Consider the following 72089-nt stretch of genomic DNA (forward strand, 5'->3'; position numbering starts at 1 on the left):
CCTCCAACTTCAAAAGCTGCAGAACTACCGACCCAGTGTTTACAAAGTGAACATGCAAAGAAGGTCAAGCAAAGGAAAACAATGGCATTTAAACTGCTTTTTAAAAGTTCAAACTCAGGGGCACCATAGTCCACTATATGGAGAGAAATCCTGAAATGTTTTCCTCAAAAACGACTGAACAAAGAAAGACATGAAAATCTTGGATGACAAGGGGGTGAGTACATTATCTGTATATTTTTGTTCTGGAAGTGAACTACTCCTTTAAGTCTGGTTTTGTGGTCCAGGGTTACAAATGACTAAATTAAGCAGTGCATTAAAATCGTTGTTTTTTCGTAATTTTATCTTGTCAACAAAAGGAATCTAAGCATATCAATCAGTCTTTCCCTAAACATTTCTATTCTAAATACAATAACAGAGATAATTAGACGATGAGCTTTAGGCAGATTTCTCACCAGGTAAATAAGAGCACTGGAGCAGCACTTACATTGCCGTAATTTTCCGTGTCTGAGAGACTGTTGGAATGTGGCCGTGAGGGAAAGCAGCAGCCAGGAGTTCAAGAACATTGTGACATGGATTCTAAGGGCTTCCTCTGACCCTCACTGTAAACAACTCCCCCATCATATCCCGCATCACTTAAGCCCAAACCAGCCCACTATGCTGAATAACACTGGATTAAAAACAAGCAAATGCCTGGGTCACCAACCTAAAATGGTCAACAGCTACCCGTCCCTGATTTTGCTGCTGCGATAGACTGCTGTGCGACATCCTGAGCAGATGTTGCTATGAATCAATTCGAATTGATCTGTATTTTTCTTTCTTCGCAGGTTTTGAATGAGTATTTCCACAATGTGTGTGAATTAGATCTGGTCTTCAATTTCTACAAGGTGAGTGTAGAATTAAACTAATACGAACACTTTATTAAAATAAAAAAAGTGTATAATTTTAGATATGTACACTGCCAGTCAAAAGTTTTTGAACGGTAAGATTTTAATTTTTTTTAGTCTCTCATTTGTTTGACCCAAAGTACAGGAAAGCTATTTAAACTGTTTTCTGTTTTAATATATTTTAAAATGTAATTTATTTCTGTGATCAAAGCTCAAATTTCAGCATCATTACTCCAGTCGTCAGTGTCACATGATCCTTCAGAAATCATTCTAATACGTTGATTTGCTTTTCAAGAAACAGTTAGTATTATTATCATCAATATTTAAAACAGTAAAAAAATGCAAAAAGCATTTATCTGTTTTCTTGTTACATTATACCCTATACCATTCAAAAGTTTGGAGTCAGTATTTTTTTTAGGAAAGAAATTATAGAAATGAATACTTGTATTTAGCAAGGATGCTTTAAATTTATCAAAAGTGATGATAATGACATTTATAATGTTACAAAAGATGTCTATTTCAGATAAATGGTGCTCTTGTGAACTTTTTATTAATCAAGGAAACCTTTAAAAAAATCTGCTCAGCTGTTTTCAACAACAATAATAATAATAATAATAAATGTTTTTTGAGCAGGAAATCCGAATATTACAATGCTTTCTGAAGCATCATGTGACGGGAATAATGATGCAAAAAATGTCAGGAATAAATTACATTTTAAAAATGTATTAAAATAGAAAACAGTTATTTTAAATAGTAAAAATATTTTCAGATTGTACTTTAGATCAAATAAATGCAGGCTTGGTGAGCAGAAGAGACTTCTTTGAAAAAAACATAAATCTTACTGTTCAAAAACTTTTGAGTGATACTGAAAACATACATATGCTTATGCTCAACAAGTCTGCATTTATTTGAATAAAAATAGGGTAAAAACTTAATGTGAACAATTATTGTAATCTAAAATAACTGTTTACTGTTCAAATATATTTGAAAATGCAATTTACTTCTGTGATGCATAGCTGAATTGTATTACTTCAGTCTTCAGTGTCACATGATCCTTCAGAAATCATTTTAATATTTTGATTTGCTGTTTCAAAAAACATTTATTATTATCAATGCTGAAAAGCATTTTTCTGCTTAATATTTTTGTGGAAACTTTAGCATTTTTCGATGAATATAAAGTTTGAAAGAACAGCATTTATTTAAAATGGAAATCTTTTGTAACATTACACATTTCTTTATTGCCACGTTTGATCAATTTAATGCATCCTTGATAAATACTCATGGAAAAAAAAAACTACTGATGTGATTCAATATGACTTGCCTTAACCAATCAGAGGCAAAGGTAAATGCTTGGTTGCATCTATCCATGGAATGTTTCAGTTTGAGGAACATTTAGAAGAGCTTTACTGGCAGAAAAAGGCCAGAGCAGCAAAAACTAGTAAGAGAAAAAGATGTAATTAGCTCTGTTTCAGCAGCAATGCAGCTCCATGGCAACAGGTATTTTATGCATAATTACAACAGTCATACAATTAAGAACATCCACACATCCATTCAGCACAAGAGGGAGGCTGCCGCAGAAGGAAAAACCATAAGTAATTATAGGGGAAAAAAAGTTGCCACAGTTAATTGCATTTGATTTCTGCTCAGCTAATTACCTGATGATGTATTTTTGATTCTGCCTACTGCGTGAGATGAGATTTGGTTTTTGTTAACCCTGTAAAGAATACTATATGGAATTATAGTCATAAATAAATGTGTGTGTGTGTGTATATATATATATATATATATATATATATATATATATAATTTTTTTTTTTTTTTTTTTTTTTTTTTAATGGAACAATTGATACAGAAGGTTCAAACGCTCGATGCTTCAGGAAGAAACATGATGCATTAAGAGCCAGGGGTGTAAACTTCTGAACAGAATGAAAATGTTTACATTTTTTATTATTTTGCCTAAATATCATATTTGTTTTCATTTAGTACTGCCCTTCAGAATCTACAGAAGAGACTTGCATGTTTCCCACAAGGCAAAATCATTTCTATTTATTTACCCTGATCTTCAAATTCAGAGAGTTTTCACCCCTGGCTCTTAATGCATCATGTTTCCCTCTGAAGCATCAGTGAGCGTTTGAACCTTCTGCAATAGTTGTATATGAGTCCCTCAGTTGTCCTCAGTGTGAAAAGATGGATCTCAAAATCATACAGACGTTGTTGTAAAGGGTTCAAATACATAAAAATGCTGGAAAACCAAAGGACAAAGACAAGGGACTCATGAACAACTATTACTAAACAAAAAACAAATAAAATCAGCTGTGGATCATTCAGGTAACAACATTCAACTTTTATTTTCTCTTTCTCTTGTGTTTACAATTATATTTAAAGGCTGTTTACTTGCTATAAAGTGTAAACTATTCAATCAGGCGACGGAATGTAATAGATTGTGTATGACGGGTTTTTCAGCCAGTTCTGATCATTCTGATAATTTAGAGGCCTTTGTGTATCAGATATGAAACCGTAGGGTTATGTTTTGAATGGCATTCCTTAAAGGGACAGTTCACCCAAAAATGAAAACTCACCCTCATCGCATTCCAAAACCGTAAGAACTTTGTTCATCTTTGGAAGACAAATTAAGATATTTTAGATGAAATCCGAGAGAGTTCTGACCCTCCGTAAACAGCAACCCGACTGACACATTCAAGGCCCAGAAAGCTAGTAAGGACATCAGTAGTATAGTCGTGACATCAGTGGTTTAACTGCAATTTCCCAAAGCTAAGGAAAAGAAAACAAAAATAATGACTTCGTTCAACAATTTCATCTCTAATGTGTCAACGCGCATTCACAAGAGTACCATGGATGTACCATGGCGTCGACTGAAGCGGAAGAGAAGAATTGTTGAATAAAGTTGGTATTTCAGTTTTCTTTGTGCATAAAAAGTATTCCTGATGCTTCATAAAATTAAGGATGAACCACTCATGTCACATGGACTATTTTAACAATGTCCTTACTTCCTTTCTGGGCCTTGAACGTGTCAGTTGTCTTGCTGTCTATGCAGGGTCAGAAAGCTTTCGGATTTCATCAAAAGTATCTTAATTGTGTTTAGAAGATAACCGAATGTCTTATGGGTTTGGAGCGACACGGAGGACTAATTAATAACAGGATTTTCATTTTTGGATGAAGTATCCCTGTGAAGCGTGAACTGATAAAGCATTTATTGTTGTTTCAGGTGTATACAGTGGTGGACGAGATGTTTCTGGCAGGAGAGATCAGAGAGACCAGCCAGACGAAGGTGCTCAAGCAGCTCCTCATGCTGCAGTCGTTGGAGTAAAGCGCTTGTCAATCAATCAACCACCATCCCTGCAGGCTCCGCCCACACTTTCTGCAGCCAAGCCATATTGTTTGTGCATATGGATGTCGTCTTGCTAAAATACATCCACAAACATTTCACCTTTTCTTTCAGTTTCACGTCCACGACGAAGGATGTTGCCATTCTGTTTGAATTTGTAAGTTTACAGAACCTCCCTGGTGATTGACCTAATTATTCTCTGGCATAGCCAGAATCGAATACTTCAGCAATTTTATAGCACAGTGGACTTCAATGTCTCCGACTGGCAACCTCTCCAAGTCCGTTCATTAACACTAACACGCATAATAGCATCATGTTGGCCAAAATTTTGTGGCACGGAAACATTCCTGTAACTGCAAAAACCATGGGCTGCACTACTATATATATAGCAAAGACAAACTTGATTTGATCATATAAATCCTCCCCGAACATGTCTAGCCTGAATAATGAAATGAAATAGTCAAATCAAAATATATCAAGTCGAAATCTGTGAAGGTTGTTTTGTATTGTGTACATATACCTACATTACCGTATATATGCATCTATTTTAAGTGTAACTATATGAACTAACCAGTCATTCCAGGCGTCTAAACACTCTCAGTTTCTCCTCGTAATTGCATTGAAGTCTGTTGGTTTTATGGAGAACACAAGCCAGCGAGTTTAGAGAACAAGGCTGAGTTGAAGAATGGAATGACAAAAGATGGTCTACTTTTAATTTCCCCTTTTGTGGCGGCGGTTCCCTCACGCCAAGAGCTCTATGGCAACTGCTCAGCCTTGCAACGTTCCATTACAGTTCGATTCATGAGTTACTATGAGAATCTGTCTATGTTTTATATTGTCTTTCTTTTTGTCCCTTCTGCCCTAGAGTATTCTAGATCTGCCTATTTGTCCCTGTGAGATTACAGAGTATAAGTTGATGTAAGTGGTGTTACTCTCACGTGTGTGTTGCTGTCAGTGTATATATCCATGAAGGTGAAATAAAGAGAATTAAAACTACTTCAAGTGTTTGTATTGCTTAAAGATACTGAGTTGAGAGTCGTTTTTTACATGTATTATACTGCCCTCTACCGGATACTGACGATTATGCAAATATTTGACGAGGTCATTAATTACCAGTGAAGATGTGTTTTGGCCTCTGACTATAAGAAAACGAACGAATCTGAAACAGACGTTCGATTGATGAATATGTGCCGATAATTTAATACAATACAATAAGTGAGCAAAGTTAAGGCGAACACAAATACAATTTAGTAGAGGGGGGCGGGGGGAGAATAGAAACGTATGTATCTATATGGCCATTCTACAGAATTGGTGCAAACGGCTGTCCCACAATTAAAAAACATTTAAAACGCATTCAAATCTTAGATGTTAAGTCAGATCCTTTTATTATCTATTGAAACCCACGATAATATTTAAAAGTATTAGTGAGCTTAATATATAAAATCATCATTTAGTGGGTATTGCAATTGGGAGGTGGCTGTCCCGAACCCTAACCCCAACCCCTAAATTTTTAAAAATGTTCAAACCCCCTTTCTTTTGGTTTATCCTCCCATAAAATTGTTAGGCTACTACCATGTCACGATGTTTCACAAAAACATGTCATTGTTTACGTTTCCAAATAAAGAATCATGTGTTCCCTTTTGTCACCAACGAAACAAAGTTTTAGTACAGTTATGCAATTTGTTAGCAGTTTAGTATATTTTAGTAGCATGTGGGTTAAAATTTTGTAATGTGGCCGGTACCAAAACATTATTGTCACTACCGAAAATGTGCAGTCACGGCCAAAACATAAAAGTATACTAAATTATTAACTAAGATGATATGATAGTGTTTAGTTCAATGTACAGTATCTCACAAAAGTAAGTACACCCCTCGCATTTCAGCAACCATTTTAGTGTATCTTCTCAAAGGACAATACTATAGAAATGAAACTTGGATATATTTTAGAGTAGTCAATGTGCAGCTTGTATAGCAATATAGATTCACTGTCCTCTGAAAATAACTCAACATAAAGCCATTATTGTCAAAATAGCTGGCAACAAAAGTGAGTACACCTTAAATGAACTTGTCTAAAGTGTCAATATTTTGTGTTAGCACCATTGTTATCTGGCACTGTCTTAATCATCCTGGGCATGGAATTGATCAGAGCTGCACAGGTTGTTGCTGGGATCCTCTTCCACTCCTCATGGAGCTGCTGGACTTTAGACACATGGTGCTTCTCCAGCTTATGCTTGAGGATGTCCCACCCCACAGGAGGATGCACCTAATAGGGTTCAGGTCTGGAGACATACTTGGCCACCCCATCACCTTCACTTTCAGCTTCCTCAGCAAGAAGGTTGTCATCTTGGTGGTGTGTTTGGGATCATTATCATGTTGGAAAACTGCCGTCCGGCTCAGTTTCTGGAGGGAAGGCATCATGTTCTGCTTCAGAATGTACAGTACATAATGGAATCCATGTTTCCCTCAGTGAACTGCAGCTTCCCAGTACCAGCAGCACTCATGCAGCCCCAGACCATGATGCTACCACCACCATGCTTAACTGTAGGCAAGACACAATTTTCTCCATTGCTATTCCCCTGTGAGAACGCTTAGATCATCTTCCCAGTTGTTATTGACTGTCCCAAAATCTCGGTTAAAATCTAAAGGGAACAGGGCTTTTTCAGTTCATGGTCCTACGCTCTGGAACTCTTTGCCCTTATCTATCAGATCATCCCCTACATTATCTTCTTTTAAATTGTCTCTTAAAACATATCTTTTTTCTCAGGCTTTTGTTTAATTTGAACATATTCTGTTGTATCTCTGTTGTCTTGTGATGTTTGCATTATTTATTTGTCAATCATTTTATATTCTATTTGTCTTAATGCTTTTGTTAGTTGATTTTTGGTTGTGCAGCACCTTGGTCAGCACTCGTTGCTTTTAAGGTACTATATAAATAAACCTGACCTTGACAATTTTCTTGGTACTCCTTACCAGGGCATCGCATTGGACACCATCTGAGCCAAACAAGTTTACCTTATAGTCTCATCAGACCACAGGACATGGTTCCAGTAATTCATGCTCTTGGACAGGTTGTCTTCAGCAAACTGTTTGCGGGCTTTCTTGTGAGCCAGCTTCAGATGAGGCTTCCTTCTGGCGACGACGCCTATGCAAACTGACTTGTTTCTGTGTGCGGTGTATGGTCTGAGCACTGACAAGCTGACCTTCTACTTCTGAAACCTTTAAAGCAATGCTGGCAGCGCTCATGCATCTGTTTTTTTAAAAGAGGTTCTGCACCTGATGCACAGAAGGAGAGCTCATCTACGATGAACGACCCTTGCAAGGCCTGTGCCAAATGGAACCCATCTTGGAAAACCTCTGTATGACCCTGACCACTGTAGTGTAACTCGGTTTCAGGGTGTTACTGAACCTTTAATAGCCTTGGCCATCTTTGTGGAGAGCAACAATTCTAATTCTCAAATCCTGTGAGAGTTCTTTGTCAGTATGAGAGAATTGTACTTAAAGCATCTAATTTTAACTGCTCTAATACAAGATACACAACTTTGTATGGTCCTGTCAAGCAGACAAAAACATAAACATGATGAATAGGACATGTGGCTTTGCATACTCCTGTTATCACTTAGGGTGTACTCACTTTTGTTGCCAGCTATTTTGACAATAATGGCTGTATGTTGAGTTATGTTCAGAGGACAGTAAATCTATACTGCTATACAAGCTGCATATTGACTACTTTAAAATATATTCAAGTTTTATTTCTATAGTATTGTCCCTTGAGAACATATACTTAAATGGTTGCTGAAATGTGAGGGGTGTACTCACTTTGTGAGATACTGCATATTCAAACTAATGAATCCTTAAGTTTTAATCTCATAAATCATGCCTGAAATATTGTTAGAATTGTAACTGTTGTTGATTTACCTCTGAAAACATTTTAATACAATAGAAAAATATATGTATTTACAAGAAATACATATATCTTTATAGGTCAATATAACCCCTGTGTTAGTAACAAATCTGGTGGGTGGACCTTCATGCCTTCTGGACAAATCACATCATATGAACTCATTAAAAAAAAAAATCGCCACTTCTTAAAATAGTTACATTTTCTCCTGAGACCGGGTTGGGAGTCTTTAAATTTCTTGTGAATGTCAAGTTTATGCAGTTTCACCTTAGAAATAGAGATAATTGGATTCTAATTTGAATAAACAGCATTCATTAAAGAACAAAAAAGGTGAAATAGCAACTTGCTCACTGTCACGCATTCCCACACAAAACAGAGACCACAGAAAGAAGACATACTAACGTAACATAAAAAACAAGCAAACTTTAATTATAACCTTAATCTTTCAAATGAACAAGCACCCCTCCCCCCAAACACTCCGATAAACAAATTCAATCTTATTTACAGCATAGATGATTCAGATATACAGTTTTTATCAATGAACAAATCACACTGGTTACTAAGCAACAACTGGTTTTATGCAGTACTTTGAACTACTCTTCAAATGCACTCCATATTGGTATTTGGTTATGAAATGCTACCAAGTTCCACTACATAAGCCACTGAAGATCATCTGGCTCAGGCAGTGGAACTGTTCTAAAGGTGCGGTCACATTAGCGAAATTTCCTGGGGAAAAAGATCCATTATCTGCTATCAAAGGTGTCGCACAGCTCATTTCGAAACTGGGGGGCAAACCCATCACCCTCACGAAATTCCTAATCGAGTGGATTCCTACTGAAATGAAAGGATTTTTTTAAAAAGCTTAACAGTAAATGGCTAAAATTAAATTATTTTAAAAGGAATTTGCGCAATAGGACTTTGCATGAAGGTAATACACAAAGCAGATTTAACTCTTGTTCAAATTTGGTCATTCAAATTCCCGGCATTGACCAACGGATTTTGCGGTGAAATCAGTAATTTGTTCATTGTCAATAGTGAAATGCCTGAAATCACTGAAATCGAACCAAGCAGCGCTCTGTTGGTCATTATGGCAAGACTACACAAGCGAAATTTATGCAGGGAATGTTTTTCCCATCACACAAAACACCCTATCACATGGATTCCTTTTGTAAAGGCTGGATTTCGCTCCAAAATATTTTGCTGATCAATGATAATTGCAGTCACCCTTCTTAACACAATGTACCACATTCTAATGGGTCCATAACAAAGCATTGGCATGCAAATTTAAGGGAATATCGGTGCCATGAGGAATATTCCAGGTTAAATATGTTGAGTTCAATAGATAGCCTCAGTGACATTTTGTTGATTAGAGGATAACTATTGCCAAAATGCAACCTGGGCTGTTTTTTTTTTTCTTTTTTTTACTGTAAACGAGACAAACTTATATCTAAAAGCATAGTTACGACAAACGAGCCGTTTTCTGAGATTGGCCGTGATTTCGTTTTGTGGTCAATGGCCGGTGAATGGGAGTTCTAGGGGCACAACATATGACTTCAAACCAAGCAGCTTTCTGTTGGTCATCTAGGCAATTTCATGTGACTAAATTGAACATGAGCAAAATCTCCTTGGGGAACCTTTTTGCCCTTGTGCAAAACTCCCAGTCGCATCGATTCCCATTGAAATGTATGTAATTGGCCCATGAAAATTCATAGAGAAATGGTAAATTTGCACCTTAAGTGCATGAAATAGAAAAAAATGATTGTACGGGGTGGTCAAACTACACTCTTTGTTCCACTGACTTCCATTAATGAAGGTTTGGTCACATTATCAAGTAGAAAGCACAGTTTACACCGAAAACACTTTTTAACCAAGCAGCTTTCGGTTTGTCAATGTGGCAAATCCACATAACCAATTGTAACCAGTTGCAAAATCTGCCTGGAGAAATCTTACATGATTGCATGGATTCCTCTTAAACTGACTTTTAAACTTAACACAAAAACAAAACTGTGTTTACTGGTTATAATGGGAATTGTACTAGTTGTAATGGAAACTCTAATGGTGCCTTTTGGTCTCTCTACTGGTAATTGGTCGCCTTCTATTGGTGGCTTGTTAAAATTGCTAAATTGTAATTAAATATTTCCCAAAACCCACTACAGGAAGCCATTTTTTAAATGACTTTAATGGTTAACAGTTGATGGTTTGTAGTGTTTGTAATGGTATTTGGAAACCATTAGAATTTCTGTGATGCTTTCTATTGTTGTTTTTTTTTCAGCAGGGAATGTGGGAGACAGAAAACGTAAGCTCATGTGACATTTGCTAGGTTCCAAAGTTCAAATTTAAATGCGTCTTCTTTTTCCCCATTTTAAATATGCTGAATTGTTTTGTAACATCTATTTACCCTGGAATATTCCTTTGAGTCAAACTTTTGTTGGATAAAACGGTTTAAAATCAGACAAAACGGGTAAGTAATCACGGTGGAGCAAAAAAACGAATAAATGTAACAGTATAAGAGCATTTTAAGAGCTTGGACGATTATGAGAGTATGAGGCAGCCTCTTGAATGATGAAGAACAATCATGCGGTTAGTCAGTTAAGGCTGTGCTTCAACTAGAAGAGATGTGGCGATCACCCACCCCACATTTACGACTAACAGCATGTTCTTGTCCACGGCTGAGGTGGCAAGACGACTCCTTACCGCTGAAATGGTGTCGGACTAGTCTCAGTTGTTCTTTAGTAAGGAATGATCACTCCTCAAACAATATTCTCTCATTTAATATCATTTAAATTACTATAAATTTTACAATTCTATAGGTACAGTATATAAACAGTCAAAAAAAGTGCACTTGCAGAGGAGGAAAAAAAAAAAGAAAAACCACACATCACGTACTGTAGACAGTATTTAAAACACAGATCAGTCTGTGGTGCATAATGAAGATGTCACTGAGGGAACGGGGCACTGCGCCGCTCATCACCTCTAGATCTCCCTGTCATGGGTACAACAAGAGCAAACAACGAACAAATCAACCCAAAATATGTACGACTGAATACCACAGCTACAGTGGAAGATGGATCATGTTGCAGTCTGATGGGTCGAAGCTGGTTGCCGCACGGAAATATTCTTCCGTTCTAACAATATAACTTGCGGTGTACAGTTTTTAATGTGACTTTAACTCAATAATAACAGGGTTGAATCTCAAAGAAATTAATGCATGGTTTCACCCCACAAAGGAACTCTGCTATTTTATGTATTGTGACATTTTTAATCTGGAAATTATGCATTAAAATGCTTTTTGCATTACTATACTTTAATAAAATGTTTTAAAATGAGCATAATTTTAGAATTGTTTGTTCACATTATAATAATGACAATTTGTGAGGAAAATGTGCTTAATTCTTAAAGTCATAATATTTATTTTATTCTCATTTAATTCTTTTAAATTAAGGGTGAACTTTTGGTGATTTTTACCCCTTCAGACTCCAAAAGTTTCAATTAAATCTATTATTTTAGTTTTTGTGACATTTTTAAACCACCAATCTCTAAAAAAAAAGTTATTTTATTTTTCTAACAAATGCAAAATGTAAATAACAAAATCAACAAGATTCGTTGTCCTTAATTTCAATAAAGGTGAAGGTAGGAGGTCTGTGCAGAAAGCTGGGTGAGGTTAAGTTAGACGATAACCTCTAACCCAAGCCAGACTGAGATGGCGGTAAACATCTGATATGCGCCAGATAGTGCCGACCGAATGACAAGATCTGAGCTGATGTTTCTTTTTTCCCCTTCACCTCTTTTGTGCTTTCAGAAGCTCTTTAAATGCATGGCCAATCCAACAGGGTAAATATCTGAGGCTTTTAAGAGCTGTACGTTTTCTAAGAAGATCATTATTTGGCATTCTAGTCATATTTTAGCAGGTAGAAATCAAGGGGACGTTCAAGTTCTGATATGTCACAATGTATAAAACGATTCCAACAAATATCGCGTTTAAGACCTAGGAATGTTTGATCTACTGCTGTTGTTGAATGGTCTAGATGATGAGTCTAATTGATGGCTGTTTACTCTATAAGAAGGAACTGTGTGTGTAAGAATCACAGGAGAAGTTAAAAACACACACAGTTTCTCAGTCAGGTCGTGATTCACCTCTACTGCCCGTGCCCCTCGCTAGGGGTCTCCCAGCCCAGCGCAAAGCAGTCAGGGAGATCTGTCCTAGGTGAACAGCTTGCTGAGGTCAGAGGTCAAAGGTTGCAGATGGACTTCATAAGAAATGATCCAGATGTGTCTGGGTGTGGAAGGGTCACATTTGGGAGAAGGGGGTAAGGGCCGTGCATACCCAGAGACACACGGAGCTGAAAGGAAAAGATGAAGAGCAGTTTAAAAATGGTATTATTCATTTCAACAAAACTTCAAGTCAACCTCCTTAAATGGCCTGGGCCCATATTCACAAAACCTTTTATCTTATAACTAAGAGTTCTCCTAAATAGCAGTAAAAGTTTTTAGCTAAGAGTTTTGTCTTAAAACATATTCACAAAGCTGCTGAGACAAACTTGTACTAAGGAATAGAGAGACGTCTTAAGCTAAGAGTAAGGACGGGGTTGTCCTCGTTGCTATAGATGATGTCAGCATGCTAACTAACTATGCATACAGTGATTGGCTGATAGAGGAGGGGTCTCTGTCAGAGATTTATTCATAAAATATTGTAGAGGGTGATATTACGTTGCCATATTCAAATAAAGGTTTAAAAATAAAGATGTTGCCACTAATGTCATTTAGTGTCAATAAACAAGTATATGTTCAGCCAATTGTCAGCCTCTTACATGTGTGCTTCTTATAAACAATTTAGATATGCATATTATCAACATTTTCATTGACTGACTAGAATAATCATGGCTGATAGTAAGACATGCAAACATAAAAGAAAACACAACTGGACTCAAGAACATCTTACCAAACATGTTAATGAAAACAAGGGTGAAATCAATGGAAAATTTGGAGTATGGATAACCTCCAAAACCAAAAAAAAAGACACGTGGAAAAACAAAGGTGCGCCAATAAATGCAACATGTGCCTAAAATGTTTACATCCAAGGCAGATAGCAAAAAAAGGTAACCATTACAAAATTTTGTCAAGTTTTTACTGGTTAAAATAGAAATTCCATTGGTTTTAATGGTAACTGTAATGGTGCCTGTGTTAATCTCTACTGACAGTTGGTCAACTTCTAATGGTGACTTGGTAAAACCAATAAATTCTAGTGGAATATGTCCCAAAAAACAGTACAGGAAACCATTTGATGTGATAAATGATTTTAATGGTTAAAAGTTGATGGTTTGTAATATTTGGAATGGTATTTGTAGTGAAACAGTTAGGATTTCTGTGATGGTTGTTTTGTTTTTGTTTTTTTAGGAGAGAGGATAGGCCTAATTTGTGATTTGGTCTTAGTGACTTAGGAGTCCTCTTCAATACTCCTAATGTTTCCCAGATTTAGGAGATAGCTTTACCGCTAAAATGCTTTGTGAAATACTCTTAGAACAAAAATTTAGGAGTCCTAAATTTAGGACTGACACGCCCATTATTTTTAAGATTTTCTCCTAAATCGCTGAGTTAAGAGCTACTTTTAGCCTTAAAGGAACACTCCACTTTTTTTGGAAATAGGTTCATTCTCCAACTCCCCCCGAGTTAATAAGTTGAGTTTTACCGTTTTGAAATCCATTCAGCCGTTCTCCTGTTCTGGCGATATCACTTTTAGCATAGCTTAGCATAGATCATTGAATCCTATTAGACCAATAGCATCACGTTCAAAAATGACCAACGAGTTTCGATATTTGTCCTATTTAAAACTTGACTCTTCTGTAGTTATATCGTGTACTAAGACCGGTGGAAATGCAAAGCTTCAATTTTCTAGGCTGATAAGATTAGGAACTACACTCCCATTCCGGCGTAATAGTCAAGGAACTTTGCTGCCGTAATAAGGCTGAAGCAGGAGCAGTAATACCACGCAGCACATGTGCAAATGCTAAACTAGCTGGGAACTCATTTCTGATAATACTGCTCCTGCTTCGGCCATATTACGGCAGCAAACTTCCTTGACTATTACGCCGGAATGGAAGTGTAGTTCCTAATCGTATCAGCCTAGAAACTCGCAGCTTTGCATTTCCACCGGTCTTAGTACACGATATAACTACAGAAGAGTCAAGTTTTAAATACAACAAATATGGAAACTCGTTGGTCATTTTTGAACGTGATGCTATTGGTCTAATAGGATTCAATGATCTATGCTAAGCTATGCTAAAAGTGATATCGCCAGAACAGGAGAACATCTGAATGGATTTCAAAACGGTAAAAATCAACTTATTAATTCGGGGGGAGTTGGAGAATGAGCCTATTTCCAAAAAAAGTGGAGTGTTCCTTTAAGATGTTTTGTGAATACGGGCCCTGGGGCCGTATGTATAAAACTTCTAAAAAATGCTCTTAAGAGTAGTCGTAAACTTTGACTTAAGTGTCAAAAAATTCTTAGTAAGAAGTAGGACTTTAAGAGTAGGACACTTTTATAAAGAATCTAAAAGCAACTTTCAGTAAAGTTTGAGACTGATTGTTAAGTTCTGACTTGGGAGAATGAATATCTAAAAGCCCAACAATGCAGGAAATAAGGAGAGGGTTGCATCTTCAGTTTCAGGTTTTTGTATTACATCACACAGTGGTGTGTGAATTCATGACAGTGTTGATAAAGCACAACTCCTTCACACCTTCAGCACTCATGCATCCCAATATTAGAGCCTTACTGAGTGTCATTGTGAGAACCAGGCAATTCTCACTGTACTCCTCCTCTAGCAAATCCATAACATTTTGGATGCTGTTAGAGCCAAAATGATTGACCTGGGGCCGTATGTATAAAACTTCTAAGAAATGCTCTTAAGAGTAGTCTTAAACTTTAACTTAAGTGTCAAAAAATTCTTAGTAAGAAGTAGGACTTTTTCTAAGAGTAGGAGACTTTTATAAAGAATCTAAAAGCAACTTTCAGTAAAGTTTGAGACTGATTCTTAAGTTCTGATTTAAGTGTTGTAAATTAAGGACTACAATGATTGAAACACAAAATTTTGACCTCTGAATCAGCCAATAGTGAGCCTGCTCATGTGAGTCACAGCAGCACAACACCAATTATTTGATGGAACTACAATACAAACATTTAATTAAGACACTATTTAATATTTCAGTGTATTTAAACAAATGCTTTGCATTGTGGAAAATTATCACAAATTATTATTAATGCTTTGAAATCCATGTCTCCTCATTTACAGTTGGAGCAATGATGTGAACAGCTCCAAGAACTCAAAGAAAGTTTCTTGTTTTGCAGCATGGTTTGACGGTCAGTTGAAAAGTCAATAAACTGCCTTTAAGTTGTGGCCAAGAGAGAGAAAAAAGTGTTACTGATTTTGTAAGCATATTGCATATTTGCTTGGAGTCAATTGTTTTACTTTTATTTTTTTGATAATAATGCAGTAAAATGTGTCATATTTTTTGGCATTGCTGCCCTACAAAGAAATTATGAACACATGCAAAAACAAGAGAGGACCAACACAAAATTAATAACTGATTATGTTGTATTCAATGTCAATGTTGACAGTTTAGTGATTTTGTCACTAGATTTGTTGACGTCCTTCCCCCTTTTGAGACTTTGAGACTAAACCTTATTTAGATTACAACACTCTCCCACTGATATATTTATATTATATAGATCAGTGAACTCACCATTATGTCCTCATCCTCATCAGCTACATTGTGTGACTGTTTTAACTACTTTCAATTGAAAGCAGTTAGCAACATTGATCAGTGTTTTTTTCATATTTTGATGGTTTAAGTGAAATGTGAGGTCATTAAAACCCTCCACACATCACTTTTGGCCACTGATGTGTTTGGTGAGGTTAGTGTCACAATATTTAAGACCCTGCTTACTGTGTCATCACCAGTGCTTTGCTGCATTTTTACAATCTTTCAAATTTTTCAGTGAAAATAAATAAACAAACAAACATATTATTGCAGCTAGAGCATTGATTTGTAGAGTGGATTAAGTTATTATGCTTATTACTTGGTCAATTACAAAAATAAATACATTAAAGAATGCTTGATGGTCACGATTGTATCATTTTATCAACTCCATATCATCATATAACTCCAATATGTCATACGTGTCTGTGTCCTCCTTTTTGCTGCCATTGTGTTACTCCTAACTAGGTTAGGAGACCTCTCCAACTCTCTTAAATAATTTAGGAGCTGAGACCTAGTCTTAACACTTAAGAACTTTTATGAATCACTCTTTATCTTAAGTCCAGACATAAGAGTAAAATTACGTCACTCTTAGAATTTTGAAACACTTAAGACTAAAATTTGACTCTGAGAAGCTTTATACATACGGCCCCTGGTCTCATGAGACCAAAGTATGGATTCCCGGAAGTCTATATTTTGCAAATATGGGCCTTGGAAAAGGTTCAATGAGTTCATTGTTCTTTGGCTATAGTGGGGTAGTTCTGGTGTGGATAAACAACCATGCATGTCACTTCTGCAGACTGCATCTTACTCTGTGATTAAAGTGTCACTCTTTTTATAGATTTGCATACTCTGAGACACTTTCTTAGAGTTTCTTTTGCTCTTTTTCTAGCAAAAACTCACTCATCACTAAATAAAAGCTTAAAGTAAAGACATAATTATTTCATCTACATTTTTTTTCCATTTTCTCTGTTACTTTCACTACATTTTCACACTTAAAACAATAATTTTGTATTCCTCTTGTCCTCTTGTCTGCTTAGAAATACATATCTTGACAGTTCTCTCTCAAGTAGTTTGATTTAGTGGGCTATATAACACTTTTAATTGTCAAGGAATGTCTTTTCTTTAACAGTTTTGGTTCAACATACTTACCTGTTGATCAAAACTTGCCTTAAACTTACACCAGAAATTTTTATAGTTTTATTTAGCACTTTCAGGAGGGTATACTCATTTTTCCAACACTGCATTTTATCACTTCTGATAAACTAGCATTTGTGCTTCATTTTTTTTATTGCTAAAGAGTGTTGAACTTTATTTTCCTATGTGCTACAGTACAAACAAGCAAACAGCCTGCCTAGACTTAAAAAGTAACGCAAAAGTAACTTAACACATTACTTTCCATTAAAAAAAGTAACTAAGAAACGTAATTAGTCACTTTTTAATAGTGCTATTTTATTGCATTACTTTAAAAGTAACTTTCCCCAACACTGATGGTTTACAACATTTTTCTGTGGTGTGACAAACTCAGAACCCATAGTCAATATTGCTTTACACAGACTATCTGTGAGTAGCAGACAATTACCTTACAATAATTATAAATATGATATGATAATATACTGTCATTAAAAGGTTTAGGGTCAGTACAATTACAAAAAACACAAATTAAGTAACATTAATGACATTACTTAATAAATAACATTACAAAAAAAAATTCTCAAAATATATGCTGTTATTTTGAACCTTCTGTTCATGAAAATGAAAACGTTCACAGTTTCCATTAAAATATCAAGCAGCACAACAGTTTTCAGCATTGTTTCTTAAGTGTCAAATGAGCATATTAGAATAATATAATGATAAATAAAATGTAAATATGAAAATAAATGTAGCATTAGAGACATATAAAACTTTTATAACATGACCAGAAAGTTCCTAATACAACCCAGTCATATGAAAGTGCTGAACTGACCTGAGGGGGGAAGTTGTGTGTGTACGGTCAGACGTCAGGTAGCGGTCAGGGAATCCAGGCCCCTAACAGTTGCACTGCTGCTTGGCCTGTGCAGCAGAGCCCCGGGGCTGTCTGAGCTGCCGCAGGGACGCGTCGCCATACTGGATCCCAGAACCCATCCGCTCCGGATCCAACTCACCTGTATGAGCACATCGAAAACGTGAAGAAATCAATTACATTTGATACATTCCTACGGTTTTTAAATTATCAACATGATCAAAACTGCTGAAAAACCTGTTTTGCACACCTGCTACATGCCTACTGTCATCTGACTAAACATTTATACTTTTTTAGCAAGTAAACAGCCTTTTAGAATCATTCTAAAATGTTTTTGCTCTGAAATCTTTACAAGTTTATTCAAGTAATATTTCAAGATGAACACTTTCTGGAGTTAAGCAGCTTAGGTTTACTTGATTATACATACATCATATTTTTTATTTACATTAAACTGTGAATATCAAATATGATTCATCTGGGGCCTTGTCATTTATTTGCTCATCTCTCAATCATCATTGTATTGCATTGCCCCCACAATAAAAACTACTTTGAACTAGTGATCATAAAACGGAGCATTTAAATATCACCTGAAAATTTATTTTATTATGCATTTGTTTCTAAAGGTTCAATAAATTGCTTCAAAAATGTGATATTTCTTACTTTTATTTAATGTCAGGCTTTACAGTGTTAAACGTTATTTCCTTCGCTATTATGGTTGAACTGAAGCTTTACAAAAGCATTTAGGCTCTTTTTGTCAAATAGCAGTAAACTAATACCACAATATCTTGGCAGTGTGTTTTTTCTTACCCGACTCAATCTTGGTGAGGATGGAGCGAGCACATTTGAGAAAGGCTTCCTCAACGTTCTCCCCGGTTAAAGCACTCGTCTCCAAAAACATCAGCTCTGAGAGAGGAGAGAGTCAGGCTAACGCATCAAAATCAATCATCTGCTCACACTGCAAATGCTTTAATGTTGTAAAGGTCCATATGGACACCTGTTATCAGCTTCGCTAAGCGTCAGTTTCATGAGGGTGCTTTAGTGTGAAGAGCATCATCAGCAAGAACCAACTTATGGTCTTTAGCCATGTCTACAGCACTCCTGTGACCAATACAGAAGAGCTTTTAAATGAGCCACTCATAAAAACCCCGCTGCTCTAACAACAGAAAAGAAGAGAAGCTCTTTCTGCACCGGCACACAAGAATACAGATCTATCTAGATGTATGGCAAACAGGTGCCAGAAGCAAAAGAAAATTGATGTTGTGTCACACTGTTAGGCAGAAACAGGCAAAAAAAAAAGAAGTCATTTTACACTATAGCTACAAATGCAGTATCCCTAAAGAGCAGCTCTAACCGTTCTCCTGGGCAAAACGAGACGCCTCTAAGAACGTGACCTCACGGTCCGCATCTAGATCCTTCTTATTCCCGCACAGGATGATGACGATGTTGGGGCTGGCCAGTGTCCGTGCATCCGTCAACCAGTTAGTCAGAGCATTGTAGGTCTCCCGACTAGACAAAGAGATGTAGACAAAGTCAAATTAATTTGTATGTTGCTTTTCACAGTACACAGTTTCAAATCATGAAGCATGCATACCAAAAAGCCTGTCAAACTTGCACAAATACAGTCAAAAAACACAAAGGTTTACATATAAACACAGTCGGTTGTGTCTAAAGTGAAAGTAAACAGCTGAGAGAAAAACAGATGTGTGCCGGTATATTTGATGAATGCAGGACTTAAAGTGACAGCAGCAGACTAATAGTACTAAACATGCAGCAGCTTGTCATTAAAGGGATAGTTCACCGAAAAATTTAATCTGTCATTCTTATATTGTCCCAAACCTGTATTAATTTTTTTCTTGTGCTAAACACAAAGGAAGAGACTTTGAAGAATGTGGGTAACCAAACAGTTGCTGGTCCCCAAAATAACATGTTCAACAGAAGAAAGAAACTCATTCAGGTTTACTGTTAAATATTCCTTAAAAATAATGTTTTAATAATATTTTTATTAGTAGTAGTATAACTAAATTACATTAACTAACCAACTTTCATTTTGACAGGTTGTTGTAAAGACCTTTACATTTTTCTGTTTATATGGTATGACGATAGTTTTCTTTTCTCTAAAGAAACTTTAAAATGCTCATGAAGTGACTCTCAGAGCGTGTCAATATGTTCCTGTACTCATATATTGAGGCAGCAGAGCCTAAAAACACTATGAGCGTCACGCACGCTTCAGCATGTGTATAGTAAACAACATTCATTCACACAGAGGCACGCAAAACATGCAGGATTCGTATTTAAATAGTATTTTGTGGCTTAATATTTACAGACACAAGTCCATATCATGTTTTGACTTAAACGGGTCATATGCTAAAAAGAGCATTATTTTGTGTATTTGATGTGATGCGGTTTGAGGTTGAAAAACATTATTTCCACATAATGTACATTATTTTTTTAATTGGCCTTTCTGAAACGCTTAGATTTTTACAAAACTCATCGTTAATGGAAAGCAAGGTGTTCTCTGACTGGCCAGCTATCCGGTGCATTGTGATTGCCCAAACACCTCAAGCATGTGAAGGAAATGCCCCTCATCACGTTGTAATGACGTTTCTCGGCATGCTGAGACAGAAACAGTAAAACCCATTTTAAAACGAGGCATTTGTTGCATCCAGTGGGGACATAACTACTGACTATAATGACTCATACTGTTGCGTTGCATAAACATAACACCATGTCTGCATTTGCGATCGTAGAACGAGAAACAACAAGCACTACTCTACACTGCTCAAAACTTGCCTTTGAAAACGTACTTACAGGCTGTGAGTCAGAAGCCCAGACTGGCCTTGCAATGTTGGAATCTCCACAACATTGAGGATGCAACAATACTATAGCCGCTGAAAGTTACGCCTTCTTTCTTTCCATATACAGTCGTGGCCAAAAGTTGAGAATGACACAAATATTAGTTTTCACAAAGTTTGCTGCTAAACTGCTTTTAGATCTTTGTTTCAGTTGTTTCTGTGATGTACTGAAATATAATTACAAGCACTTCATACGTTTCAAAGGCTTTTATCGACAATTACATGACATTTATGCAAAGAGTCAGTATTTGCAGTGTTGGCCCTTCTTTTTCAGGACCTCTGCAATTCGACTGGGCATGCTCTCAATCAACTTCTGCGCCAAATCCTGACTGATAGCAACCCATTCTTTCATAATCACTTCTTGGAGTTTGTTAGAATTAGTGGGTTTTTGTTTGTCCACCCGCCTCTTGAGGATTGACCACAAGTTCTCAATGGGATTAAGATCTGGGGAGTTTCCAGGCCATGGACCCAAAATTTCAACGTTTTGGTCCCCAAGCCACTTAGTTATCACTTTTGCTTTATGGCACGGTGCTCCATCGTGCTGGAAATGCATTGTTCTTCACCAAACTGATGTTGGATTGTTGGAAGAAGTTGCTGTTGGAGGGTGTTTTGGTACCATTCTTTATTCATGGCTGTGTTTTTGGGCAAAATTGTGAGTGAGCCCACTCCCTTGGATGAGAAGCAACCCCACACATGAATGGTCTCAGGATGCTTTACTGTTGGCATGACACAGGACTGATGGTAGCGCACACCTTTTCTTCTCCGGACAAGTCTTTTTCCAGATGCCCCAAACAATCGGAAAGAGGCTTCATCAGAGAATATGACTTTGCCCCAGTCCTCAGCAGTCCATTCGCCATACTTTTTGCAGAAGATCAATCTGTCCCTGATGTTTTTTTTGGAGAGAAGTGGCTTCTTTGATGCCCTTCTTGACACCAGGCCATCTTCCAAAAGTCTTGGCCTCACTGTGCGTGCAGATGCGCTCACACCTGCCTGCTGCCATTCCTGAGCAAACTCTGCACTGGTGGCACTCCGATCCCGCAGCTGAATCCTCTTTAGGAGACGATCCTGGCGCTTGCTGGACTTTCTTGGGACACCCTGAAGCCTTATTAACAAGAATTTAACCTCTTTCCTTGAAGTTCTTGATGATCCTATAAATTGTTGATTTAGGTGCAATCTTAGTAGCCACAATATCCTTGCCTGTGAAGCCATTTTTATGCAACGCAATGATGGCTGCACGCGTTTCTTTGCAGGTCACCATGGTTAACAATGGAAGAACAATGATTTCAAGCATCACCCTCCTTTTAACATGTCAAGTCTGCCATTCTAACCCAATCAGCCTGACATAATGATCTCTAGCCTTGTGCTCGTCAACATTCTCACCTGAGTTAACAAGACGATTACTGACATGATCTCAGCAGGTCCTTTAATGACAGCAATGAAATGCAGTGGAAAGTTTTTTTCGGGATTAAGTTCATTTTCATGGCAAAGAAGGACTATGCAATTCATCTGATCACTCTTCATAACATTCTGGAGTATATGCAGAATGCTATTACAAAAACTTTAGCAGCAACTTTTCCAATTTCCAATATTTATGTAATTCTCAAAACTTTTGGCCACGACTGTACATATGGGCGGTGTTATGCAAATCTACCCACGCCGTGACGCAGACATATGGGGGTGCGTTTGAACGAGCCGTTTTAGGAAGGTGTGGCTGAGACTTAACTTAATTATAACTTAACTTATAATAAATCTCTTTGGGGTTGAGATTTAAGCTTTGCAACTTTACAGATCATATTTATGCACAAACAGCTTGTAACACTCCAAAGACAAAGGAAACAAGAAACCGCATCATATGACCCCTTTAAGTGTACTGACCTACTTTTGAATTACTCGTCCAAAATGTGGCAATTTCTGTGACATTTTGCGTTATACAGTCAATTAAATTTTTATGAACGGATTCTGCATTTTCCGCATAGCCTGTGCAGCCTAAGCGATATCAGTCTATAAAGAAAATGCTTTCAGAGGTTTGCAATTTACAATTTAATAACAATTATGAACGCAAATATTTAACAAATATTCCACACAGATAAACTGTGCAGGGTGATACCAGGAAGTCAAGCTTTTTTATCTTACATGTTGACTTTGAAAGAATGGCCAAGTGTGTTACCAATTTTCTGAGTCAATATTTACCCCGATTCCTCCATTTATAATCCGTCCCAGAGAAACGGCCTTTGTGAGCGAATAACAGCGAACGCTTAACATACTTCACTGTTAATACCGCTTCTCAGAAGTCAATGTCTGTGGCGACCTTTGAGTGCTTAGAGAAACGGTGAGACAATACATGACTCATAATGCCGTCCTTCACATTTCCTCACTGTGCGTTCGTCACGCTTTCAGGGAATCTTGTTTTGTTTGAGTCACCGGTCTCCAGGGCAACCATTAGCCTGTGGCCACAGCAACAGACGAAAGCGAGCATGCTAAATGTGTTTCAGTGTAAAGTCTGCAGCTGCAGTGCGATGACAGTTCAGTGCAGAAGGACGACCCTCATCAAACACACAATCCATCACTCTGTTCATGTTTCTCTCTCACTGCGCTCACACCCTGTCTAATGGACCGAGGGCTGCTGCTCGCCAGATGATGACATTTTATTACAGTGCTGTCAGTCTTTATTACTCCATTGTCTTTGTCTCTATTACCATGACAGCTGCATGGCAACCTGGAGCTCATTCAATTCGTCGCCGCAGTCATTCTCTCCATGTGCCTTTGTTTTAGTTCATTTCCTGCAGCTAAAAGATTCAGTTTTTCATTCCACAACAGAATTTATCTTTGCGGTCGGGTGGCCTTACCTTGTGATGTCGTACACGAGAAGAGCCCCTGCTGCTCCACGATAGTAACTGCGGGTCACTGACCTGTAAGACACAAAGAGGAGACTGACCTCAACCAATCAGTGTCAGCGAGTCAGTGCAGAGCAGTGAGGATATCCTAACGAGCCAATCAGAGGAAAGTACCTAAAGCGCTCCTGCCCGGCCGTGTCCCAGATTTGCAGTTTGACTGTTTTGCCGCCAACGTTGACAACCCTGGAGCCAAACTCAACACCGATGGTGTGGTTGGAGTCCTGTTTGACTGTGAAGAAGATGGTTTAGTAACAGTTTAGTGATGGGCGCTTTCGAAGCACTACTTCATTAAACTTCGAAACTTTAGTGAATAATTTGGTTGGAAACAGTGGTTCACAGCGTGTATTTAACTGCCAAAGTCATGTGATTTCAGTAAACGGGGCTTCATTACATCATAACTTTTTCGAAACGTTTCGAAAAATCAATGGTTTGCCGTTGGGGGTTCACCCAGTGGTGAACCACTGAATCAGCGTCTATGGTTTTTACCTGATCTGGGATCAGTTTCATCAATTTGTAGACATTTTAAATGAGACATTTGTGTAATTAAAAGGGTTAGAAGTAGTTAAAATTCTCTTACTGGCCTCTACATGATTTTTTTATATTTTTAGTTTTCATTTTAATTTTACTTAAAAGTTTAGTATTTTTGTTATGTGCTTTGGTCATTTTTATTAGTTTTTGTTCTTTTTTAAATATTAAATATTAAGTTACTTTTTTTGGCAGAATCTGCAAAATGTTAATTATTTTACCAAAATAAAAGGAATCACATGAAATGCATGTTATTTTTTTTTTATTTAGTACTGACCTGAATAAGATATTTCACAAAAAAGTTTTAGAATTTATAAAAATTACCCCATTCAAAAGTTTATATGCGCTCAACTGTGTTGTTACCTGAATGATCTACAACTGAGGTTTATTTTTTTTTTGAGTGATAGTTTGAGTCCCTTGTTTGTCCTGAACAGTTAAACTGCCTGCTGTTCTTCAGAAAAAATCCTTCAGGTCCCACAAATTCTTTGGTTTTTCAGCATTTTTGTGTATTTGAACCCTTTCCAACAATGACTGTATGATTTTGAGATCCATCTTTTCACACTGAGGACAACTGAGAGACTCATATGCAGCTATTACTGAAGGTTAAACATTCACTGATGCTTCAGAAGGAAACATTATGCATTAAGAGATGGGGAGTGAAAACTGAATTTGAAGATCAGGGTAAATTTAACTTATTTTGTCTTCTGGAAACATGTAATGATCTTCTGTAGCTTCTGAAGGGCAGTACTAAATGAAAAAAATATGGTATTTAGGCAAAATAAGAAAAATGTACACATCTTCACTCTTCAAAAGTTTACATCCCCGGCTCTTAATGCATCATGTTTCCTTCTGGAGCATCAGTGAGCATTTGAACCTTCTGTATAAGTTGCATGAGTCCCTCAGTTGTCCTCAGTGTGAAAAGATGGATCTCATACAGTCACTGTTGGAAACAGTTCAAACACAAAAATGCTGAAAAAAAAACAACAACAAAATAATGAGGCTTGAAGGATTTATCTGAAGAACAGCAGGCAGTTTAACTGTTCAAGACAAACAAGGAACTCATGAACAACTATCACTAAACAAAAAAACAACTATGGATCATCCAGGTAACAACACAAGTATGTAAACCAGAACCAAGTGTATGTAAACTTTTGAACAGTGTTTTGTATGATCCCTCTTATTTTGGTAAATTAATTAACATTTTGCAGATTTTCACCTCGACTGTAAATTAAGTCAAATCAAAAAAACGTTATTTAGCATCTATAAATCAAACTAAATACAACAAATGGATTTTTTTTTAGTTAAACCAAAAAAATAAAATAAAAGTTCTTTAAGGTAACACTTTCAATATAATGAATCATTATAAATCATTTTAAGTTAGTAATTTTAGGCCCGGTTTCACAGACAGGGCTTAGACTAAGCCAGGATTAGACCATAATTCAATTAGGACATTTAAGTCATTTTTATAAACATGCTTAGAAAAAAACATTACTGGTGTGCATCTTGAGACAAAACAAAGGCACTGATATATTTTAAGATCAATCAGTGCAATTTTATTTCAGTTGAAACAGCTCAGATTTACATTTTAGTCTAGGACTAGGCTTGAGTCTTGTCTGTGAAACTGGGGGTTAGAGTTTTAACTTTTGCCCAGGCAACATTTCTCATTTTTAATTTTATTTAAGTTTTAAAGTTTATATTTTATTTCTGCTTTATTTCAATTAACACTATTCTTTTTTTAGGTTTTAAATTAACGACAATAATCCTGGATGCCAGTTTTAGGTATCAAAACAATTTTTTTTTTGTCAAATTTTTTATTGACAATTTTCTTTTGGAAAAATGCACAGTTTTTCTATGTTAAATACGATACAACACTTTATTCATGTATCGTAGGTTTGCTGTCGGGTCAAATACATATTACTCGCCCCCATCCTTTAATAATATCCTCTTTAAAAAGTCTGTACATTGTGATGGGTTCACAAAACAATCCTGCTCTCTTAAGATTAGACTGAAATGACAGTCTGAAAAAATTGTGCTGCTGTTTTTGTTTGTTTCTTTGTTTTGTGAGTTTATTAGAAATAGCACTAATAATAGTATCACATCAAATTACTCTAAAAATTGTCTGTCAAAAATATTTGTGTACCGGTGACTCAAACGAATTTCCAAAAAAATGTATTAAGCTCACACTGTGAGAGCAAGTGCCAAAAAGTTGTGTGCAACTGACTACATTTCAGAGTCTGAACATTGTGTTTTTGTGTGTTTAAGCTTACAGGGTGAACCAAAGTAACAACATAAGCATGCACAATTAAATATTTTACTTCAAAATATCACATAAAATGTATTTGTTTTATATGACCCCTTCAGTTTTCATATTATACCATTTAAAGCGAATTTCTAAAGGTAGTGTTATTCAACATCCATTTAATGGCAAAGACATAATTTCAAGCAATTAAGTCCCTTTTCTTTATTTTCTATATAAACTGAGATTGACATTGAATTTTCTAAGCTTTGTGACAACATGATTTCCATTCATTGGTTAACATGCCTTTATTCATGCTTTAAAAGCATGTAAAGCTAGTTTCACAAAGAATTAACATTCAAGGCCCCCCTCTTTCTCTCTGCTGAAGGCTTTGAGAATTAAAGGTCATGTTTTAATTCAAGTCTTTGTGAGACCGAGACATTAATATGGGCTTACACTTGTTCTCTATGAACTGATGAAGGAGGCATGATTTCCCAGTCCCAGCGCTGCCAATCACCAGGAACTTAAACAGGAAATCTGAAACCAAGAGGGAGAGAAAAAAGAAAGAGAATCAATATCATGCACAGAGAACATGTTTAAAGGGATGTTTGGATGTCGCTGGGCCATCCTTCGTTTCATCATGAAATACAGATCTTCATTCTTATGTCCATCAAATTGAAGAGTGTTTTGTTTGAACAATTAAACCCATCTTGAAATGTAATGTTCTGCCAAAAAGAGTTGCCAAGTAACCGACTAAACATCCATTAAACTGCAGATTGCTCATATTTTCTATCGTGTGGCAGGCCTGAGATTTTATTTAAGATTTTATTTACTTTCATAACAAATTGAAAGTAAGTAAAAATATAATTTTTTTTTTGGAAAAGTCTCTTATTCTCACCAAGCCTGTTTATTTGAACAAATACAGTACAAACAGTAACACATAATACACATCTAATACAAAAGTGAAATATTATCAGAATTTAAAATACCAGCATTATTATTCTAGTCTTTGTCACATGATCCCTCAGAAATCATTCTAATATGCTGATTTGCTGCTCAAGATACATTTCTGATTATTATCAATTTGTGGTGGTTAATATTTTTGTGGAAACTGTGCTACTTTTTTTCAAGATTCTGAATAGAAAGTTATATAATAAAAGAGGTTTTTCTTCAAGTTTGCGACTTTATCTCACCATTCTGACTTTTTTGTTAGAAATGCATAATACAAACTCGCAATTCTGACTTTTTTTCTCAGAATTGAGAGATATAAACTCGCAATTGTGAGTTATAAAGTCTGAATTGCTAGATAAAAACCCTACCATTCTGATTTTTGATTTAAGTTTTTTTTGTCAGAACTGCATGATGCAAACTCGCAAACCTGTGACTTTTTCTCTGTGAGATGTAAACTCACAATTTTGAAAGGGTAAAGACTGATATGATACTCACTATACTCACAATTATAACTTTTTTCTCAGAATTTCAAGTTTATATCTCACGATTGCCTGTTATAAAGTCAGAACATAAACTCTGATTCTGAGAAAAAATTTAGAATTGTGAGTTTATATCTTGCATATCTAAGAATCCCAACTTTTTTAATTCTCAAAATACTTTAATTTCTCAGAATTGTGACTTTATTTCTCAGAATTGCAAGAAAAGTCAGAATTGTGAGATGTAAACCAAAAGTATTTTTGTTCTCAGAATTGCTACTTTATTTTTCAGAATTGTGACATTATTTCTCAAAACTGCCACTTTATTTCTCAGAACTGAAAGAAAAGCCTTGCAATTGCGAGAAAAAAAAAAGTCAGAATTGGGAGATGTAAACTCATAAAATAATATACAAATTTTGAGTTTATATCTTCGCAATTAATTTTTCAGAATTTCAGTTTATTTCTTAAAATTGCAAGAAAAAAAGTCTGAATTGTGAGATGTAAACTCACAATTGTATAAAAAAAAAGAAAGAATTGTGGGTTTATATCTTGCAATTGTGACTATTTCTCAGAATTGCAACTTTTTTATTCTCAAAATTGCTACTTTATTTTTCAGAATTGCTACTTTTTTATTCTCAGAATTGCGACTTTTTATTTCTCAAAATTGCGAGAGAAAAATCTGAATTGTGAGATGTAAACTCACAATTGTAAAAAAAAAAAAAAAGAAAGAATTGTGGGTTTATATCTTGCAATTGTGAATATTTCTCAGAATTGCAACTTTTTTATTCTCAAAATTGCTACTTTATTTTTCAGAATTGTGACTTTTTATTTCTCAGAATTGCATTTTTTTTTTAGAATTGCTACTTTTTTATTCTCAGAATTGCAACTTTATTTCCCAGAATTGCAACTTTTTTTTTTTAGAATTGCTACTTTTTTATTCTCAGAATTGCTACTATTTTATTCTCAGAATTGCTACTTTATTTTTCAGAATTGTGACATTATTTCTCAAAACTGCCACTTTATTTCTCAGAACTGAAAGAAAAGCCTTGCAATTGCGAGAAAAAAAAAGTCAGAATTGGGAGATGTAAACTCATAAAATAATATACAAATTTTGAGTTTATATCTTCGCAATTAATTTTTCAGAATTTCAGTTTATTTCTTAAAATTGCAAGAAAAAAAGTCTGAATTGTGAGATGTAAACTCACAATTGTAAAAAAAAAGAAAAAATTGTGGGTTTATATCTTGCAATTGTGAATATTTCTCAGAATTGCAACTTTTTTATTCTCAGAATTGCCACTTTATTCTCAGAATTGCCACTTTATTCTCAAAATTGCTACTTTATTTTTCAGAATTGCTACTTTTTTATTCTCAGAATTGATACTTTTTTATTCTCAGAATTGCGACTTTTTATTTCTCAAAATTGCAAGAAAAAAATCTGAATTGTGAGATGTAAACTCACAATTGTAAAAAACAAGAAAGAATTGTGGGTTTATATCTTGCAATTGTGAATATTTCTCAGAATTGCAACTTTTTTATTCTCAGAATTGCTACTTTTTTATTCTCAAAATTGCTACTTTATTTTTCAGAATTGTGACTATTTCTCAGAATTGCAATTTTTTTTTTTAGAATTGCTACTTTTTTATTCTCAGAATTGCTACTTTTTTATTTCTCAAAATTGCAAGAAAAAAATCTGAATTCTGAAATGTAAACTTGCAGTTGTGAGAAGAAAAAGTCAAAATTGTGAGATATAAACGCACAATTGCAAGAAAAAAGTTAGAATTGCGAGATTATGAGATAAAAAGGTTGCAATTTTTTATTCAGTGGCAGAAATGGGCTTCCATACATTTATACTATTAAATTAGCCTACATAAGATATATTACAATTATATCTGACACTGACACCAATGCTCTCTAGATACTAGCATCGCCCATTAAACAACCACTACTGGTTGACCACTTCTCCTCTGCACTAACGCTTCATATCTAATCTCATCATCTCATCCAACATTGCATAATAGGCTTTTATAGACTATTCATCAATGCAATACAATGTCAACAAAATAGTCATCAAAACTGCACAGAAATGCACGTAAGTCCTAGCTGAAGACACAATGACATGATAGCAGCATGTCATAGCAGTGAGTGAGCGTGTGGTGGAGAAGTTCAGTGGGGTCGGAGTGGGTCTTGACCCGGCCCACGCAGCAGGCCACAGGGTGAAACAAGCACGTCCCAAAAGCTCTTTGTGTTGGAAGACGACAGAGAACAGACTATTTGCATGCGTGGGTATGACATGCACTCAGCAATAACAGCTGGAACAGAGGAAGATTTCAGTGTTAGAGGAGGAGGACGTATGGAAGTGTACATAGATCATAACAGAACAGCATGTACATTCTCAAAGTGTGCCAGAGCGTGTTGGACAAACATCAAATGAGCTGAAATCACTTCTGAGCTGTGTGTTGTCTACAAAGGCAGTCATGGACATCAAAAGTAATTGATTTTTGAATACTGAACAGTCTATATTAAAAATACACACAAATCGCTAGTAAAATAGACCTTTTTATTTTATTTAAAAACAAAATGCAAGTTAGATTAGTTTATTTGTAATAAAATATGTTATGTATTGAATAGAGAATAATTGTTTTTTTATATAGGATTGACAAAATTCACAAAGGACATATACACTCTTAAAAATAAAGGTGCTTCACGATGCCATAGAAGAACCTTTTTTATCTAAATGGTTCCATAAAGAACCTTTAACATCTGCAGAACCTTTCTGTTTCACAAAAGTTTCTTTGTGGTGAAAGAAGGTTCTTCAGATTATAAAAAGGTAAGAAAGAGATGGTTCTTTAAAGAACTGACTGAATGGTTCTTTGCGGAATCAAAAATGGTTCTTCTAAGGCATCGCTGTGAAGAACCTTTTAAAGCACCTTTATTTTTAAGAGTGTACACTGCAATTTAAAAAACTGAGGTCTATAATGTAGTTATTTATTTATTTGTAAGAAACTAGTACTTTTATTTAGCAAGATGCATTAATCAAAAGTGACAGTAAAGACTGCTTTTTTCAACATTGAAAATAAGAAATGTTACTTCAGCACTAAATCACCATATTAGACTGATTTCTGAAGGATCATGTGACACTGAAGATCGGAGTAATGATTTTTCCTTAACACAAATATAAGTACATTATAAAAAAGCCATTAAAATAAAAAACAGCTATTTTAAATGGAGGTAAGATTTCATAATATTGATTTGGATTCAAAAACATTTTTAAAAACTTTTTTAATGTTAGTGTACAATTTTCTATTTAATACAAGATGCCTCAAAATTAGGTTCTGGAACTGATCTATCATGAATTATCTGTCATAATGGAAAAAGGTAAAAACGGCAAGCCCTTCAATGGATAAATGACTTCCGCAAACACTCCAAAATGACATTTAGGCATAATAAATCATATTAAATTAAGTGGTCCAGACTCAGACAGTAAGCTAATGGGTGCTATTTCTGGTGCAAGTGTGTGTACTCTGACAACATGACCTTGAGCTTGTCTTCATGGAAAAGCAGTCGGTGCATAAATGTTCACAGCGTCCGTACAGATAGTAGAAACTTAAACATCAGATTATTGACAAGGTTGAATGTTTAAAACTAAATTACTTGTGTCTGACATGTGCGAGATGTATCAGTTCCCTTTAAGGAATTTAAAAGGAAGTTAAAGGGTGTTGAAAAGTCATGTTAAATATTCGAGAGGTCTGAATTTTAGGTCCAAGTTTACCAAAGTAACTGCTGAACACCGTTTGTAAGACAGCCAGACCAATGTACTTCCAAATAATGGTAAAGTCTAAACTCAGCTACAAAGCAAACCAAGTCAAATTAAGTCATCATCATATGATTAACAAATGACTTTTCAAATTTCACTTCCTATAATAGAGTCTATGTTAAAATAATGAAATATCATATCCTCTAAACTAAACCAAATACAAGTGAAGCAAGGCAGAGCATGGTTACATGTTAGTGGCTTATTACCCACCGTTTTATCATGTATTTGGGAAAGCAACATGTGCCAACCAGCTTCCCGTACTTGTAGAGAAGTGTTGGGTAACACTTTAGAACAGATAACACCTATTCACTATTAACTACGACTTTTCCCTCAATAAATTCCTAATTTGCTACTTATTTATAGTTAGTAAGGTAGTTGTTACGTTTAGGTATTGGGTACTCTGAGGTAAACAAGCCCAACACAGATGGGAAACACATAGCAGAATAAAAGTGCACATTCACTCTCTGACAGCAGATGGCGCTGATGGAACGGCAGAAATGCAGTCGTTATTCAATTTATATCTCACTTTATACATCTTTTTGTTTATTGCTTTGTTGTATTTAAATGTTCAGTTCTTTGATATTTGGTGTTAAAAAAGTTACTCAACTTGTGATATGGTATTATAACTTTTTTTTGCAACTAAATTTCTATATTGTAATACCATATACCGTGATAAAAGCTTTAGCAATTATCGCAACATGAAAAGATACCATCACATACCATTAATACTAACAATATTAGCATTGTAATTTTACAGTTTTAATGCCAAAAATTTGAATAATAATAATAATAATAATAACAATTATTACAACATTATTATTAGACTTGTTTTTTATTTTACAATTTGATACTACAATAGTATTAGTAGCATTTTTTTTTGTCATTTTAGATTTTCTATTTATTATCTTCAAAGCCATATTGACATTTAATCACAAAATTCTGCAGCCCTACAAAAATGCACAGCAATTATGATTTTTTTTTATTTTTTTTATCTTTTTACCTACAATTAGATATTTTCGCAAAATTGTGCAGCCCTACCACAATGCACTGCGTTTACCATGGCCATTTTTTAAAAGACCAGGCAATATCAACCTCAATTTTGAAATAACCATGCAAAGTATTGAATAAATACTATTTTTGGTAGGGCTGTAAAATTGATTAATCGTGATTAATCCTTTCCAAACCAAAGTATGTGTTTACATAATATATACGTGCACACTGTATATTTCTATGTATACATAAATATATTACATTTATTTCTTAAATACATACATGTAGCCTATATAGGACTGTCACGATTATATCGTACGTATATCTCACAGCGGCTCCATTCACACAGTAAATGCTGCTCCACACAAACTGTTCATATCATTTACATGTGTGGAGCATCTTAATCTCTGCATTTTGCTGTGGTTTTGGGTTCATTATAACAACGTGTATAGCAACGTGTGCCATTTCATCAGATTTGTAAGATAAATCATTTATAAACCTACATTAGGAATACATCAATATCTTTCTAAATATGATAACTGTTCATCGAGATTTCAAAATAAAAGCTCAAACCTTTTAATATAAACATATTCAAGAAACTACAGCAGCTGTAGGATTCCTGTCACAAAGAAATGGTCAAATATCAAAGATTAAGTGGATATTGAAAGATTTGATCATGCTGTCAGGCCGTTGGTGCCCTTTTGCAGGCCTTTGCCATTGTTTATAATACATTATGTATTTTCACAGTTTTGTTCAATGAAACCATATGATTACTTGCTTTCGATACTTCATTTGAACCCATTATTATTGCCTCATTGCTATTATATATGTATTTTAAGTCATTTTAAAGGCTATTGTTTGCTTAGATCTATTTTTACTACCTAAAAAAAATATAATAATCTGATTATTCGATTAATCATCAGAATAATCTGCCAATTACTTGATTACCAAAATAATTGTTAGTGACAGCCCTACATGTATACACACACACACACACACACACACACACACACACACATATATATATATTATATAAGCACATACTTTTGTTTTGGAAGTGATTAATCACGATTAATCGATTATACAGCCCTACTTTTTGGCATGTTAATTGTTGCATAACACATACAGTGCCAGATGCTATCTAAAGAAAAAATGCAGAATTTAGGGGGGTAAAAAACAGCATAAGAAGTGTATCTATGCCTTGATCTGCTACAGTGGGACAGATAAATCATACCATATGTCACTCATGACAAATGCTACAGAAAAGTCACGTTAAGTATTCTAGTAGGGATCTCAGCGTATTGTGTCCTGAACGAACGCAGGATTGTCGTTTAGTGTGCCCCTGGAGATTGTCTAAGGATATCAATACGCCATAGAAGAGCAATTACAGTGCCAGGGCAAGATGGTCACTCTTTCTCTATTGGCATGGAAAGGTGATTTGTAGGCCAAGTGCAATGAAACAGACTCAGTTTGACAGGGGGATTGATGGGGGGTTGGAAGCGAGAAAGGAGAGATGAGAGTGAGGGGGAGATTTCTGCAACATGAAACTACTATCCACATTAACCACATGAATATTTTAACATCTACAGCACAAATACATCAGTCGATAATCAGACAAAAGACACGTCTGAAGCCTTCAACCAGTGATTTAAAGGGGACGCATGCTTTATGGCTACATAACAATGTTAGTGTGCATACTAAACTGTAAACACTGCTATTTATATGTCGAGAAAGATAAATTAAAGTTGAGGTTGATAATATTTCTAACTCATACATCATAATAGAAACAGAATAGGATTTCCTTGCAGCATGCTCTATATTATACTGTATATTTTGGAAAATGCTGTACTATTTATACTGGCATCATTCCATTTATACAAATTTTGCATAATGCATTTGCATACTGTGAATAAATGATATGTTCTGTTGATAATAGTAAGAGCAGAATGCTATTCAAAACAGCCTTTAGAGCACTGAAAAGTCGACATGAATGAACCTGCTTTCACAATCCATTTTACTTCATTAATGTGACATTTCTGAATGAAACCATTTAATTAAAACAATAAATAAACAAGGACGGCACTTTATTTTATCCATCAGTAACTGATTGGAACATGAAAGTGCTATTTCTGTCACAGACGGTCGTGACAGGTTTGGTGACGTCAACCTTAAAAGCAAACTTTCAGAGACGGAACAAGATATTAGCATTGATTATGAAGACAAACGTTTGTTTTCTTTGGAAGAACATGCAACAATACATCATTAAAGGGAAAGTTCAGTGAAGATATTTTGAGGAATGTTGACTATTAAACAACCCTGGAGACCATTATATTCAACATTTATTTGCTAAAGACATCTTATTTCAAGATGATTTCCCAAAGAAACACATTAGAACTTTGGGAGCACATTAAGAAAAAAAAGAAAAAAAAAAAAAAAAAAACTTTAGGAGTGCAATACAGATTGATAAAATATTCTGTTTTTCCTGTTTTTAAAGGGATAAAGGGAGACATTTATAAGCAAAATTATTTATTTTTTTAAACCGAAAAAATACATCAGGGTTTATCACAGTTTATATATTTTTTCTGCTTCCGACTCTATTTAAAAATCATAAATTTATATTAATTTGAATTAAAACGTTTTAATCCCTAAATGTAAGACTTATTTAAAATAAGACATATTTTGTACCATTAAAGATATTAGGGTTCGCACTTATGTCACGGTTCGATCAATTACCCGGATACGTGGCCATATTGGAGATACTCAGATGTAAACAACAGCATTTATTGCATGGCTAATGTGCCACTGAATAAGTTGTTCTGCTAATTTATGCTGTCTAAACCACAGAAAAAACCCATGGAAGCGGCTAAATCATATATAAAAGGACTTAGTAAGCAGGAAGGGGCGCAATATTTTGACAAACTAAAGGTAATAGGTGGTAAAGATATGTACGAGCAGTATTAAGTAAGATATTAGCATAATATTTCACCTAAGTGACCAGGAAATGATAAGAACAAACACGAATGTTGTCAAGATACTTGCCCTGGAAATCCGGGTTCATTTTGGCCAACCAATAATTGACCATTTTCATCAGCAAAATAAACAAGTTTGGTTCGGTTTAGTGGAATTGTTTACATTCAGTGCTGCCAATATGGCCGATTGATGACTTGTCGTGAAAACACTCTATAAGACTTTGATTAACTTACAGTACATAAAACTATTTTTCCCCCTCGCACACACGCTAAACACATTTTACGTTTGCAGCAAACCTACTTTTAGTTGCAAATTTGAGTGAAAAGCTAACACTGTGAAGTCCTGGGTAAGTACACTATCCCTGAACTATCCCTTTAACAATAAGAGCAGGAAAGTGTATGTAAACAGTCATTTTTAATTTGATTTTATGTTGACCATAAAAAGATGGAGGATACTGCACAATACCGCAGTTATACTGCAAAATGTGTATAAAATCATTCATTTTAGTGATAAAATAATTAGTAACACCAAAGAGAAAAAATATAGTACCTCTTCTAGTAAACATTCCCTTTTCAAATGATCAGTGCTCACCAAAGCAAGGACAAGTGGTGCTTGTTTGAAGAAGTGATTTTCTCTCAGTGTGTAGAAATGAAACAAAGCTAGACACAGTTCATGCAGAGCAATGATGTGTGATGTTGATAATGGAAGTCACATGTGCAAAGTCACAGTAATGAAACTAACTATCCTTAAACCACAGATGTCAAGTTTCTAGTAAAGCTGATTTCAGTAACTTCAACCAGACTGAGTCATCCATTCAACCACACACTCTTTAAAAACCCACCAAACTCCTAACAAAACAACGTATTCATGAACAAACGGAACAAACTAAACAAGTTGTTCAAGAACGAACTGCACAAATAAACAAACTGTACGTGAACAAAGATCTTCTGACTCAACAAAAGGAATTGAATTTCATTCAGAATGAGAAAGAGAAGAAGGGATTATGAATGTGTTAGAATGACGAATGTCCAAACAAATAAAATCACACAAGGATATTATTAAAACTCTTATCATTTATGCCGTTTTTCCCACCACATCTTGATAAAAGCCAAGCACAAAATGGAACAAATGAAAAAATGGAAAGGAAAGAAGACATGAATTGTTGTCATTTGTAGCAAAGTGCTTACATGGAAAAACAAGTTTACATTTGACTTGTTTCAGTTAACCCAGTATTTTTAATGAATCAGTTAAGTGAATGATTCAATGATACACAAAAATGCTCATGCTTTGCTCTTTCACCTAATGGTACAGAAGTCGCTTGTTTTTCACTGAATAAGAAATAAAATAATTCTATAATTAATAATAAAATAATTCTGACTTTTTTTTCTTGCAAATGCAAGTTCACATCTCCCAGATTTTTCTCCCAGATTCTTTTCTCAGAATTGGAGGATATAAACTTGCAACTGTGAGAAAAAAGTCAGAATTGGGATATAAACTCACAACTACAAGAAAAAAGTCAGAATCGGGAGATATAAACTCACAATTCTGACATTTTTCCTCAGAATTGGGATATAAACTCACAACTACAAGAAAAATGTCAGAATTGTGAGATATAAACTCACAATTCTGACTTTTTTCCTCAGAATTGGGATATAAACTCACAACTACAAGAAAAAAAAAGTGAGAATTGTTAGATATAAACTCACAATTCTGACTTTTTTCCTCAGAATCGGGATATAAACTCACAACTACAAGAAAAAAGTCAGAATTGTTAGATATAAACTCACAATTCTGACTTTTTTCCTCAGAATTGGGATATAAACTCACAACTACAAGAAAAAAAGTCAGAATCGGTAGAGATATAAACTCACAATTCTGACTTTTTTCCTCAGAATTGGGATATAAACTCACAACTACAAGAAAAAAAAAGTGAGAATTGTTAGATATAAACTCACAATTTTGACTTTTTTCCTCAGAATTGGGATATAAACTCACAACTACAAGAAAAAAGTCAGAATTGTTAGATATAAACTCACAATTCTGACTTTTTTCCTCAGAATTGGAATATAAACTCACAACTACAAGAAAAAAGTCAGAATTGTTAGTTATAAACTCACAATTCTGACTTTTTTCATCAGAATTGGGATATAAACTCACAACTACAAGAAAAAAGTCAGAATTGTTAGTTATAAACTCACAATTCTGACTTTTTTCATCAGAATTGGGATATAAACTCACAACTACAAGAAAAAAGTCAGAATTGTTAGTTATAAACTCACAATTCTGACTTTTTTCATCAGAATTGGGATATAAACTCACAACTACAAGAAAAAAAGTCAGAATCGGTAGAGATATAAACTCACAATTCTGACTTTTTTCCTCAGAATTGGGATATAAACTCACAACTACAAGAAAAAAAGTCAGAATCGGGAGATATAAACTCACAATTCTGACTTTTTTCCTCAGAATTGGGATATAAACTCACAACTACAAGAAAAAAGTCAGAATTGTTAGATATAAACTCACAATTCTGACTTTTTTCCTCAGAATTGGGATATAAACTCACAACTACAAGAAAAAAGTCAGAATCGGGAGATATAACCTCACAATTCTGACTTTTTTCCTCAGAATTGGGATATAAACTCACAACTACAAGAAAAAAAGTCAGAATTGTGAGATATAACCTCACAATTCTGACTTTTTTCCTCAGAATTGGGATATAAACTCACAACTACAAGAAAAATGTCAGAATTGTGAGATATAAACTCACAATTCTGACTTTTTTCCTCAGAATTGGGATATAAACTCACAACTACAAGAAAAATGTCAGAATTGTGAGATATAAACTCACAAGTCTGACTTTTTCCTCAGAATTGGGATATAAACTCACAACTACAAGAAAAAAGTCAGAATTGTTAGATATAAACTCACAATTCTGACTTTTTTCCTCAGAATTAGGATATAAACTCACAACTACAAGAAAAAAGTGAGAATTGTTAGATATAAACTCACAATTCTGACTTTTTTCCTCAGAATTGGGATATACTCACAACTACAAGAAAAAAGTCAGAATCGGGAGATATAAATTCACAATTCTGACATTTTTCCTCAGAATTGGGATATAAACTCACAACTACAAGAAAAATGTCAGAATTGTGAGATATAAACTCACAATTCTGACTTTTTTCCTCAGAGTTGGGATATAAACTCACAACTACAAGAAAAAAAAGTGAGAATTGTTAGATATAAACTCACAATTCTGACTTTTTTCCTCAGAATTGGGATATAAACTCACAACTACAAGAAAAAAGTCAGAATTGTTAGATATAAACTCACAATTCTGACTTTTTTCCTCAGAATTGGGATATAAACTCACAACTACAAGAAAAAAGTCAGAATTGTTAGTTATAAACTCACAATTCTGACTTTTTTCATCAGAATTGGGATATAAACTCACAACTACAAGAAAAAAAGTCAGAATCGGTAGAGATATAAACTCACAATTCTGACTTTTTTCCTCAGAATTGGGATATAAACTCACAACTACAAGAAAAAAAGTCAGAATCGGGAGATATAATCTCACAATTCTGACATTTTTCCTCAGAATTGGGATATAAACTCACAACTACAAGAAAAAAGTCAGAATTGTTAGATATAAACTCACAATTCTGACTTTTTTTCCTCAGAATTGGGATATAAACTCACAACTACAAGAAAAAAGTCAGAATCGGGAGATATAAACTCACAATTCTGACTTTTTTCCTCAGAATTGGGATATAAACTCACAACTACAAGAAAAAAGTCAGAATCGGGAGTTATAAACTCACAATTCTGACTTTTTTCCTCAGAATTGGGATATAAACTCACAACTACAAGAAAAAAGTCAGAATCGGGAGATATAAACTCACAATTCTGACATTTTTCCTCAGAATTGGGATATAAACTCACAACTACAAGAAAAATGTCAGAATTGTGAGTTATAAACTCACAATTCTGACTTTTTTCATCAGAATTGGGATATAAACTCACAACTACAAGAAAAAAAGTCAGAATCGGTAGAGATATAAACTCACAATTCGGACTTTTTTCCTCAGAATTGGGATATAAACTCACAACTACAAGAAAAAAAGTCAGAATCGGGAGATATAAACTCACAATTCTGACATTTTTCCTCAGAATTGGGATATAAACTCACAACTACAAGAAAAAAGTCAGAATTGTTAGATATAAACTCACAATTCTGACTTTTTTTCCTCAGAATTGGGATATAAACTCACAACTATAAGAAAAAAAAAAGTTTTTCCTCAGAATTAAAATATAAACTCGCAACTATGAGAAAAAAGTCAGAATTGGGAGATATAAACTCATAACTTCTTTCCTCAATATTGGGATCTAAACTCACAATTGTGAGTTATAAAGTCCAAATCTAAGGAAAAAATACCAACTTTTTTCCTCAGAATAGTGTTTTCACGACACGTCATCAATCGGACAGATTGGCAGCACTGAACGTTAACAATGATACTGAACCAAATGACCAAATGGTCAGCCTGGGAAAAACATTTGAAGTACTACGGACTGACAAACGTTATAATAAATCGCCAAAAAACGTGCAAAAAGCGGTACAAAGGGCATTTGTGGTTGACCAAACTGAACCAAGATTATTGACAAGACTTGTGTTTGTTTTTACCATTTTCAGTCAGGTAGGTGAATATTAGGCTAAATCTTAATTAATACTGCTCATATGTGTCTTTACCAACTATTAACTTTAGTTTATAAAACTATTGTGCCCTTTCCTGCTCAGGTCCTTCTCAGTTTTTTTTTTTTCCATGGTTTAAACAGCATAAATGCTGTTGTTTACATCCGAGTATCTCCAATATGGCCGCTCATCCAGATTACTGACCAAACCGTGACGTAATTCCACCCCCTTTATTGCAAGTTTATATCTCGCCATTCTGAGAAAAAAGGTCACAATTTACTTTAAATGACTGATGGGCAGAGAATGTTTTTGATTGGCTAAATAAGAGCGGACCGCGCCCCTCACCTTTACTGTTATTTACAGCACCTAGGACTGTCAAACACACCTGTGATTTCTCTGTCGGATAGTAAGGACACTGTTTGTGTAGTATTGCATGATATTTCAAAAACTAAATAGATTACAGCAGTTCTAAATTGACAGGAAATGAGTTTTACACTGATGTATGTATTGGTTTATAGAATTGTCAATGTTATCAATTATTAAATCAGTTTATCAGCTCTTGCCCAGCAAACATACATATTTACGTACACATAATATTTAAGACATCATCATCAGTGCAACAACCTCAAGAGTGCATCTGATCTGACAGGCCCATCTGACAGTGTTGAAATTAACCTAATAAATATTTACACACAGCCTGATCAGGCCAGAATAACAGTAGTGACTCTAAGGATATGTACTTGTAATATGATGTACTAGTAGACATTTGCGTGAAATATAAAGCTTTGGAGTCAGAAATCGTCTGCCTGGTGATGATGTTGATACAGCATGCGCGCTCACCCACACGCACGCGCCAGCACTATCTGTAAGCGCTAACAACAACACAAACGAGCTGTCATTACCGTACGTCTCTGACATGTCGGTCCCACCGATGAAACCAATCAACCGGGCTGACGATACTCTTTATTCCCTTCTTCAGATAACCGCTTTGCTCTAGTTTGATTTCTGTGTGCAGTGCTGGTAGCCAACAGGCTAACTACTGCTAACGCCTCTCACCGTTTCCTGTTTTACAACACCAAACCTGCGCGTGCACAACGTGCTCGCGACACCGAACTGATGTCACGACGCAAATTTGCCATAGGCGAATCACGAAAGCTGTAAAGATTTAAGCTTAATATTTCATATACCTGTGAATTTTGTGGTCAAGAAAAATAAACTATTTTATATATATTTTTTTCGTTGTATTTACTCATGATTATTTTGGAAGGATCTGGAATTCTATATTGACAGAAAAATGGAGTGTATGACAGAAATTTGTATATTTGATATTTATGCAGAAAACGAAAATTTGAATAATAAAGAACATATTATACATTTGTTTATTTTATTAGGAAAATACCATAGCCTATACATAAGAAAAAGTGGGCTCAATGTAGACCAAATTTTCCCATTTTATAAACGACTTTAAATTATATGTAAATCTCTTGAAACAGAAAAAAAAAAAACACTGAAACACTTTTTTCTTTTGGCAGGTAATGTTCTAATATAATTTGACATGAATATGTAATATCTCTTGTTTTTGTGGCATTTAATTATTAAAACACTATTTTAAAAAAAAGGTTAAATGCAAGATTATAATAAAGAAAACCTAAGATCTACAAAATAAATTGTTGTTCTAGCAATGCAAACATTTATTTTCTGAAAACGTTTTAAAATTCATGTGAAATCACGTCGTTTAGAATGATTTATGAAACACTGTAACTTCGACAATCCCCATCGCTTTTTTATGCACAATTAATTAAAATGCATTTAAACAACTACGAGAAAAAAAGTCAGAATTGTGGAATATAAACTCATAATTCTGACTTTTTTCCTCGCAATTGTGATTTTTGATCTCACAATTCTGACTTTTTTCCTCAGAATTGGAATATAAACTCGCAACTACGAGAAAAAGCCATAATTGTAAGATATAAACTTATAACTGCGAGAAAAGTCAGAATTGGGAGATGTAAACTTATAACTACGAGGAAAAAAAAGTCGTAATGAGATATAAACTCATAACTGCGAGAAGTCATAATTGTAAGATATAAACTCGCAACTACGAGAAAAAAAAAGTCGTAATGAGATAAACTCATAACTGCGAGAAAAGTCAGAATTGGGAGATGTAAACTTATAACTACGAGGAAAAAAAAGTCGTAATGAGATAAACTCATAACTGCGAGAAAAGTCATAATTGTAAGATATAAACTCATAACAGTTCGATAGACAAGGAATGGTCGCAATGGCAGGAAGCAGGAATCGTCAACGGGGTACACAGTCCAGAGTCATACACAGATAATCCAACACAGAGAAAAACGCTTAGAATTACGACCATATGGAACGATAAGACTTCGCAAGGAAGTGTGTGTGTCTGTGGCTTAAATGCATGTGGGTAAATGTGAAACAGGTGTGTGCAGCAATCAGTTCAGTGGGAAACAAGGAGCAGCTGTGTGCAGTGATTGGTGCAGTGGCTTATGGGGATTGCAGTCCAGAATGTGTGTGCAAGAGTTCATGATGAGAAGACAGACCAGACACATGACAGAGCCCCTCCCCAAGGAGCGGCTTCCAGACGCTCTAACCACATAATACAACCTGGAGGGTGGTGGAGCGGAGGCGGAACAGGGGGAGGGATGGAGGGCCAGGTCCATGTAGGGGTACTGGAACCACGAACTGAGGCGGAGCCGACGGAGGGAGAAGCCATGGCGGAGGAAGGGTTGGCTCCTGCATGGGGCCGACCGACGGAGGTGGAGCCCGAGGCGGAACCGGAGAGTCGATGGTCCTAGGTGACACCGAGGATCCGGAGGGCCAAGGCGGAGCCCAAGGCTCTGGCGACCCCGGCGGAGATGGAGGTCCGGAGGTACGCAGCGGAGCCGGAGTGACAGAGGATCGAGGCTGTGCCCACGGGAGGGAGGAGGTCCACAGAGCCGGCAGGACGGAGCGACGAGGCGCAGCCGGAGGAGTAGAGTCCAGAGGCGAAGGTGGGGCGACGACTGACCGGGGCGGAGCCGGAGAGACGATGGAGCCCGGAGGAGCTGGTGGGCCGACGGCCAACAACGGAGACGAGGGAGCACAGAGCCGGGGTGGAGCCGCAGGGTCGGAGGGCCGAGGTGGAGTCCAGGACTCTGAGACTGGAGGTGATGGTGAGGGATCCCTCAGTCTGGACACCGATGGAGACTGGCAGTCCCACGGCAAGTCCTCTGCACTGAAGGTGGGATGTGGGTGAGCAGAGGGACTGTCAGGAGACAGAGGTGGCGGGACTGGAGCAGCAGGGAGGGTGGGTGGGAACAGTCCATGCATGAGCTCCGTGACCAGAACCGGGCAGACAGGAATCTCAGGACGACTGGATGGAACCAGCGGAGTCTCTGGAAGGCTGGGCGGAACCAGTGGAGGCTCTGGAAGGCTGGGCTGAACCAGCGGAGTCTCTGGAAGGCAGGGCGGAACCAGCGGAGTCTCTGGAAGGCTGGGCGGAACCAGCGGAGTCTCTGGAAGGCTGGGCAGAACCAGCGGAGTCTCTGGAAGGCCGGGCTGAACCAGCGAAGGCTCTGGAAGGCCGGGCGGGACCAGCGGAGGCTCTGGAAGGCCGGGCGGGACCAGCGGAGGCTCTGGAAGGCCGGGCGGAACCAGCGGAGACTCTGGAAGGCCGGGCTGAACCAGCGGAGGCTCTGGAAGGCCGGGCTGAACCAGCGGAGGCTCTGGAAGGCCGGGCTGAACCAGCGGAGGCTCTGGAAGGCCGGGCTGAACCAGCGGAGGCTCTGGAAGGCCGGGCTGAACCAGCGGAGGCTCTGGAAGGCTGTCTTGAGGAGCGGGCTCTGGACGACGCTCTTGTGAAGCGGGCTCTGGACGACGCTCTTGTGAAGCGGGCTCTGGAGAACTGGACGACCCCAGCGGAGATTCAGGAGGGCTGGGCGTCTCCAGCGGAGACTCTGGAAGAGCAGGCTCTGAGCGAGCGGTCACTGGAGGGCGCTCTGGCGGCGCAGTCACTGGAGGGCGCTCCGGCGGCGGAGACTCTGATTTGACGGTAGCCATCTTGCTTGCAGACTCTGGCGTGGCAGCCATCTTGCTTGCAGACTCTGGAGGGGCAGCCATTTTGCGAACAGGCTCTGGACTAGCAGACATCTTAGGCTGTGGCTCTGAGCTGGAACTTACTGTGGGAAGATGGTCCTCCTCCACAATTCCCACAGTAAAAGGAGAGCCACACAACAAAAGAGCAAGATCCATATAAGATTGCAACGTCCAGCCCGGTTCAAACATTGGCATGAGGGAAGCCAATGGCTCTAAGAGTCCTCCACGGAAGAAAATCATCAGGCAGTGATCATCCATCGTAGACCGATTAGCCAATTCAATGAAGGCCATAGCATAATCCTCAATAGTCCGCTCCCCCTGCTTGAGAAGCATGATCTGCACCGTTGGATTCATGCTGGAACCGGATAATTCCACAATAGCTGCTGGATCCTTGTAATGGCGAGGTCTTCTGTCACAAGGAGGGTCAGACTGAGACGTGCGGATCCATTTGCAGCATTTATTTAGAATCGTCAACAGGCCAGAATAATCACCAGAAAACAGGAACAACGTAGGTAATCCGGGAAACAGTTCGATAGACAAGGAATGGTCGCAATGGCAGGAAGCAGGAATCGTCAACTGGGTACACAGTCCAGAGTCATACACAGATAATCCAACACAGAGAAAAACGCATAGAATTACGACCATATGGAACGATAAGACTTCGCAAGGAAGTGTGTGTGTCTGTGGCTTAAATGCATGTGGGTAAATGTGAAACAGGTGTGTGCAGCAATCAGTTCAGTGGGAAACAAGGAGCAGCTGTGTGCAGTGATTGGTGCAGTGGCTTATGGGGATTGCAGTCCAGAATGTGTGTGCAAGAGTTCATGATGAGAAGACAGACCAGATACATGACAAAATCTAAAGAAAAAATACCAACTTTTTAATAACCTGAGATTTACTAAATAATTTACTTGTTGTTCTAGCATTGTAAACATTTGTTTCCTGAAAACGTTTTAAAATTCATGTGAAATCACGTCGTTTAGAATGATTTATGAAACACTGTAACTTCGACAATACCCATCGCTTTTTTATGCACAGTTAATTAAAATGCATTTAAAAAAAGAATCTCACGAAAGTGCATAATAAAAACAAAGAAATAAGAAATTGTTTAATAAACTAAAAATTAAAAAGCATTTTTAGGTAAGCACTCAAAATTATTTTATAATGAAAACAAATTTTAATTAGCCTAATTACAATAAATGATAATCTATTACGTAAACCCCGCTAGTCACAACGCAAAATACATGTTTTTTTACATTTTATATAAAAATGCAATATGATTATATATATAGGCTATATATATATATATATATATATATATATATATATATATATATATATATATATATATAGTTTTTTTTTTATTCAGTTGTTTTTAATATAAAATAGTTTATCAAAACAGTTAATGTATATTTAAAAGATACATTAGCACATTAGCATATATAAAATATTCTTCCTAGACACATTCGTACTTGCTTAGTAATGAATACGCATGTGCCCCAATATAGTTTACAGTATGAACACACGGTGGCAGTCAAACTCCATGCAGTCAAAATGATTTGTTTCAGAGTTCTGCAGTGTGACTTGCTAAATCCTGCACTTTTTTATACATACAGAAAAAGCTCAAATTTGACCCTGGGCCACAAAATCAGTCATAAGGGTCATTTTTTAAAATTGAGATTTATATATTTATTTATATAATCTGAAAGCAGAATAAATAAGCTTTCTATTAATGTAGGCTATGGCTTGTTAGGATCGGACAATATAATAAAACTATTTGAAAATCTGAAACCTGAGGGTGGAAAAAAAATCTAAATATGGAGAATATCGCCTTTAAAGTTGTTCAAATGAAGTCCTTAGCAAAGCATATTACTAATCAAAAAATACACATTGATATATTTACGGTAAAAAGTTTAGAAAATATCTTCATGGATCATAGTCTTTACTTAATATCCTAAAGATTTTTGGCATAAAAGAAAAATATTGTTGGCTATTGATACAAATATACCTGTGGTTTTGTGGTCCAGGGTCAAAAATGTGATTATAAATGGTGAAATCATAATCAAAGTTTAAAATAATAACCTTATTTAATTTATGCATATAATATAATTTCACTAAAAAAGTCACTAATCAGCCAAGCATCATTGTTGTATGTAACAGCCTTCTCTGTTATAAACGTAATAATAGTGTTTATTCCAAGGCTTTGGCTTTGCTGATTCCATTCTTTTTGAAGTGTGAGATACTGTCATCTTCCACTCTCTTCTGTCCACACATTCCTTCATGCACACTCCGAGGGGCCCAGCGCACACGTCTTCAAAGCCCTTGTCATGGCGGACCGCCCAGGGCCCACAGGTGATAAATTACAGATCCCTCTGCCACTATCTACACGATTTCCTCCCTGCCTTTGTTCTCCCATGACAGATTCCCCAGCACGTTTTTTGAAAGGTCTTTTCTACCAGAGATTAAAGCGAGGGGGGAGAGCCTGCCGTATGGAGCACGGATGTTTTCTTAATATTGTCTAAACTTTGAATGAAAGAGGCAGAAAAAGAGGGTGCTTTTTCAGACCCCAATGCTTCACGGTCTGAAGGCTCTGCCGTATTCGTACAAGGCTGTAACACCATAACACTTTTATTGTTTAGACTATGAGTTCTGCATGTTTATGACCTTGGACAAACCTGTTAGTAGCACAAGATTAGGACCAGGTCAGTCAGCTTGCTCTGGTTTGTGTGTGTTAATAAAGAGACATGTCAGGACATGTGCTGGAGGGTGAAAACTGCAGACCTAAATTAGGCATATAGCTGCAAGCAGCAATAAATTGAGACCAAATATACTTCCCACCTAGATAAAAGTCAGGTTAAATTTTTTTTATGAATTGAAATATACTTCTCAGGTTTTATTTCTCAAAACATGTCTTGAGACTGGTTTACCCTGATATCTGCACACATAGGCCTTTGTATTTATATGTATAAAAAAAGTTACTTTAAAAAACAAGGTAGATGAGATTTTGTGCTGCTAGATGGCTACTATTTTGTATAGTACTGATATAATTCTAATAATTTAATGATATATCCATTCCATTGCTCTGCTAAATCATATACCGAAGGACTTAGGAAGCAGGAAAAAGGGTGCAATATTTTGACAAACTAAAGTTAATAGGTGGTAAAGATGTAGGAGCAATATTAATTAAGATATTTGCCTAATATTTCACCTACCTGACCGGAAATGATAAGAACAAACACAAATGTTGTCAAGATTCTTGCCCTGAAAATCCTGGTTCAGTTTGGCCAACCTCAAACGCCATTTGTTCCTCAGACAGTTTTTTGCACTCTTCTCCTTGATTTGTTATCACTTTTGGCAGTCTGTAGTACTCCAAATATTTTTCCTGGTCCGACCGATTAGTACAGTCCAAAACATGACATAATTGGCGATTTTCAGCAGCAAAAATCAGCAAATTATGCAAGCTTCGTTTGGTTTAGTGGCATTGTTTAAGTTTTATTTTGGAATAACAACTGGCTAGATCTACATTATCCCACTTATTACATGGCTACTTGACACAAAACCAAATAATTAGACAGAAAATATTGATTTGAGTTGAAATATTTGAATGCAAAGCTTCCGTGAAGAAAGCAGCTCCTATAGCTACTGGAGTGAAATGAAAAAATAACATTAGAATAATGTGTAAATCAATTAAGAGAAATGCATATGAGCGTTTAATTCTCTACTTACAAATTTAACTTTTGTCTTTCTTCTGTCAGATGGTTTCTGCTAGTGCCTCTGTCCTGCTGCTGCTTCAGCAAAATTCAGCATGATAAAAAAAATTACCGCCTTGTGTCATATAACTTATATCGACCAATCAGCGCGGTTGTCAAAGCAGAATTTCAAGCGCGACCAATCATTTAAAACATAGACATGACGAATCATTTAAATAAATTAAAATGTTGAGTTCAGAGAACTTAAAATATTAATTAAAAAGTGTTTTGCTGCCAAATGAGTAAGTTAAACACACCTGTTTAAGTTTTGACGCCAAAACTTGCTATTTTAAGTAATGTCAAGTTATATTAACTTAATTTTTTTTATTAATGACAACAGTGGGGTTTACAGTGTAGCAATGGCAAGTTCAAACTAGATGGACATTAAGATATGGTACGTTCATACTAGTTATTACACAGCATTTCACAAAAAAATATATTGATTTAAGATGAAACTGTTTTAAAATCTTACCAGTTAGTTTACAATCCAGTGTACAAAACAATTGTTGCAAAATTGCAGCAGCTGTGTTTGTATGAAACAAAGAAAGAGTAAGTCCACAATACCAGGATGACATAATGAAATATTTGAACAGAGAATATTGATTTGAGTTTTAATATTTTATTAGGCAAACAAACTCAAAGCTTCCAGCAACCATGTCATTTCACCCTGCTTTTACAAGTGTTTGAGTTCTTTTTTCATGTATCATGACTTGTATTTTGTGGGATTCTTATGCATGTGCAGTGCTGCACCAGGTGAGCTACTAAGCAAGTTTACCACATAAATCGCACAAATTCTATGTACATCATGACTCACAACAGAAGATTTGGAATGACAAACAGTTAATTAATTACATACAGTCAAGCCCGAAATTATTCATACCCCTGGCAAATTCTGACTTAAAGTTACTTTTATTCAACCAGCAAGTTTTTTTTTTTTTGACCGGAAATGACACAGGCTTCTCCCAAAAGATAATAAGATGATGTACAAGAGGCATCATTGTGGAAAAAAATATTTCTCAGCTTTTATTTACATTTGAACAAAAAGTGGCATGTCCAAAATTATTCATACCCTTTGCAAACTGTTACAGTCTATGGTAAAATCCAAAGTTCTATACCATTCCAAATAGTCCAAGCTGTTCTAAAGCATCCTAATTACCCTGATTCATTGGGAACATCTGTTTCAATCAACTCAACAGATGAAAAACAGAAGCTCTCTGCTGTTGGTTTGTGGACAGTCATGGCTAAGACAAAGGAGCTCACTGAGGACCTGCGGCTGCGCATTGTGGCTGCTCACAAGTCAGGAAAGGGTTATAAGTTCATATCTAAATGTTCTGAAGTTCCAGTGGCTACAGTGTAAAGTATTATTAAAAAATACAAGACGTTCCGCACTGTGAAAAATCTCAGAGGATGTGGTCGGAAGCCAAAAGTGACACCTGAGATGGCCAGGAGGATAGTGAGAGGTAAAAAACAATCCAAGAATCACCACCAAGGCCATCCTGATGAATCTGGGCTCTGCTGGTGGCAACATCTCAAGGCAGACAGTCCAACGGACAATGCACACCGCTGGGTTCCACGGACACAGACCAAGGAGGACACCACTTCTTCAGATAAGGAACACAAAAGCCCGCTTGGCCTTTGCAAATGCTCATCTGGACAAAGAAGAACACTTCTGGTCTTCTGTTTTATGGTCAGATGAAACAAAAATTGAATTGTTTGGCCACAATGATGTAGCCTTCATTTGGCGTAATAAAAGAGAAACCTTCAACCCTAATAACGCCATCCCCACTGTCAAACATGGTGGTGGGAACCTAATGTTTTGGCAGTGTTTTTCAGCCGGTGGACCAGGGAACCTAATCACAGTAAACGCACCATGAAAAAGCAGCAATACTTCAAAATTCTCAACAACAACATCAGGCAGTCTGCAGAGAAACTTGGCCTTGGGCACCAGTGGACATTTCAGCACGACAACGACCCAAAACACACAGCAAAAGTGGTGAAGAAATGGTTAGCAGACAAAAACATTAACGTTTTGCAGTGGCCCAGCCAGAGTCCTGACTTAAATCCAATTGAGAATCTGTGGAGGGAGCTAAAGATCAGGGTGATGGCAAGGAGACCCTCCAACCTGAAAGAGTTGGAGCTCATCGCTAAAGATGAATGGGCACAAATACCAGTGGAGACATGCAAAAAGCTCGTCAGCAATTACAGGAAGCGTTTGATTGCTGTAATAGCCAATAAAGGCTTTTCTATTGATTATTGAGAAGGGTATGAATAATTTTGGACATGCTACTTTTTGTTTAAATGTTAATAAAAGCTGAGAAATATTTTTTTCCACAATAATGCCTCTTGTACATCGTTGTATTATCTTTTGGGAGAAGCTTGTGTCATTTGCAGTCAAAAAAACTTGCTGGTTGAATAAAAGTAACTTTAAGTCAGAATTTGCCAGGAGTATGAATAATTTTGGGCTTGACTGTATGTGATCCTGGACCACAAAACCAGTCATAACGGTCAATTTTTCAAAAAACTGAGATTTATACGTCATCTGAAAGCTGAATAAATAAGCTTTTCATTGATGCATGCTTATGATAGAACAATATTTGTTAGTATAGGACAATATTTGGCTGAGATACAACTATTTGAAAAATCTGGAATCTGAGGGTGCAAAAAATATGAAAAATATCTAAATATTTTTTTTAAAAATTGCCTTTAAAGTTGTCCAAATTAAGTTCTTAGTAATGCATATTACGAAGTTTTGATATATTTGTGAAAGAAAATTGACAAAATATGTTCATGGAACATAATCTTCACTTAATATCCTAATGATTTTGGGCATAAAAGAAAAATCTATCATTTTGACCCATACAATGGCTATTACTACAAATATACCCATGCTACTTACTTACTGGTTTTGTGGTCCAGGGTCACATATGAGCATGAACACACATTACTAAACATCAGTTGTGGTGTTTTACTGCCACTGATGTTCATTTAAGCTGGAAACTATAATGCACTAGGTGTAGGTTGGTACATTTTTGCAAAAACGTATGTGGAGAAACCTGTTTCCAGACCTGGTAAAGCTTAATTATTTTTTTATTTTTGAATTATCATTCATTTTTTATTTATTTAGCAAAATCACTTTTTTTATTCTTCATGGTTGGACCCTTATACTCAGATCTCAATTTTATTTTCCTTTTACTTCACTATTGGCCATTAGAGGGCAGAGTTCAGGCTTTTATAAAAATACACCTCTCAGTATCTCCTTTTCAGAAAAGAAAAGCCCCCTATTTGCAGTGTATCCAAGGAAAAATAACATGACTGCAGTACTAGTGAACTCTTCGAAGATAAAACATGAGTCAGTGTTGCAGTGAACACTATTTAAGAATCTGAAAACACCAAACTTTCCCACATGATAATGAGTCACCTTCTAGAGTCAGGTTACGATGATTCTTTGTTTAGCAAATTCTCTCTACATGAGCACAATAGGTTTGGATGGAGATATTAAAGACTCCCCTAAAGTGACTCAACAGACTTGCATAAATAGTGACACTTTGTTTTGCGAACTCCGCCATTGGATGGCCAAACATTGAACCTCTTCAAAGAGTTTACCAGTCTATATATAAATATCTGTATATTAAGCTGTAGCATAGTAGAGAAACATGTGATTGCTGCTCTTGCTGTACTAGTTCCTTCTATATGGCCCTGCATTGTCACACCAGCATTGATAAGTTATCCTCAGGCTAGCAACTCAATGAGACTAAAAATACTCAGGATTTGAGAAGAAGAAATGACTTCAAATGCAAAGCATTCTCTTCAACATCCTCCTTTTCATTCAGTAAGGGTTAAAATAGACATGGTGTACAAAAGCATAATAAATCCAGCTTAGGGCATTGTGTGTTTTTAACCCCCAGCTTTTAGATCCCGGTCAGTCCTTAGAGACAAGTGTGCTTTTGAAGGAACAATTTCAATACAGTGGAGACTGACGCAAGCAATTCATTCAATTGTTTTCTCTTTCAAATATAGCTCAAATGCATTTGACTATTGTATTTCAAGGACAAGGCCATAGATAACGCAGTATTTGAAATCTATTCAAGGCATTTATCTTATCAAGGCCTTTCAGGCCTTAGGGTTCAAATAACACAAAAGCTTGATATAACATTAAGGTTGGTTGTGTTTCGCTCAACAAATATAGAATTTATGTATTTGTTTCTGACAAGTTCTACTGTGACAACTGTTGATATCCATCATATCAGAAAAGCTTTTGCATGCTTCTAATATCTATGAAGGATGTCTGAATAGTTTTACTCTTCATTTTACTGAAATTATCCCAAAATGTGATGAAATGTTGCATCTGACTAGTCTGACTTGGGTTGCTATATCTTTTCTAACTGATTGGACTTACAATTTTTGTTAACCAGATAAAAAGTCCCATGGACTTTCATTGAGGGGGTCAGAACATTTGTAGTGTAAGACTTAATGAGTGGAACATCATTGAAACAAATGAGTGCTAGCAACATAGCAAAACATGTCAACAGTATGCTAACAACACGTTAACATCATGCTACCCTGCTGAAAAAAAACAGCATATGCTGGTTAGGCATGTTTTGGTGCTGGGATGCTGGTTTTAGCTGGTTTATGCTGGTCCTTTGCTGGTTTTTGCTGGTCCTTTACTGGTTTATGCTGGCCCTTTGCTGGTTAATGGTGCTCATGTTTCTGGTCAAGAACCAGCATAAACCAGCAAAGGACCAGCACAAACCAGCAAAGGACCAGCTAAAACCGGCATAAAACAGCAAATAACCAGCATAAACCAGCAAAGGACCAGCACAAACCAGCAAAGGGCCAGAATAAACCAGCAAAGGACCAGCATAAACCAGCAAAGGGCCAGCATAAACCAGCAAAGGACCAGCATAAACCAGATAAAACCAGCATAAACCAGCAAAGGGCCAGCATAAACCAGCAAAGGACCAGCACAAACCAGCAAAAGACCAGCTAAAACAGGCATAAACCAGCAAATGACCAGCATAAACCAGCAAAGGACCAGCACAAACCAGCAAAGGACCAGCATAAACCAGCAAAGGACCAGCACAAACCAGCAAAGGACCAGCTAAAACCGGCATAAACTAGCAAAGGACCAGCATAAACCAGCAAAGGACCAGCACAAATCAGCAAAAGGCCAGGATAAACCAGCAAAGGACCAGCATAAACCAGCATAAACCAGCAAAGGGCCAGCACAAACCAGCAAAGGACCAGCATAACCCAGATAAAACCAGCATAAGCCAGATAAAACCAGCATAAACCAGCAAAGGGCCAGCATAAACCAGCAAAGGGCCAGAATAAACCAGCAAAGGGCCAGAATAAACCAGCAAAGGACCAGCATAAACCAGCAAAGGGCCAGCATAAACCAGCAAAGGACCAGCGTAAACCAGCAAAGGACCAGCATAAACCAGATAAAACCAGCATAAACCAGCAAAGGGCCAGCATAAACCAGCAAAGGACCAGCACAAACCAGCAAAAGACCAGCTAAAACAGGCATAAACCAGCAAATGACCAGCATAAACCAGCAAAGGACCAGCACAAACCAGCAAAGGACCAGCATAAACCAGCAAAGTACCAGCACAAACCAGCAAAGGACCAGCTAAAACCGGCATAAACCAGCAAAGGACAAGCATAAACCAGCATAAACCAGCAAAGGACCAGCATAAACCAGCATAAACCAGCAAAGGGCCAGCACAAACCAGCAAAGGACCAGCATAAACCAGATAAAACCAGCATAAACCAGATAAAACCAGCATAAACCAGCAAAGGGCCAGCATAAACCAGCAAAGGGCCAGAATAAACCAGCAAAGGGCCAGAATAAACCAGCAAAGGGCCAGCATAAACCAGCAAAGGGCCAGAATAAACCAGCAAAGGGCCAGCATAAACCAGCAAAGGGCCAGAATAAACCAGCAAAGGACCAGCATAAACCAGCAAAGGGCCAGAATAAACCAGCAAAGGGCCAGAATAAACCAGCAAAGGGCCAGCATAAACCAGCAAAGGGCCAGAATAAACCAGCAAAGGGCCAGCATAAACCAGCAAAGGGCCAGAATAAACCAGCAAAGGGCCAGCATAAACCAGCAAAGGGCCAGAATAAACCAGCAAAGGACCAGAATAAACCAGCAAAGGGCCAGAATAAACCAGCAAAGGGCCAGCATAAACCAGCAAAGGACCAGCATAAACCAGCAAAGGACCAGCACAAACCAGCAAAGGACCAGCTAAAACCGGCATAAACCAGCAAAGGACCAGCATAAACCAGCAAAGGACCAGCACAAACCAGCAAAGGACCAGCTAAAACCGGCATAAACCAGCAAAGGACCAGCATAAACCAGCAAAGGACCAGCACAAACCAGCAAAGGACCAGCATAAACCAGCAAAGGGCCAGCACAAACCAGCAAAGGACCAGCATAAACCAGCAAAGGGCCAGCATAAACCAGATAAAACCAGCATAAACCAGCAAAGGGCCAGCATAAACCAGCAAAGGGCCAGAATAAACCAGCAAAGGGCCAGCATAAACCAGCAAAGGGCCAGCATAAACCAGCAAAGGACCAGCATAAACAAGCTAAAACTAGCATCCCGGCACCAAAACATACCTAACCAGCATATGCTGTTTTTTTCAGCAGGGTAGTCATGGTAAAAAAACGTAAGCTAATCATGCTATCAACATGTTAATTATGCTAAAACATGTTAGCAGTTTGTTAACATGTGAAGCATTGCAAAACCTGTTAACAAAATGTTAGCGACATGTTAATCATGCTATGTAAGAAACGTGCTAATCATATTAGAAACATGCTAGCAACATGTTAATCATGCTATAAATGTGTTAGCAACACTTTAAAGAAACATGCTAACAACATGGCAATCATGTTATCAGCACGCTAATCATGGTAAAACATGATAACAACAATGGTTATCATGCTAGAAACATGCTAAGGACATGCTAATCATGTTAAAAAATGGTAACCAAATGAACAAAATGTTAACCATGCTATAAACATGTTAGTAACATGTTAATCATGTTAAAACATGCTAATCATGCTAGCAACATGTTAATCATGCTATACATATGTTAGCCACACAACAATCATGCTAGAAAAATGCTAACAACATGCTAATCATGTTAACAACATGTTATCATGCTATAAACATTAACAACATGTCAATCATGTTAGTAACATTTTAATCAGGTTAAAACATGCTAGCAACATGCTAATCGTGTTAGTAACATGTTAATCATGCTATGAACATGTTAACAATATGTTAATCATGCAAGAAACATGCTAGCAACACGCTAATCATGTTGACAACATGTTAATCAAGCTATAAACACATTGTTGCTCATGTTGCTCATGTTATAAACTTGCTAGCAACATGCTAATCATGTTGACAACATGTTAATCAAGCTATAAACACTTTGTTGCTCATGTTGCTCATGTCATAAACTTGCTAGCAACATGCTAATCATGTTGACAACATGTTAATCAAGCTATAAACACATTGTTGCTCATGTTGCTCATGTTATAAACTTGCTAGCAACACGCTAATCATGTTGACAACATGTTAATCAAGCTATAAACACATTGTTGCTCATGTTGCTCATGTTATAAACTTGCTAGCAACATGCTAATCATGTTAACAACATGTTAATCAAGCTATAAACACATTGTTGCTCATGTTGCTCATGTTATAAACTTGCTAGCAACATGCTAATCATGTTGACAACATGTTAATCAAGCTATAAACACATTGTTGCTCATGTTGCTCATGTTATAAACTTGCTAGCAACATGCTAATCATGTTGACAACATGTTAATCAAGCTATAAACACATTGTTGCTCATGTTGCTCATGTTATAAACTTGCTAGCAACATGCTAATCATGTTGACAACATGTTAATCAAGCTATAAACACATTGTTGCTCATGTTGCTCATGTTATAAACTTGCTAGCAACATGTTAATCATGCTATAAATGTGTTAGCAACACTTTAAAGAAACATGCTAACAACATGGCAATCATGTTATCAGCACGCTAATCATGGTAAAACATGTTAACAACAATGGTTATCATGCTAGAAACATGCTAAGGACATGCTAATCATGTTAAAAAATGGTAACCAAATGAACAAAATGTTAATTATGCTATAAACATGTTAGTAACATGTTAATCATGTTAAAACATGCTAATCATGCTAGCAACATGTTAATCATGCTATACATATGTTAGCCACACAACAATCATGCTAGAAAAATGCTAACAACATGCTAATCATGTTAACAACATGTTATCATGCTATAAACATTAACAACATGTCAATCATGTTAGTAACATTTTAATCAGGTTAAAACATGCTAGCAACATGCTAATCGTGTTAGTAACATGTTAATCATGCTATGAACATGTTAACAATATGTTAATCATGCAAGAAACATGCTAGCAACACGCTAATCATGTTGACAACATGTTAATCAAGCTATAAACACATTGTTGCTCATGTTGCTCATGTTATAAACTTGCTAGCAACATGCTAATCATGTTGACAACATGTTAATCAAGCTATAAACACATTGTTGCTCATGTTATAAACTTGCTAGCAACACGTTAATCATGTTAACAAAATGCTAACCATGCTAAAAAAAGTAACTCTTGCTATAAACATGTTAGTAAAATGTTAACCATGAAAAAACATGCTATCAACATGCTAATCATGCTAACAACATGTTAATCATGTTATAAACATTTTAGAAACATGCCAATCATGTTAAGAAAATGTTAACCATGTTAGCAAAATGTTAATCATACTATAAACATGTAAGCACCATTCTAGTCATGCTATAAACATTCCAACAACATGTTAATCATGTTAAAACATGCTAATCATGCTAGCAACATGTTAATGATGCTATACACATGTTAGCCACACAACAATCATGCTAGAAAAATGCTAACAACATGCTAATCATGTTAACAACATGTTATCATGCTATAAACATTAACAACATGTCAATCATGTTAGTAACATTTTAATCAGGCTAAAAACATGTTAACAACATGTTAATCATGTTATAAACATGTTAGCTACATGCTAATCATGCTAGACACATGCCAATCATGGTATCAACATGTTAATCATGCTATGAACATGTTAGCAACATGTTAATCATGTTAAAACAATGCTAGTTACATGCTAATCATGCTAACAAAATGCTAAATATTGTTAAAATGTGAATCAAGTTATAAACATGTTATCAACATGTTGCTCATGCTACAAATTTGCTAGCAACATGCTTAGCAATATGTTAATCATACTATAAACATGTTAACAACATGCTAATCATGCTAGAAACATGCTATTAACATGCTTATCTTGTTAACAACATGTCAATCATGCTATAAACATGTAAGCAACATGATAATAATTCTAAAAACACGCTAGAAGCATGCTTATCATGTTGGCAACATTGTAATCATGCTATAAACGTTAGCAACATGTTAATCTATATAAACTTTACAACTGCTTCAAACTTCAGACAAGGCCTGTTCAAGCCAAATTTAAAGTTCATTCACAAACTTTACTCATCTAGTAGTTACAATGATTTTATATGTAAGTTCTCAAGATGGGCAGGGCTTAGCAAAAATTTGCTTAAAGGGGTCATCGGATGCAAAACTAACTTTTCCATGTTGTTTGAACATTAATGTGTGTTGGCAGTTTTGTGTACACAACCACCCTACAATGATACAAATCCACCCAGTGGTATTTTTTTAATCTTTGAATGTAATATCCCCTTTTTAAAATCAGGTCATTCTCAGCTTCTTGTTGTTGTGAAGAAACACAGTTGATTGACATGAGCTTCTTACCTTAGACCCGCCCTCATCGAGCTGAAACAATCAGAATACGATCCTCACTGTGTGACTCAGGTGCAGAGGAAGACTCTAATTGAGCGATTGAGGTGTTCTGTTGTTGGATGTAATAATCAACAGTAGTCATTTACTCCCGACATCTGAGCCGCTGAAGAGGCAGAGAACAACGTTACTTTCATTTTTAAAAGGAAAGCTCCGATCCCAATCTACATACTACAACTACTATGTTCGTGTGAATCATTCGTGATGATTCGTTTCGCCCACAGCAGAAGTGAGTATAAGGGTTTTTTATGCAGCTTTGCAAATGGCCTTTCTTAATAATGTGATTGTTGGCAATTTCGCCGATAAATGCGGCTAAATGCGGCTAAAGTAAACATTACAGCTCGTAATCCCTCAGCAGAGAGGGGAGGGAACCATGCGATAAAATGAGCTGATCTTTTGCAAAGCTGATTTTGACAAGGTAAAAGGGTGTTTTTTTACACTACTATTGAGCATTTTTAACCAAAGTATATTAGAGACTTTTCATTAAGACCCTAAATAATCATATGAACTTGTGGAAAATGGGCATCCAATGACCCCTTTAACCATGACATAAAAATCCAAATAAAATATGTGAATTAATAAATATAAAAAAATGCATATTTAATTGAATTAGAACAGTTAAATTTTATGTTTTATTTGCCACGATACATATTCCACTTCTACATATTATGTAGAAATACATGGTTATATTTTAATAATTTTTTTAGGTGGCTCTGCTTGCTTTGTGTTTTCTGACAGGCCGCCACTGGAAGTCAATAAAACCTGAATAATGTGCCTGTTAAGGCTTAAGAACGGAGTGTTATCTGTTAACTGCTCACAGATTCACTTTGACAAGAAGCCAATTTGTTTCAAATGGAAAATGACATTGCTCCAGATGTCCAAACGCCAGTGGCCAAGCTTCAGGGGTCCCAGCTTCGACAAACTGAAACAGGCTGATCAAACGTCATGGCTGCGTGTATTGTTTATGTGTGGAGAAGCCAACAAGGGTGAACTGGGCCCTGGAGGAGCTGGGATGATCGGTCAGGACCGGCGAACAAGTCGAGTCATGTCCACTGGAAAGAGCACTTCGACCTCCTGCCAGTTTCTGATCTTTATCTGACCTTCTGTGTGCAGCACTGAGCTAATGGCTGGAAGCAGCGTAACCCCCAAGAGCCCCAAACACACACACACACACACACACACACAAACACACGCCTCTCTGCTATCTGTCTGCAGCAGGACATGCTCCACTGCCTAGGGAAGCAAGAGTGGGAGAGCGGCTATAAAGATACATCCTGGGAGATGTTTTGGCTATTGCTCGTTACTGCTTTTCAAGTGCTTTGGAAACACGCCGCCAAGTCACTCCAAGTTATTTCACATGGATTTCCTGATTTAGTAAACAAAGGAAAAGGAGCCAAGGGTGAAGAGAGAAAGAGTACGTACAATAATTAGGTGAAGAGACTGAAACAGAGAGCAAGGCTATGCTTTTTTTGATGAATTTAAATGGAAAGGCAATTATGAAACACAAAACAATTCATGAACCAGCAATGAACATAATAGGAAACGTACAAAAATATTAAACTATTATTTTAGCCAACTGACAAATTATATAAACTGTGACAAAAACTTTTGAAAGTTCGCCCTGACCCTTATGAAAATGAGAACATTCATAAATAAATAAATAAATAAATAAATAAATAAATAAATAAATTCCCTGCGAAATTAAAATAATTACTTATATACATTATATCTGACATTACATTATAAAAATATATGATGATATTTAACTGCCATTTTTTTGGATAAAATTCACAGAAATATAAAATATAATCAATATAAATCCTGTCGATGCATATTGATAAGCTGTCAAATATAACATGACATTTTGGCCAATAATTATTTTTTAAAATGAAATAAATCATGATTTGTTTCAATATTATATATTATACTTCAAAATAATGCTCAAAAGGATCTTATTTCACTAAAACTGCATTTATTTGATTTAAAATACATTTAAAACTGTAATTTATTCCTGTGATGCAAAGCCGAATTTTCATTACTCTAGTCTTCAGTGTCACATGATTCTTCAGAAATCATTTTAATATGCTGATTTCCTCAAGTAATATTTCTAATAATCAAAAGAGAGAGAAAGCACCCAGCTGAAAGTAATTGTATTATATTTTCAATAGTTCTAAAAAAAAAGTCAGACTTAAAAAATAATAAAATACAAGTTTGGTGAAAAAAAATCTGAAATCATTCTAATATACATATTTGCTGCTAAAGAAACATTTCTAATGGAAGAAAACGGCCAGCATAAAATAATTGCATTATTTTCCCCATAGTTCTAAAAAAATGTCACACTTAAAAATAATAAAATAATGCAAAATATTAAATAAATAATAATACAAAAATGAAATAAAGTAATTGATAAACGTTTGAAAAACTCAGAAATCATTCTAATGTTTATTTGCTGCTCAAGAAGCATTTCTAATGATACAAAAAGACAGACAAATGCCCAGCAGAAAATAATTTTATTATATTTTCCATAGTTCTAAAAAAAGTTACATTTAAATAGAAAGAACTATTTAAAATAATTGATAAATGTTTGAAAAAAAAAATCTAAAATTGTATTATACTTCCCATAGTTCTAAAAAATAGCACACTTGAAAAAATAAATAAAAAATAAAATAAAGTAAAATAATTGATAAAAGGTTGAAAAAACTCATAAATCATTCTAATATGCTGATTTGCTGCTTAAGAAACATTTCTAATTATCGTAAATGTTGTGTACAGTTTTCTTTGAGAAACAATGTACACATAAAATTAGAAAAGTCAAAAAGAAAAGAATTTATTTGAGATGGAAATCTTTAGTAATATTATAAATGTTTCTTTTGATCAATCTACTGCACCTTTTAATTAATTGTAGTAAATCCCACTGACCCAAATCCCTTAACAGTAGTGTAAATAACATGCAACTTAATGTTAACAGTGCAACAGTAATTTTCACATTATGTTTTTAACTAAATTTGCAGCATTACATCCACTTTCAATCAGTCCCAACTCTCATCACAACAAAAGCAATGAAAGAAAAAGTTGTTCTTTTTATAAAGTCAAGTAAAATGCTTATTCCAGCTTATTTCAAACAAAACAAAACAGCTCAAGACAATGATGTGTGTGTGTGATAGTGCAACCCATATGAAGCTTTGTTTGAAGAAACTTGAGTGTGAGTAGATGATGACAGAATATTTATTTTTAAAAACCCTGGACCAAAGTAAGGAAATGACAGAAATGGCTTTTCTTCCATTGTATTTTGTGCCAAAAAAGCTCTAAAAAAACAAACCAGGCTTGAGAGCACAAAAGAAAAGGAAGAGAGTGACTAAAGGAAGGGCCATAAGACTGATGACAGTGTGTTTTTCTCTTATCAGTCCAGTCCTCTGCACAAGTCAACAATACCCAGAGGAACGTGAGCACACCATAAAACAACAGCAAATTATATATCCAAGCAATTTCATTTCCAAGTCTCAAGATTTTCACATTCGAATGCTTTCAAAATATTAACTGTATTGCAGAAATGCGACACAAATCAGCAATCGAAATTGTCAAGTGTTCTGCATTATGAAGTTTTGGCGGTGAAAAAGTGGACTAGATGCAACATGTTGAAGAATCCGTGAATGATGTCATTGGGAAATGTTCAGAATTCATGCGAGAAAGAGATTGTGTTGCACGTTATCCAAATTAAAGTATGTATCAAAACAGAGCGCTGACAGAAAACAGATCTAAGGTTTGCATCTGAGTGCGGTGTGGTTCGCTTTAAACTGCATTTCTTTCATTTCATACATTTATTATCTGCCACATATGGACAGTGATGTGAATCTAATGTTAGACATCTGTCAACACATTGCTCAACCATTCTGACAGCTACGTGCACAACATGCTGTACAGATGCTCCTCAAGCTGCACATACCCAAAAGGTCAGCTGGGGAAGTGGAGGCGGTGTGGGTTTGACAGAAAACACAGGAAAAGTTCAAAATGCACTCTAGACCACCATCGTTTGTTGATGCTAATTCTCGCTGGAAAGACAGTTTGATGTGATGTAGTTTATGTTTGTTAGTATGCACCTGGGTCATTCCTGCATAGACACCGATCGCTGATCTCCACTGCAGCTTGTCCCGGCATGAATCAGGACAAATGGAAACAGTATAGCCTTCAGTGATGTCAGGATGATGTCAGTGACTGTGAGGAATGATGCTGTCCATTAATCCACACACAGACGTTACACACCTGCACCTCCACACACACATATACACACCACACACACATTTGTACTTGTGCATCATGGTGGGACTTTCCTCTGACTTCTGTTCTTTTCATACTGCAGACAAAGATAAATCTGTAAAATAACAGAAAAGGTACTGGCAGCTTATGTTAGCACATTATTGTTAATTCTAAAATGCAATGCAGTGTAAAATTCAAAATACTGGTAAGAAAATGTAAAAAAATAAAACTAGAAAAATTCCTTTCTTTTAGAGTTTTAGTTGAGATATTTTAACTCTTTAAAGGAGAAGTTCACTTCCAGAACAAAAATTTACAGATAATGTACTCACCCCCTTGTCATGCAAGATGTTCATGTCTTTCTTTCTTCAGTTGTAATGAAATTATGTTTTTTAAGGAAAACAATTCAGGAGTTTTCTCCATATAGTGGACTTCTATGGTGCCCTGAGCTTGAACTTCCTAAATGCAGTTTAAATGCAGCTTCACACGATCCAAATGCGGTTGTAAACGATCCCAGCCCGAGGAAGAAGGGTCTTATCTAGTGAAACAATTACAATTTATATACATTTTAACCCTAAACGCTCATCCTGAACTGTTTTTTTTCTGGTTCAAGACAGTTACGGTATGTTGAAAAACCCCCATCTCATTTTCTCCATCAACTTTAAAATCACCCTACATCGCTGTTTTACCTTTTTTGTTAAGGGTGTTTGATCTTCTTTGCATGTTCACTTTGCAAACACTGGGCCGGTGCTTCTATAGCGATGATTTTGAAATGATTTTTGAAGTTGAGGGAGAAAATGAGATGGTAGTTTTTCGACATACCCTAACTGTCTTGAACTGTAAAAAACAGAGTTCAGACAGAGCTAGACAAGACGAGCATTTGAGGTTAAAAAGTACAGGTCCTTTTCAAAAAATTAGCATATTGTGATAAAGTTCATTATTTTCTGTAATGTACTGATAAACATTAGACTTTCATATATTTTAGATGCATTACACACAACTGAAGTAGTTCAAGCCTTTTATTGTTTTAATATTGATGATTTTGGCATACAGCTCATGAAAACCCAAAATCTCAAAAAATTAGCATATCATGAAAAGGTTCTCTAAACGAGCTATTAAAGTTATTATCATCTGAATCAACTAATTAACTCTAAACACCTGCAAAAGATTCCTGAGGCTTTTAAAAACTCACAGCCTGGTTCATTACTCAAAACCGCAATCATGGGTAAGACTGCCGACCTGACTGCTGTCCAGAAGGCCATCATTGACACCCTCAAGCAAGAGGGTAAGACACAGAAAGAAATTTCTGAACGAATAGGCTGTTCCCAGAGTGCTGTATCAAGGCACCTCAGTGGGAAGTCTGTGGGAAGGAAAAAGTGTGGCAGAAAACACTGCGCAACGAGAAGAGGTGACCGGACCCTGAGGAAGATTGTGGAGAAGGACCGATTCCAGACCTTGGGGGACCTGCGGAAGCAGTGGACTGAGTCTGGAGTAGAAACATCCAGAACCACCGTGTACAGGCACCACTTTTGAACCAGAAACAGCGGCAGAAGCGCCTGACCTGGGCTACAGAGAAGCAGCACTGGACTGTTGCTCAGTGGTTCAAAGTATTTTTTTCGGATGAAAGCAAATTTTGCATGTCATTCGGAAATCAAGGTGCCAGAGTCTGGAGGAAGACTGGGGAGAGGGAAATGCCAAAATGCCTGAAGTCCAGTGTCAAGTACCCACAGTCAGTGATGGTCTGGGGTGCCATGTCAGCTGCTGGTGTTGGTCCAATGTGTTTTATCAAGGGCAGGGTCAATGCAGCTAGCTATCAGGAGATTTTGGAGCACTTCATGCTTCCATCTGCTGAAAAGCTTTATGGAGATGAAGATTTCATTTTTCAGCACGACCTGGCACCTGCTTACAGTGCCAAAACCACTGGTAAATGGTTTACTGACCATGGTATTACTGTGCTCAATTGGCCTGCCAACTCTCCTGACCTGAACCCCATAGAGAATCTGTGGGATATTGTGAAGAGAAAGTTGAGAGACGCAAGACCCAACACTCTGGATGAGCTTAAGGCCGCTATCGAAGCATCCTGGGCCTCCATAACACCTCAGCAGTGCCACAGGCTGATTGCCTCCATGCCACGCCGCATTGAAGCAGTCATTTCTGCAAAAGGATTCCCGACCAAGTATTGAGTGCATAACTGAACATAATTATTTGAAGGTTGACTTTTTTTGGATTAAAAACACAATTTTTTGAGATAGGAAGTTTGGGTTTTCATGAGCTGTATGCCAAAATCATCAATATTAAAACAATAAAAGGCTTGAACTACTTCAGTTGTGTGTAATGAATCTAAAATATATGAAAGTCTAATGTTTATCAGTACATTACAGAAAATAATGAACTTTATCACAATATGTTAATTTTTTGAAAAGGACCTGTATAATTTAAAAAATAAATAAATAACTGATCGTTTCACTAGATAAAACCCTTCTTCCTCACCTGGGTTCGTTTACAACCGCATTTGGGATCGTTTGAAGCAGCATCTAAACTGTATTTTGGAAGTTCAAACTCGGGGCACTATAGGAGTCCACTATATGGAGAACAAAATTTCTTTATGACTGAAGAAAGAAAGACATGAACATCTTGGATGACAAGGGGGTGAGTACATTTGTAAATTTGAATAAACAAGTGGCTATGAGGACATTTGTGTATCTCAGAATACATGCCCGCCGTAGGCCGATGAATGTTGAGCACCTATTAAATAAGCTTAATGGAGGTCGATCGGAACGACGCTCGGTGTGCCTGTTTGACTCATGGCCGTAAAGGTCTGGGAGAAATTTAAAAAAGGGACATTTCCAAAATGCTCAAAAAACCATAAAGCCTAAACGAAAACTCAAAACTTCACAAAACCTGGTGAGTGTTACGGAAGCAGACGGACAAGAAGGTAAGTGAATATAGAACAGTTTTATTTCAACAGATGAGCAGCTGAAGGAGAATGACGTGCACAAATGGGTAAGTATCTCAATCTTGGATAGTTTGTTGATGTATTCCGTGGTTTGATGAAGATCTGGTTTCTTTACAGGAACGACGGGAGGACAAAGGTGGATTCGCTGAGTGAGTCTTCTGAAAACTTGCGGCACACACACCGCTGAACGGATCCAGGATCGATGACAGACTTACGACACACACACCCCGTGGATATAGCCGGATGGATCTGCACAGACTGGAATTGGACAAAAACAGGTAAGTAGCAACAGGTAGGTAATAGTTGTGAACTCGAGGAGAGCAGCACAATGAGTCCACTTCGTATGAACGAGCCCGGACAATGAGAGGTGCGTGGTGTGTGCTCTTATAGGGGTGTGGCTGAATAGGTGCAGGTGTGTGTGATCAGTAGTCAGGTGATTGTGATCGCTGGGTGATAGTGGTGGAAGAACCTGGTCAATCCGTGACAGTGAGCTCATGCGACAGGTGAAGTTTTATAATAATAAAATAATAAAAGGAAATTATAAATGATGAAATGATATATAATGATATGATATATAAATGATAAAAAGGGTCAAAACATCCAGAATAAAAAATAAAAAATAAAAAACTGTATCATGATTCTAATATTTCTAAACATAAATAAAAAGAAAAAACTAAATAATCAAATCAAATAATTGTATCATATTTCCTATAGTTCTAAAGAATATCACACTTAACAAAAATAATAAATAAAGTGAAATAATTGATAAAAGGTTGAAAAAATCTATTAAAAATATATATTTTTATTATTAATACTCAACATCATTTGCACACTAAAAAAATAAAAAATAATATAAAATGATAAATGAAAAAACATCTATGCTTTAAACTAATACTACTAATAATAATATTTGACAGAATGGTAATGAGACTGGAGGCAAAGCGGGAGAGAGAGTTTAAATCGGATCTTTCCTAATCCGTGAGCCGGGATTTGAACTCGGGAAGCCTGAAGCACAAAGCTACTATGTGTCAGCTCACTGCCCACAAGGCTATTGGTGCCGACTAAAATAGACTTTTTAAATATTTCTTTTTAAATAAGTCCTACCTGATCTCATGACAAAAACATACCTGTAGGATGCAAAATACGTACCAGTTAGTACATATAACTGCAGTTCACAACAGAAATGAACACTAGAGGTGGTAAAACATCGTTTTTGTACAGTTATGATTACAGCTCAATATGTTTTACTTTCCGGTGTCGACCCCTGGCAGATTACCACCCCCCTAGTATTGGTATAGGGTTAGGTGTGGAGGAAGGGAAAAATTGAGGCAATTATGTTGCTCCATAGCTCTGTAGCTCAGCCGGCACGAAATTGGACTTAGGATGTGGAATTCTTGGGTACAAATCCTGTGAAAACATGACTCATGATGAAAAGGCTGAAAGATGAGAGATTGAAAAACAAGCTAAAACGGCATGCTTGCGATTGTGTTTTTACGTCACATTCGCTTTTGTTCATATTTTTAGGTAGGTTTAGGTATACAGGTCCTTTTCAAAAAATTAGCATATTGTGATAAAGTTCATTATTTTCTGTAATGTACTGATAAACATTAGACTTTCATATATTTTAGATTCATTACACACAACTGAAGTAGTTCAAGCCTTTTATTGTTTTAATATTGATGATTTTGGCATACAGCTCATGAAAACCCAAAATTCCTATCTCAAAAAATTAGCATATTTCATCCGACCAATAAAAGAAAAGTGTTTTTAATACAAAAAAAGTCAACCTTCAAATAATTATGTTCAGTTATGCACTCAATACTTTGTCGGGAATCCTTTTGCAGAAATGACTGCTTCAATGCGGCGTGGCATGGAGGCAATCAGCCTGTGGCACTGCTGAGGTGTTATGGAGGCCCAGGATGCTTCGATAGCGGCCTTAAGCTCATCCAGAGTGTTGGGTCTTGCGTCTCTCAACTTTCTCTTCACAATATCCCACAGATTCTCTATGGGGTTCAAGTCAGGAGAGTTGGCAGGCCAATTGAGCACAGTAATACCATGGTCAGTAAACCATATACCAGTGGTTTTGGCACTGTGAGCAGGTGCCAGGTCGTGCTGAAAAATGAAATCTTCATCTCCATAAAGCTTTTCAGCAGATGGAAGCATGAAGTGCTCCAAAATCTCCTGATAGCTAGCTGCATTGACCCTGCCCTTGATAAAACACAGTGGACCAACACCAGCAGCTGACATGGCACCCCAGACCATCACTGACTGTGGGTACTTGACACTGGACTTCAGGCATTTTGGCATTTCCCTCTCCCCAGTCTTCCTCCAGACTCTGGCACCTTGATTTCCGAATGACATGCAAAATTTGCTTTCATCCGAAAAAAATACTTTGGACCACTGAGCAACAGTCCAGTGCTGCTTCTCTGTAGCCCAGGTCAGGCGCTTCTGCCGCTGTTTCTGGTTCAAAAGTGGCTTGACCTGGCGCCTGTACACGGTGGCTCTGGTTGTTTCTACTCCAGACTAAGTCCACTGCTTCCGCAGGTCCCCCAAGGTCTGGAATCGGTCCTTCTCCACAATCTTTCTCAGGGTCCGGTCACCTCTTCTCGTTGCGCAGCGTTTTCTGCCACACTTTTTCCTTCCCACAGACTTCCCACTGAGGTGCCTTGATACAGCACTCTGGGAACAGCCTATTCGTTCAGAAATTTCTTTCTGTGTCTTACCCTCTTGCTTGAGGGTGTCAATGATGGCCTTCTGGACAGCAGTCAGGTCGGCAGTCTTACCCATGATTGCGGTTTTGAGTAATGAACCAGGCTGGGAGTTTTTAAAAGCCTCAGGAATCTTTTGCAGGTGTTTAGAGTTAATTAGTTGATTCAGATGATTAGGTTAATAGCTCGTTTAGAGAACCTTTTCATGATATGCTAATTTTTTGAGATAGGAATTTTGGGTTTTCATGAGCTGTATGCCAAAATCATCAATATTAAAACAATAAAAGGCTAGAACTACTTTCAAATGTGTGTAATGCATCTAAAATATATGAAAGTCTAATGTTTATCAGTACATTACAGAAAATAATGAACTTTATCACAATATGCTAATTTTTTTAAAAGGACCTGTAGTGCAGATGGTACATTATTTTAAAACGTCACAGAGCTTTGGACTTACAGCGCCACTCAATGAACATTTCAAGTCACGAATGTCACTAAACGTACATGACGGTATGTATATTGCGCCTTGCAAAAAAAGTTCCCACAGGAACATTTTCTTCATGAGATCAGGTTAAATAAATAAAAATAAGTTTCCTTTGTGATATCCATATTTATAAAATATATTGTATGATCCTATTATTGTACTGTGTGAGACAACTACATGATACACTATATTAGCACACCTGTATCAGGCATTATGATGCAGTAACAATCTACCATTGACATTTTTCTAAATGTCCATTCAGTTTCTGGCTGATGAAAGAAAGGTTTGTGTCACAGATAGGTCTCACAGGTCCTGAGGCCTGAGTCTACACAATACTGATGACATAATACCAGGTGCAGCACACCTGCAGTACAGTCGCTCTATTCTTAAACTGAGTGGTGTTTGTAGTTCCCCTTCCCCTTCCAAACCCCTCTGATTGTGCATTTATTCTCTCCAACCCCTCTTCCATTCACGACACGTGAGCATTGTCTACCTGGTCATTCCTCCCCGTCCCACTTTCCAAAACGTTCTTTTTATCCTCTTTTCTCCTTTGGGCAATGACTAGTGTGTTTTTGCCTGAGTGGTGTTGCTGTTATTAGACATAATAGTGACTGCGGATGTGTCATTGTGCTAGCCCTATTATTTTCCCTAAATAAGGCTTTGTGCATTTGTGTGTGTTCTTCATGTACCACCGTGTTTTAACTGACCTCCTCTGCTCTTTGTTATCTGTAATACATTACCTTTGTTAGAAAACAAAGTTACTTCCTATACTTTCCTTTGGCCATTTCAAATCACATATGCGTCCTTCGCTGAGAAGCCAATCCTAAAATAAGTTGTGACAATAAAAGCTGTTACAAATCCAAGAGGCATTGCGAATGTCATTACGAATGTCATTGTGAATTTCATCATTTTAAAAATCAGATGTAGTTTTTAGTATGGAAGACCGTTTCTGCCACTGAATAAAAAATAATAAAAGTTTATTGTGACTTGTTATTTTACAATTCTGACTTGCAATTCTGTTAACATTTTAGTCTTTTTTTCTCCTCAGAACTGGATTTAATAACTAATTCTGAAAAAAAGTCGGAATTGCGGGTTTATATCTCGCAATTGTGAGTTCATATCCCGGAATTCAGATTTTATATAGCAATTCTAACATAACTCGAATTTGTGTGTTTATATCTCACAGTTCTGAGAAAAAAAGTCAGAATTGCGAGATATAAACTCGAAATTGCGAGAGAAAAAAAGTCTGAGTTGTGAGATAAAAAGTCACAATTAACTTTATTTTTTATTCAGTGGCAGAAACTGGCTTCCATATTTTAGGCTTATTGTTCACAAAATAATTGTTTTGTTTTGTGCTTCTATGTTATGCCCCTGTGTTATGAAAATTAACTATGATTTTACTACAAATAAAACCAAATAAACATGGTTACTATAGTTAAACCATGATAAATACAAATTAATCATGGTAATTTAGTTGTAGTGGTAAAACCATATAAACCATGGTAATTATTATTTTACTATTAAAATATAGTTAAGCCATGTTTTTATTTAGTAAAACCATAGTTAATTTTGTAGTTACCACGGTTTTACCGCACATCCCTGCTGAAAAAAAAAAAAAAAACAGCTAAAACCAGCCTAGGCTGGTTGGCTGGTTTAAGCTGGAAGTAGCTGGTTTTAAGACCAGCCTGACCAGCCTGGCCACGCTGGAAAAGTGGCAAAAAACCCTCTAAAACCAGCCTGCTGACCAGCTAAAACCAGCAAACTGGTTTTAGCTGTTTTTTTTTTTCAGCAGGGACCATAGATAATTTTATAGTTACCATTGTTTTACCGCACATGCTATAGTAAAAACATAGTTAAACCATGGTTCTTGTAGTAAAACCATAGTTATTTCTATGGCTACTATTCTTTTACTATAAAAACATAGTTAAACCATGGTTCTTGTAGTAAAACCATAGATAATTTTGTAGTTACCATTGTTATACCACACATGCTATGGTAAAACCAAGGTTATTTCTGTGGCTACTATTCTTTTACTATAAAAACATAGTTAAATCTTGGTTCTTGTAGTAAAACCATAGTTAATTTTGTAGTTATCATTGTTTTAATATAAAAACGTATTTAAACCATGGCTACTATAGTTAAACCATATACATTTTTGTAAGGGTTATGTAATTTTGTTGTTATTGGAGTACTGTGTAGGCAAGTTAGCTTAGCAACATTCTAACACATGCAAACGTCATTGAAATCAGTTCAGTTTTAAGGTTCATTCACAACAACTTGTGTCTTATAAAAGTTTCTATTGTGTTTATTGTTTCATAGTGCATTTGTTTAGTGCCGCTTGTCCGATTAGCTTAAAATATACTTTTTGAAAAACAAAACCCCCCCACTAAATATCAAATGTTGAGTGCCCCCAAACAAATAGTACCATACCTTAAATCCTAAATTTCCCTTGATGCGTATTATTTAGCCATAACACTGTAATTTTAAATTAATTAAAAGCTGAATTTTTTTCTGAGTTGAATTCTGTGCTATTGAGTGGCAAATTAGCCTTAAAGTCTTCATTTAATAAAGATAAACACTACACAGGCCTTGAAAGCCTAGGATTAGATTTGTTTTCCCTCCCTGAGGGCTTCAGTGATGATGGGCATACAATGGAAAGCAAAGGCCTATCATTAGGAACACGAGCTGGATTGAGTTGCCGCCTGACCCTCCTTGGCTAAGCTAGGTGTGGATGTCCACACCCTTTAAACTGCAAACCTGACCTACTGCAACGTCTCTATTAGTGTCCGTTCACAAAAAAAGAAACTACCTCAGACACCCATTAGGCTGCACTGTAATTACACAACTTCAATGAACAGTGACTCAGCACAAACTAATGGAAGGAGGAGAGCAGGAAGATTAATGAACAGACTTTGGAAGGTGCACACATGCTAGCTCAAATTTTTCCTTATATCCACAGTTGTTTCCAGACTGTTTCACACACTTGGATATAGTATCTCCCATTGTCTGTAAAACATTCATGCCAGACACAATAGCCGGGCAAAATAAGTTTAACAGCCCCATGCAGAGCACGATGGACCCTTATGGTGACCCTAGAGGCACATGCACAGTATGATGCAAAGAAATGTGTAATGTATTACTCCCCTGCTGACATACAGCTCTCCATCCAGAGTGTCAACAGATGGCTTTATGCTCGTCTCCATTAAATATTTAACAGTAAATAGTGATGCTATTCATATGACACCCTGGACAAAACCAGTCATAAGAGTCAATTTTTTTATTTGAAATTTATACATCATGCAAAAGCTGAATAAATAAACTTCCAACTGATGTATGGTTTGTTAGGATAGGACTCTATATGAAAATATGGAATTTACGCATGCGCAGTAGGCTAATTTAACGTTTTCCAATGTTTCAGTGTGAACGGAGAACGTTTTTTTTAAATGAAAACGCCGTTTTCAAATGTAGTGATGCAAAGACCTCAAATTGTATGGCTTATTTAGATGTGCTATTAGTTTTTTAAGCTTTTGGATTTACATTTGTGGTCTTGCAAACAATAAACTAAAAAATCCATTTATTTTCATGTAAACTGTGCCTACTGTGTTCCTGTAGTTCAAACAGTACAGCA

At 36.4% G+C, this 72089-nt stretch overlaps 1 protein-coding gene and 1 long non-coding RNA gene across 3 annotated transcripts; one reads left to right on the forward strand and one right to left on the reverse strand.

Moving 5' to 3' along the window:
• The first annotated feature begins 822 nt into the window (after positions 1–822).
• LOC141285177 (uncharacterized) lies at positions 823–5226 on the forward strand. Its single transcript, XR_012338563.1, has 2 exons — positions 823–884; positions 4111–5226. It is a non-coding gene; the product is annotated as an uncharacterized lncRNA (long non-coding RNA).
• Positions 5227–8531: 3305 nt separating this feature from the next.
• LOC141284747 (ras-related protein Rab-4B) lies at positions 8532–41351 on the reverse strand. Of its 2 annotated transcripts, none has more exons than XM_073817759.1 (8): positions 41189–41351; positions 26846–26926; positions 23743–23857; positions 23581–23643; positions 19234–19388; positions 18690–18785; positions 17847–18024; positions 8532–12468 (listed from the first exon to the last, which is right to left on the reverse strand). In XM_073817759.1, exons 1-7 carry the CDS (start codon positions 41202–41204, stop codon positions 17909–17911), a joined length of 642 nt encoding a protein of 213 aa, XP_073673860.1. In that variant the 5' UTR covers positions 41205–41351; the 3' UTR covers positions 8532–12468; positions 17847–17908. The 2 variants fall into 2 exon arrangements, with proteins under 2 accessions (XP_073673860.1, XP_073673859.1); XM_073817758.1 differs by having other exon boundaries at positions 23581–23664.
• Positions 41352–72089: the final 30738 nt, after the last annotated feature.

This window comes from Garra rufa, chromosome 14 (genome assembly GCF_049309525.1).
Source record: "Garra rufa chromosome 14, GarRuf1.0, whole genome shotgun sequence".
In the NCBI taxonomy this organism is placed as follows: Eukaryota; Metazoa; Chordata; class Actinopteri; order Cypriniformes; family Cyprinidae; genus Garra; species Garra rufa.

Excerpts from the sequence above, each read along its gene's own strand:
- LOC141284747 (XM_073817758.1), bottom strand. Across the intron at positions 23,858-26,845 it reads TCAGTTCATAGAGAACAAGT|TCAAACAGGACTCCAACCAC; the intron begins GTAAGCCCATAT and ends TCTTCTTCACAG. Across the intron at positions 18,025-18,689 it reads CCTCACCAAGATTGAGTCGG|GTGAGTTGGATCCGGAGCGG; the intron begins GTAAGAAAAAAC and ends GTGCTCATACAG.